The 66,757-nt window shown below is 51.5% G+C and overlaps 1 protein-coding gene across 2 annotated transcripts; it reads left to right on the top strand.

Annotated features, from left to right (window-relative positions):
- Window positions 1-21,062: 21,062 nt before the first annotated feature.
- On the top strand, window positions 21,063-63,111 carry PEMT (phosphatidylethanolamine N-methyltransferase). Of its 2 annotated transcripts, none has more exons than XM_079320488.1 (8): window positions 21,063-21,275; window positions 23,726-23,833; window positions 43,428-43,543; window positions 51,566-51,711; window positions 56,136-56,247; window positions 60,172-60,246; window positions 60,995-61,058; window positions 61,745-63,111. In XM_079320488.1, exons 1-7 carry the CDS (start codon window positions 21,165-21,167, stop codon window positions 61,050-61,052), a joined length of 726 nt encoding a protein of 241 aa, XP_079176614.1. In that variant the 5' UTR covers window positions 21,063-21,164; the 3' UTR covers window positions 61,053-61,058; window positions 61,745-63,111. The 2 variants fall into 2 exon arrangements, with proteins under 2 accessions (XP_079176614.1, XP_079176615.1); XM_079320489.1 differs by lacking the exon at window positions 21,063-21,275 and adding an exon at window positions 22,024-22,181.
- The last annotated feature ends 3,646 nt before the right edge of the window (window positions 63,112-66,757 follow it).

Raw genomic sequence — 66,757 nt, 5'->3', positions numbered from 1 at the left:
TTGGCTGTGCTCAGCGGTGCGTCTGGGGCTGAACGTGCTCCAAGGAGGAGCCGAGGTCAGGGAGGGGGATGAGTGCAGGAAACATATTAAGTGAGGAAAATTGGCTGCAGCCAGCAGCGCTGCCTGATGTTTGCCTGGGATTTTCCTCTCCATCAGGTATCCGGTGTAAGCCCTCGCTGCTGGGTGGTGGCAGCTGCTTATTCATGAGCATCTTGGATGTGCCACCAGCCACCAGCACCTGCTGTGCCCCCAGAGGGGTGGCACCCAGGACCCCTCCTTGCTTGTGTCCCCAGTGCTGACACCCAGCTTTGGCCAAGGCGACGTGCGCAGATATTTTAAGAGGAAGATTCTGTGCTCTCACAGCTTGACTGCTAATTTATAATCCTGTTTTCCTATTAAAATAAAAGCCTCTCTCTTATTCCCGAACGTGAGAGCCAAAGCGGAGCTCTGAGGAAGTGCCCTGTTTGCAGAACACACTGAAACACACAAAGGAAACGAGGCAAAACCAGCGTTTTGCACGTTTTTGAGCCTCATTTTAGCTGGGACTTGGAACAGCAGAAGGGAAATCTTTTCCAGCAGGATGTGCACAGCGGGGGTGTGCGTGGAGCTGCTGGTGTCCCTTTGGAGCAGGGCCACCTGCCTGCCGAGGGACAGCAGCCGCTGCGGGTGCGTGTTTGTCCCCGAGGGGTGGCAGGTCCCTTGGGCATCGCAGGGATGAGAGCTGGAGCAGCACGTCCCCCGAGGGGCCGGCCGGGCGGGGATGGCAGCCGGTGGCAGGAAATACCTGCTGCTCCTCCGCTTCCCGGCCAAAGCGAACAAGAGCGAGAGTGTTCGGAGGGCGGCTGCGGCCGCGTGTGGCAGGAGGGGCCTCCGAGGGACACACGGGCCATTGTTCCTCGAGGATGTGGGGCGGAAATTTGGATGGACCCGTTGCGTGCCGCGCTGCCGGCGTTTGCCGGGGCTGATCCCAGACTGAGTGGGACCCATGATGAGGGTGGGAATTAAACACTGTGTCTAGTGGAGGGGTCCCTGATATTGGTGGTGGGACAATCCCCTAGAGAGGGCTGTCCTGCTCCTTGCCGCTGGAGCATGGCACATGCCCAGGGACTTTCAGCCTGGTGTTTGTTGACCCTGCAGTAGCTCTGCTGTCTGCATGTTACACCCGCACCCCACCAGCCTCGCAGCAACCTGGAAAGACATTTAATACAGGCTGGGTTTGATCTGCACTTCGACATTCCTTCAAGTGTTCCCTGGTGTTTTCCTGTCGCTTGCACAGTGCCTTTTCCCACCAACGCTCCCTCATTGCTGTAAAAAGGAAGAAAAAGGCTTGCAGAGTGTGCCCAGCCTTGCACATCCCTAATTACCCACGGCACATCCTGGCAAACGGGCTTCCCTTGGAGCAGCGTTGCTGGCAGCAGGGATGGGGTGCAGGCTCTCCCCAGTGTGGCTGATGATGCTGGTCCTCCCATTGCCCTTGCCAAGAGAGCAGGGGGGTTTGTCTGGCTGCTCCCACCTGGCTCTGCTCTCCTCACCCAGCACCCATCTCTGCACTGGCTTCCAGGTCTGAAGCGGATTTTAAGGAGGGAGGCTGGAAAAAGGGAGAGAGCTGCTCTCCTTCCATGCTTCACCCTTTCTCAGGAACTGGCCAGATTGTTTCCATTAGGAAAAGCTGAGGATCCAAGTATTTGTCAATGACCAGGAGCAGATTTGCTGATGGAAGCTGCTGTTCCCTAGAATAATGTTGAGCGAGGTGCTTGGCGTGGACCCATCCTTTTATGGTAAAATTAGGGCTGAACGTTGTGGGGATTTGCATTTGAAGTTGATTGATACGTGGCATTAGTGCACACGTAGATAATTTTGTATTTTGAGATCGCTGAGCAAGGAATAATTTTTATTTTGGGTCAAAGATAAGGGCATTGCGTTGAGATGAAATATGAGGGGGTGCTGATCTGTGTCACGGACACTGCGTTTCTCTTGGCTGGGTAAGGGGATGGCAAACCTGCATTACCCATTCCTGCCCTTGCTTTTAAGTGCTTTGGGTCTGTGCCCGGTGCAAGGAATGATGCCCTGCTGTCACTTAATGCCAGGACACAGTTCCAACTTTACGAGCTTTGGAGTTTCCCATTATTAATAAAAAAAAAAAAAAAAAAAAAAAAAAAAGAAAGGAAAAAAAAAAGAAACCCCTGTTTTGTTTTATTTACTTATTTTAGTAGCTGAAGGCTGTGCCGCTGAGAAACATTAATTAAATAGAGCAGTGTGGCTTGATCATTACAGGAAAGGTGTTGGGAGAGTGTTGCCAAGCTGGCAGTGTCTTCCAAACCCCCCTCTGGCAACCTGGACTGATGCTGTCAGCAGCACCTTGGCCCTCCCAGCTGCTCAGTACCAGTCTCTGCCCTTGCACTTGCTCTTGCAGCACATCCCAGGCCAGGTGGCACGGCTGGTGTCACACCAGGATGTGCAGCTGTTCCCTTGGCAGTAATAACAAGGGTTCAGCACTGCTGGGGATGCAGGAGTGGAGGAGAGGGGCTTCCCTTTGGGTTCCCAATTCACAAGGGACAAAGAGGTGGTGGCTGCTTTGCTACATGCATTAGCACAGGGCAACTCCAGCCACAAGGGTCTATCCAGTCTCTATCCATTCATGGAATAATTGAATCCTAGAATGATTTGGGTTGGAAGGCATCTAAAAGCCCATCCAGTTCCAAACCCCTGCCAGGGGCAGGGATACTTTCCACTATTCCAGGTTGCTCCAAGCCCCATTTAATCCGGTCCTGAGTATTTCCAGGGATAGGACAGCCACAGCTTCTCTGGGCAGCCTGTCACCACCCCCCCAGGGTGATGACAATATCCCATCTAACCCTGCCCTCTAAAGGTAGGAAGCTGTTCCCCCTTTTCCAAAGTCCCATCCATCCATCCATCCATCCATCCATCCATCCATCCATCCATCCATCCATCCATCCATCCATCCCTCCAGCTCCCAGCAGGAGCACATGGACTGTTTTGGCAGGGCCAGGTGGCAGGAGCAATGTGGTTCATGGGGGTAAAGGGAGCTTTGAGGAGGGGGAACTGCAGACATTAATTAGGCAGTCAGTGAAATCCTCAGGTGCTGATAACTCAGCAGAAGCACGGGGCCATTTGCATGCAGGAGATGTCCCAGACATAAGAAATTATCCCCCCTTTCCCCCTCCTCCCCCTGGTGTCCCTCCTTGCCACTTTGGTCAGGTCCCAGGGCCACCACAACTGGCAGAGCAGGGTGACAAACCCACTCCTCCACTGAAGCAGGTGGAGGGAGATGAAAAGGAAGGGGAAGGAGGAGGAAGCAGAGCTGAGCAGCAAAATCAGCTGCACTACAAAACGCCCCGAGCAGTCACTTGTGCTTGAGGCCATCCCTGCTGTGTGGCCGAGTGGCTTTTTCCAGGCCTGACAGGAGAAGCCCGGAGGGGTGGGAAGGGGGACTGGGATAAGGGAAGGAGAAAAATGGCCCCAGTTCAAGCTTCAATAGCTTTCAGAGGCATTTTGGGGATGAAAGCTGCCCTGGGGCCCCTCCCAGCGAGCAGCATTGCTGTGGGTACGCTGCGAGCATCGCGTTTGGCTGGCTGGAGGCTTCCCTGGTGTGCTGAAAATGGTATTAAAAAAAAAAAAAAAAAAGGAAAAAAATAACAATAAAAAAGCAAAATCTACAACAACAAAAAATATAGCACCAGCCCCCCCCCCCCCCCCCCCCCCCCCCACCATCTCCACCACCCAACAACAACCAAGAAAGGCAAAATCTTTCACAAGCCCGGAAGATGTCACCATAGAAACAGAAATCAGACCCACTCCACGGATCCTGCCGCCTGGGAAGGTGATAAAATGTTTTCTATCGATTGCTGTCGGGAAAGTCACTGCTGATAAGCCATCCGAGGAGAAATGGAGCAGGGACGTGGGAGCTCTTCAAATGAGGCTCCAGATGGTCCCTTGGCTGCCCCTGTGCAGCGGGTGGGGACCGAGGGGCCGAGGGCTGGCCAGGGGCTGTGCCCCAGGCTGGTGACACTGTGTGCCCAAAGAGGTGTCAGTGTGCCATGCCTGCCCTTGGCTGCTGCAAGCACCAAGTGGAAAGCTCAGTGTCTGCTTTCCTGCTCACTTCTGCAGCACAGCAGCTGTTCCTGGCTTTAAGCTGAATGAGAGGAGGTTTGGATTGGATATTAACAAGGAATTCTTCCCTGTGAGGGTGGTGAGGCACTGGCACAGATGCCCAGAGAAGCTGTGGATGCCACATCCCTGGAAGTGTTCAAAGCCCAGGTTGAATGAGGCTGGGGGCAACCAGAGATAGTGGAAGGTGTTCCTACACATGGCAGGGGGTGGAATGAGATGAGATTTAGCGTCCCTTCCAACCCAAAGCATTCTGTGGTTCTGTGGAAAATACACCATGTCTGGACAGATGAACCTTCCCCTGACTCCTGATGTGGCATCACCAGGATTTCACCTCCTCTTTCCTTGCCTCCCTGGGTATCACTGTGCTAATTCAGCATTCTGCCCTCCCAGAACCCAGATTCCCAGTCCCCATTTGCTCGCTGGTGGCTGCTCTGCAGCTGGGAGCATCCCTGTGGCTGGGAGGTGTGGGATCTTCCCAGGGCTCTGCACAGCGCCGGGGCCTGGCTCGAGTGCCCTTTGAAGAGATGGAAAATCCTATTATCTGCTCATTCTTCTCGCAGTGTGAAGCCTGGAGCATTCAGCAGCAGTCGAGTGTGGTCTGCTGCCTGCAGCCCGGCGCTGCCCCCGCTCCCACACACGCAGGAAGCTCTGGGTCACCAGGGATGGGCACCACATTCCCATCCCCTGATCCATGCATTTCCCACCCTCTGATCCATGCATTTCCCACCCCCTGACCCATGCCACAGCTCGGGGATACAGCTGTCCCCACAATACCCTGTGCAGCTTCCAGTAGTGGGGTGCAGAGGACGTGCAGGAAAGCAGTGTGGGGGTCTGTGTGCTGATCCCCTGCTCCATGGGGAGCCGAGGTTGCTGCTCCAGCCTGCAAATCCTCACGTCATTAAGGCCGGGAAGGTGTAACCCATCTCACATCCTCCATCCCCGAGGCAGCTTTGCTGCCAGTAATTGGCAGCAATAAAAGAGGCGGTTAATCCAGGGCAGCGTGGGATGCAGGCAGAGGGATGTCTGCAGTGAAAGGCACCCTGGCAAGGAGGAGCTGAGGAAGAATACGCTCCTGGGCACAATTTGCAGCCCTGGAGAGCTGGTTGGGTGCCACGGGGAGCATTTGCTGGGGATTTTGTTAATGATGTAGGCGCAGCCTTCCCAGCTTGGCCTGTGCTAAAGCCTTGGCTCACACAAGCTGAGGCTCTTTGGCTTGAACTTAGACCAGCTGCTTTCCACTGGCTGGTGGATTTTTGTCTTGTTTCTGGGTGGTTCCATGCAGGAGATGAACAAAGGAGCAGTTAGTGGGTGATTTCACCTTAGGGTTTGGTTTTTTTGTTTTTTGGAAGAGAAGGGAAGGGTTAAACTGTGCCTTGTTACTGAGTTATTTTAGGATGGTTGAGCTGAAGGGACTGCGAGAGGATTTGTCTGCACATGGGAAGATGGAATTTAATCAATATTGACAAGAGCCATTCACCAAAACAGGCTCATTCGCTAATGAAAGCCAGACCTGGTGTGTCCCTGGGGAAGCACAGCTTTGGGAAAGAGGGGAAGGAGGCACTGGAAAGACACAGCTCCCACTCCCATGCTCCTGGTTCTTATGAAACCAGGCTGCATTTGGGATTGATTTTCCCAGCACAGAAAGGCTTTGGCTTGTTTGCCTTGTAGCTGCAGGACACCCAGGACCAGCCCCTGTGGCTGCAAAGCAACATTCCCATCCCTGCCTAAGGATCTGGGACCATGTCACCCTCCCAGGCACAGTGTCCCAGAGCCAGGCAGAGGCTGGGGTGTGTGTGGTGGCAGCAGAGCCAGTCCCACACAGATGGCTCGGGTTGCAGCAGGGCAGGATGGAGTTGCAGGGTTTTTGCCCTTCAGCTCAGATCACAGCCAGCGAAGTCTCCTTCTATGAGTGGTGATTCCATCCAAGCCATAAAATCTGGTGGGTTTTCTGTCACCTGTTTGGCTCAAACACCCACTGAGGCAGTGGGAGAAGACTGTTTCTGTCAGTCTTGTGTTTTCCCCTCTATCCTTGCAATTAAAAGCAGGAAGTAGCCAAGACACCTCTGCCACCAGCCCCTCCCAGCAATGTACTGCATGGAGAAGAAACCTAATTTCTGTGGTTGGCAGCTGATATTTCCCATCACTGCCAGCTCAGTATCCTGGAGCTGGACTGAGCTCATTATCCCACCGTGGACAAAAAGTCCTGCCATTCCCCCCTCTACCCCATGCATCCCCAAATTCCTGGAAAGCTGTGGAAGGCAGCAATCCAGGCATCATCCTGCTCCATCACAACACCCGTGCAGAGCAGCAACCGGTCTCTGCTGTGTGGAGGACTCGACTTAATTTGTTGGGCACTTTTTTTTTCCCTCTAAAAGGCAGCACCATATCCCCCAACCTTCTGGTGCAGCCGCGGGGCTGTTCCTGGAGAGTGGGGGCCGAGCGGGATGCAAGTGGAAAAAAGGAAGATTTTGATCCCCTGCCAAGCCTGAACAATCCCATCCAAGTTCACACTGGCAGATAATGAGCTTTAATGAGCAGGCCACACTAATTGGTAAGTGATCCCAGAACCGTCTGTGGCAGAGGAGAGGGAAGAGCAGTGGCAGCTCAGGGTGAGGAGGGGGCCAGGGCTGAGCAGTCCCTGGTGCTCTGGGGGGCAGGGGCTGCCAGGGATGGGGCTACTGGGAATGAGGGTCTGCTTGCTGTCTTGGGGGCTTCCTGCTGGACTGCCAGGGGGGGCTGCAAGCAGGGCTGTGAGAGGGATTGCAGGATCTGTTCCTGGGTGCCATCTGTGCAGCAGCAGCAGCAGTATGGCCAGCAGATCAAGAGATTCTCAATTCTCCCCCTCTGCTCTGCTCTGCTCAGGTGAGAGCCCCACCTGCAGAGCTGCCCCCAGCTCTGGGGACTCCAACATCAGAAGGAGCTGCTGGAGCAAATCCAGAGAAAGCCAAGGGCTGGAGCATCTCTGCTCTGGAGGTGCTCAGCCTGGAGAAGAGAAGCCTCCAGGGAGACCTCAAAGCCCCTTCCAGTGCCTAAAGGGACTCCAGGAGAGCTGGAGAGGGACTCTGGATGAGGGCAGGAGTGACAGGACAAGGGGAAATGGCTTCTCACTGACAGAGGGCAGGGTTTGATGAGATATAGGGAAGGAATTTCTCCCTGTGAGGGTGCTGAGGCTCTGGCACAGGATACCCAGAGAAGTTTCTGCTCTGTGGGGTGATGAGTGGCCAGAGGGCAGCTGGCACCTGCAGCCCTTGGACCCAGAGCAGGGCAGGGCGGGCCCAGGTGGCCAGCGAGTGCATGGTGCTGATCAGAGACATTCCTAAGGCAGTCCTAATCGGAGATCATTGTAAATTCCCCTCTCAAATGGAGTGGAAAAATGCTATTAAGCTAATATAACATCACCGGGAAGGACGCGCTGCCGCCGCCGTCTCCAGGGAATCAGGCTGTAATGAGGGGAGGGAGCCAGACATGACAGCAGCCAGAATGTTTGGGGTGGTGGGAGCTGCTCAGGACCACCCTGCCCTCCGTGGCTGTGCCCTGCCTCAGTTTCCCCAGAAGACCAAGGGGCCTTGAGCTCTGCTCCAGCAGTCAGGGGAGCCTGGGAGCTGGTCAAGGGCTTGTTTCTCATTGAACCATTGTAAAGTCAGGGGAAACTGAGGCAGAGGAGAGCGTGCTAAGGACAGCAGCAGGATCCTACCTCCCCTGGGTGCCTTGGCGACATATTCTCTAGGAAAAAGGTTTCTTATGTCATATTGTTTAAATAGTGTCTTAAGTCATATTGTTTAAATAGTAACACATCCAGGAGAGTGGCTGAAGCAGAAGGCTCCAGGCAGACCTTAGAACACAGAGAAACTGTGACTGCCTCATCCCTGGAAGTTTCCAGTGCCAGACTGGACAGCATTTGGAGCAAGCTGGTCTAGTGGAAGGGGAGTGGAATTGGGTGGACTTGAAAGCCCCTTCCAAGCCAAACCATTCTGTGATTATGTGTTGGACATGTGGCTGATTTGGGCAGTGCCTGGGCAGGGGTGAGGACCTTCATCAGCTGTCTGGGGGTGCAGGGCTGCTAGGGGTGACCTCTGCTAGCACCTCAAGCTGGCAAATAGGGGATGCACGAACATAATCCCCATCAGCAATTATCAGCAGAGCCATCATTAGATGGGACCACCCACACCCAGGGATGCTCAGCCCCCGGGGCTGAGCAGGAGCCTGGGGACATTCCAAGCAGCAGAGGAGTGGCCTGTCCCCAGCCGCAGCGCTCTGCCAGCTCCCTGCAGCAGCCGTGCTCCCTTCCAACACTAAGTGGCAGCCTCTGCCCGGCTTTGGGGCAGCCCCTGGCAGCGCCTGGGCAGCGGAGTGTGGGCAGCAACATCCTCAGAATGAGTTTCAGCATCCTCAGGGGGAGATTCAGCATCTTCAGAGGGGGCTTCAGCATCTTCAGGAGGGGATTCAGCCTCCTCGTGGAGCACTACAGCATCCTCGAGGAGGGGCTACAGCTTCCTCTGGCTCCCAGCACTCCCAATCTGGCCAGGACCTGCCTGGTGCCAACAACACTGAGGGTCCTGCCAGGGGACAACCTCACCCCCACAGCCCTGGGTGCCAGGCTGAGCCTGCACAGGGTCAGATCGGGTCGGTGCTGCCTGCTAGGAGGGAGATAAGGCGCGGGGTTGGCAGCTGTTGGTACCATCTGCTGAATTAGAATCACAATCCACTAAACAAACACTGTCTTGGGATAAAAACGTGCTGCTTAAGGCAAGGAGGTATTGCTGCTGCAGGTATTGCTATGACCCCAGAATCCATTGTGGGGATTTGCAGTGTTATCAAGAAGCACAGGGATAGAAATGAGTCCTGGGAGCTGAATCCTGCTTGTGTGCATGTTGGTGTGTCAACGTGCTAGGGAAGCACGTTGGGACCTGTGCTGGATAAAGTGCTGACACTTCTGGGAAAAGCTGCTCTGGGTTTTCTGCAGCACAGGATGGGAGGAAAATAAAATAAAAATAGGTCAAATGACCATCATGGGTGTTTTGGTGGAAGGCAGCAGTTCAAACCAGCGTGGGAGATCAAAGAGACAGGCAGCACGACACAGGGCAGCCCCTGCTCCCTTCCGGGCATTGTCCTTGGAACGATGACAAATTTTAACCTTGGGAATTGCACCCAGATTGCCAAGACATCCCTGTGCAGACCAAGAGCCCTCGTTCCCCCATGGGCTGGTCCCACAGCCTGTCCTGCACCATCAGGGCACAAAATCCCATGTGTGGGGTCAGATCTCCCCAGCCCCAATTCACACACCTGCAGGCAGTACAGTCCTGCATGGACTTTATCAAATAGAATTCTAGACTGGTTTAGGTTGGAAAGGACCTTTGAAAGGTCACATAGTCCAGCCCCCTGCAATGAGCACGAACATCTCTGAGTAGATTGCTCAGAGCCCTGTCCAACCTGAGCATATTTCCAGGAGTGGGGCATCCACAGATTCTCTGGGCAACCTCTGCCAGTGTTTTGCCACCCTCACCGTAAAAATATGTCCCTTATATCTAATCTAACTCAGCCTCTTCATTCCAGCGAGACACAACAGGCTGTAATTTACGTGCACCTCACCAGGGGTACACACAACCCGCAAGGCTGCAGGTGCTTTTTTTCCCCCGGAGCTGGGGGCAGGTACAGCTGCTGTTCAGCCAAGGGCACGGTGGCTGCTGGCAGCACGGCAGGTCCCCTCCAGCCCCGCTGGCCGGAGCCGCCCCGCAGCTGCGGCTGCCGGTAACGCCGGTCCCGGTTCGGTAACGCCGGTCCCGGTTCGGTAACGCCGGTCCCGGTTCGCCGGTCCCGGTTCATGTGTGAGCCCCTCGGTGCCGCTGCTGTGTCACAGCCCAGCGCTCACGGGTTTGTCATGGCTCAGTCCGCTGGCACGCTTTCCCCTCCGCGTTTATCCCTTCCCGTTTCGGAGCGGGCAGAACCATCCGCCCGATGCGAGCAGCGCGGTGCCTGCACACCCCGTCCTGTTACACCTCCTTCTCCTCCTAAATAAACAAGATATGGGCTAAAACACCCCAAAATCCCGGAGAAACCCAGCCTCCAGCAGGCCTGGGAGGGGTCCAAGGGATGCTTTTCTCCCTGGGATCAAGCGATGGGATATGTGGGAATGAGTAATAGAATCAGTAAGGTTGGAAAAGACCTCTAAGATCATCAAGTCCAACTTCTGAATGGTGCAAAGTTGTGTTGGGGAGGGGGGGAAGGTGGTGTTAGACTGGATATTTGAAGTTCTTTCTTTCTGGAGAGAGTGATTAAACCCTGGAACAGGCTTCCTTCCTTCAATGTCCCAATCCTGTCCACGAAGCATTTGGAAAACGCCTTTAATAATATGCCTACCTTTTGATCAGCCTTGATGTGATCAGGCAGTGGGACCAGAGGATCACTGTAGGTCCTTTCTCCTTTCCAGCTGAAATAGTTCTATTCTATTCTATTCTATTCTATTCTATTCTATTCTATTCTATTCTATTCTATTCTATTCTATTCTATTCTATTCTATTCTATTTCATTCATTTCCCCATCCGCCTTGAAACCCCTTTTGGGCTCTCATGCCTCACCCCCATGCCCAGTCTCAGGCTGCTGAGTTATTTCCGTGGCTGCCAGATGATTTGTGGCCTCCTGCCACCTCTCAGAGGACAGGGACACTCAGATGAACCCTCCAGCATCTCCCCCTGCAGCTCCCTGGTGTAAATCAGCACAGCACAGGCGATTCCAGCCAGGCTGATTTATGGCAGCAGAAGGATGCTCCGAAGCCCAGCCATGATTTAGAAATCCCATTAGGACCCGGCCACTTCTGCAGGAGAGGTGCAGGAGGCTGGTTTGTCTTCTCCTCCAGGAGAGAGGGATGCAGGGATGAGCAGGGATGGCACTGGCAGCCAGCTGTGGCTGACTCTGGCAGGATCAGTGCTACGAGAGCTTCATCCCAGAAAGGAAAAACCTCCTCTGTGATTTACAGCAGTCAGGAGAAGCCAGTCCCATCTGCTACCCCAGGCATCTACTCTCTCTTTTTTTTTTTTATTAAAGCTAATGTGAGAAACAATAGGGCAGCAGGAAAAGTGCCTTCCGTGGGCAAGGTTCTTGGGGAGGGAAGAGCTGTGAGGCAATAGGAGCTGAATTTACCTCCATGGGAGCCCTGGAGAAAATGAGTGTTATTTTGTAAAAGGGAGAGTGAGGCAGACAAGCCAAAAACATCACCTAGGAAAAAAAAAAAAGGATCTCTCAGTACTCTCTCATCCTCCTCTCCTGATCCTTCCTCTGGTCTCTGCACACACTCAGGGCATTTTGCCCTACATGATGTTCTGCAGCTGGTGCTCGGCCACACAAATCACCCCTCAGCCAGGCTAACAAATGACTAAACAACTGCAAAGGCACTTTGCAGCATCGTTTTTTTCACCAGCTTTAGCAGCAGACTGGCTTTTACAGCACAGCTCTCCCTTCCGTCACTTTATCCAGCCTCCATAATGTACCACCCCCTCAAGAAAAAAAGAGGAAAGCAGTTTAAAACCAGGCCATTGCAGAGAAACAGCTCCCACATGGAAAATGGCTCCTCGAGGGGTGCTGCAGCCTCCCCTGCTGCCATGGAAAGGCCAATTAGAGCTGGAAAAAGCTCTCAGGGGAGTGCTCAGGTAGGAGGTTTGCTGCTCTTTTGGGGTGAGGCTCAGAGCAGCCAATGCTCAACTTGGTGTGAGGGTCTGCAGGTCCCACCAGTGGGAAAGGGGTTGCTGAAGACAGGGAAAAGCTTTTCAAAGGATGCCTCTCCCATATTTTCTGGGCACCCAAAGGCTGGTTTATGCACTCATGGCACCACTGCTGCCAGGAGCAGTGCATCTTCCACCCCTTCCCTTGCTTCTTGGCAGCACCATCACCACGATGCTCCACCCTTATTCCTGCAGTGGGGGCATCCACAGACACCCCAGTTCCCACCACTATTCACCTTGCAGGGCTCTCCCAGTGCTCTCTTCCTGAGGGATTTTTTAACACTTGAGTTCCTTTCTGCAGCTTGTTATAACAAATATCCCAAGACTGATTTTTGATGCTTAAATATGTTATGTGTGCTGGTGCTCGTGTGGACAGCCCATGGAGGGCGTTTTGTGGGTTATCCATCCTCTCTTATCCCTCCTCTCTGCTGATGGCAGGACCAGACCAAGCCACCAGCTCCTGTCCCCAGTGTCCCCAAGCTCAGCACTGTAACTGTCTGTGTTTGAGGGATGAGAGGAACTGTGAACTCTGGGGAGGACACAGGGCATCCTGGGGACATCCCCAGCCCCACAGCAGGGTCTGACCTTTACAGATGAAATCTCCCCCTTTTTTCCATCTCTCTCATCTTTCCTTTTCTCCTCCAGGAAAATAAAACTTCTCACACAGAGTTGGGCCAGGGAAATGCCATGCCAGCAGCCACAGCCTTGGAGAGCTGGGGACATGCTGTCCCTCTGAAGGAACTCCCTGAAAAGTCAAGGCTGGGCTGGCACTGTGTCTAGCACACTCAGAGCAGGGCTGGATTCACTTCTGACCATAATACTCATGTAATGCCACAGCCTTGCCGTGTGCCCTTGGTCACAATCCCTGGTTCCCCGTGTTCCCCAGCGCTGATGATGCTGTTGGAGACCGTGGGTGAAAATCTGAGTGTGATGGAGGGATGGAGCAGGAGGCTGCTGGCCACACACTGTGCTCCTGGCAAGGCTGGGAGCTGCAGACATGTCACACGGCTTCTCCCTCATGGCCTCCAGGATTAGCTTAATAGCACAGGGAAATAACAGGATGAAAAATTCGCTCCCCTCCAAGCACTAAAAGCCAAGTTTCAAGGTTAATTGTCTGCCCTGTAGGAATAGCTTTTACACACTGCAAGGGGCTTAATTAGTGTCATTTTAGCCAAGCAGAGAGAGCGTGCCCTAGACCCATACTGCATGCCCCCAAGCCTATTTTCCTCTCCATGAGAGGTGATGGATTGCAGGCAGCTTCCCTGCACCAGAACTCAGCAGGGACAGGTTTAGGGCTGATCATGGAACCCTGAGATGCTCCTTGACAGCTGCTGCAGCCCCAAGCCCATCCCTGCACCCACTGCACTCTTAGGTCCTGCACTGAAGTGCTGGAAAGTGGCTGGATCCTGAGTCTGTCCCCACAGATTCCCCTGTCCCTGCTGGCCAGGGGAGCACTCACTTGGGAGAACACACTGCCAGGCCTGGCTTTAAGGAGAGCACAGGGGGATGGAGGGAATTTCTCTCCCCAGTTAGGGTTGTCCTGTGTGTTCTCACCAGCTTGGGGACATGGCTGCTCTCCATGCAGCCAAGATTTGTTTTCAGCCCAACACTGATCCCAGGGGGAAGCCAGACATGGTCCAGCACCAAAGTGTGAGGAGAGGCAGCTGAATACCAGGGTCAGTGCCAGCAGTGGGGTCTCTAGTGGTACAGGACAGCCCCTCTGCAGTGACTCAGGACTCTCCTAGCCCAGGGCAGCTGCTTCCCACTGGAGCATCCTTGGCAGTGGGGAGGGACTCATGGAGGTTCCATGCCCTGGCTTGGAGCCACTGGCAGCCCCCAGCTGTGGTTTCCCATCACCCAGCATCCATCCTCACTGGGCTCCAGCTCACAGATCCCTCAGGAGAGCCATGACCTCCTGTGCAATCCAGGCCAGGAGGCTGCCCTGGATGCCTGCCCATCTGGGCTGGAGCAGACCTTGCAGAGGAGCAGCCTGTGGGGATTTTTAAGTTTTGCCCATATTGAAGAACTCATGGTAGCCCCACTAAACCCATCTCCTCATTCCTGCTCTTCCAGCTGGGATTTCCTCCTCCCACATCCCACACTCTGCTGTGGGGTTGTGGCCATGGGTGCTGGGGCCACCCCACACTGCCAGCTTCACTCCAGCCTCTCCCCCTTCCTTCCCTGACCTTTGGATTCAATTTCTCCCTCTTAGCTGGTGTCCAAACAGGGTCCCAGGGGTTCTCCACCAGCAGAAACAAACCACAGCAGAAAACATCCATCCCAACAGTCAGGGCTGGCAGGGAGCCCCCACACCCTTTCCTGGGCAGTGACTCACATCCCAGCTGTTTGCCTTTTTTATGGGAATTTGTAAAAATACCCCAGTTCTTGGCAAGTGGGTGATGCTACAGGCAGGCACCCTGGCAAAGGGAATGTCTGGAGTTTCATGCTTGCAGGAGGGTGTGGGAAGGGGAGATGCATGAAGGAGGGAATGAGGACAGCATCTTTCTTTAGCACTAAGGGGTTTAAATATCTTAAACCTGAAACAAGGTAAACAGTCTGCTTTGGCTTGGGTGGGGAAACCCCAGAACTTCTGCTTCATTCCATTTTGTACAATCAAAGATTGGTTTGTGCTGAAAAAGTGAAGGAAGAGAAGCAAAAAGTTGGCTCCAGCAGGTTCTTTTTGTTGAAATGAGTTGAATCATCACCCAGTAATGGCACCCAGCTCCCAGTCTGCCTATGGGAGGTTATGACAGAAATCCTGGTTGCTCATTTTGGGGGGTGGTCTAAGGGCTAAGGCACTCACAGCTCACACTCCCCTCCTGCTGCTGTGGCTCTGGGCTCACAGTGGTGAGGAGTGATGTATTTTTAATTTGTTTAAGGGAATTAAGCTCATCTGTGTCTGACTATTCACACAGCCTCCACTTTCATTAATTTCTGAGCTGCTTGCCTGGATTCCTCTGGCTCTGGCAGGGGTTTGGCATCACAGGGAGACCAATTTCCTGCAAATTTGACAGATGCGGGTTGCTGGAGAGTAGAAGGAGACCCCATTTGTCCCTTCCTCACAGTGGGGAGTAGTTTGGGTCACTCACCACATCGGTCCCATATGGACATTCTGTGTTACCCATCATGTGCTGCTGGAGAGCAGAGTGCTGGCAGCTGCAGAGCCTCTGCCCTCTTGAGGTCCCCAACCTTCCTTCCAGCCTCCCCAGCCTTCTCCCTAGGATACCTGACCTTCTTCCCAGGGTCCCTGACCATCTTTCCATCTTCCTTTTGAAATGCTTCTGTGATGTAGCTCGTAAACAGACGCAAAAGCAGGGGGGAAAGAAGAGATAAGATAAAAATAACAGCAGCAGGAGTGGGTTTGAAGTAAATAACAGGAAGACATCAAAGAGGAGGGGGTGTGATGCTCTGAGGAGGTATTTATAGCTGGCTGTGTGGTTCCTCAGGATAGACCTCCATGTCCCCATGGAGCCTCTTCCCTGGCCCCCACAAGCATATGTTTGTGTCCCTGACTTACAGTCAGCCCTTCCCCAGGAGTCTTCCATGTGGATTCAGCCTGAAGGCAGAGCACATCCCCACAGCTTTTAGAGACCACTCAGGAAAAGGCTGATGCTCTGAAAATGCTCTGAGCCCAGCCCTCTGTGGCACTGAGCATTGGAATCAGGCACTTGCTGTAGGGGCCGCCACACCTGGCACGAAGCAGCCTCCACTTCCAGGCTCTTTATCCCTGCCAAGTCCTCAGGGAGAGCTTTTCCTCCCCACAGGCCTCCTGGGGGTCACATTTGAGAGCAAGGCTGATTGCCTGGGAAAAGCTCTGCACTAGCAGAGCGAGGGATGAGAGATGGAATTCTTGGTGCTGTGCTCAACTCCATCCATACGATGGATCCATCCCACCCCTCCTCGATGCTGTGGCAAGCACTGGGCATCTGGATGATCAGTTGATGGGGACACCTTAATTAGACATGTCTGGAGCAATGCATCTTATCCCTGGGCTGCTGATGTGCTGGGAATTTATTTGGAGGCTGGTGCAGCCCTTTGCACCTCATGGGTAAATGCACTGGGAGTGCACAGGGTGGTTTGTAGGTGCAGAGGAGAGCTGGAGGTGCAGGAAGCATTAGTGAAAGTGATTCAGACTCTTTGGAAGGACCAGGGACAATGGGGGCTGTTCCCACCTCTGTCATGGGATGTGCCTGTGGCCAGGGAACATGGTAGCAGTGACCTTTTCAGCTGCCTTCTGTTTTGGGAAGCCTCAGCTTCTCTTAAAGCATCTGTCCCCATGAAAAGTATTTTGGAGGGATTTACAGCTCTGGGGGAGAGAAGATTGGCATTAAACACTCCAGCCAGCTGTGCAGACTCAGGACCTTTTGGAAAAGGGAAATCTGGGTGATTTCCACCCACCTGGAGCCTCAAAATGTCCTCCCTCTTTGCAGCCATCTCCCAGGCTGGGGAAACAGCCACTGCTCCGTGGTGACTCTGCACATCCCGGCTGCTGCTCTCTAATCAGACACGGGGTTTGCAATTAAGCAACACAGAGTAACCCTGGGGACAGAACTGCTGTTTGAGCCCAGCTCAGACGAGTTTGGGGAGGGAGAGACCTGATTTCCCACTTAGCAGACAGGTCACGATCGGTGGATTCATTGATCCCAGAAAGCAAAGCCTGCGCTTCATTAGAGACATGCTGGTGATGAAGGCAGCCTCGGGGAGCAGGGAAGCTGTGTGAATCCTTCCCTAAATGTTATCTCCACAAGGCTCAGAGCACAGATGTCGGGAAGCTCCTTTGACAGAATGGCTTCCTCTGGAGGGAGCCTGCTCTGTCCCACTGTGCCCATCACATGTGGGGCTCTGAGGGGCACTGGAGCTCCTGCTGAAGCTGGAAAAATGCACCTTTATGTGTGTGCACCTCTCTGTGTGCCTCTTCCCTGTGTGCTTCCCCCCGTTGAAGTGTGACAAGGGCATGGTGCCCTGGCTCAAAGCAGTGCAAGCTGTGGCTGTGCCAGGGCAGAGCAGCCAGGCGAGACCCAGCTTCAACATCAGGTTCACCTGGAGTCAGTGTGGAATTCCCAGAGCCTGGGGGGTTTGTGAGGGATGCTCACCCAGAAGCATGGACACAACAAGGCCTTGGAGAGCTGGTTCAGATGCAGGCAGCAGGGGCAGGGCAGAGAAGAGGCAGCCCCATCGCCAGGGCACACTGAAAAGCTGGGCAAGACCCTCATGCCAGGTCCTGCTCCTGAACCATGACCGTATGTATACAAAATGTTCTAACTGTAATAGTCAGATCCTGCTCTGTCCAAGCTGCATTCCTGATTTTCCCTCCCCAGGTCAGCTCTCCCAGAGGGAGGTTTCCATACTGGCTCCTGCCAACAGTTACTGGCAATAACTTCTCGATGCCCTTCAATGCAGCTGCTCGAGGCAGCAGATGGGGATGGGGTTGAAGCTGAGCCAGACTGGCTGCTTTGCAAGGATAGCTAGCTCAGGATAAGCTGGGCTTATGCAAGTAGCTCCATCTACTCCCAAAGTTCCCATTCTCTCCTGTAAACACCTATTGAGATACTGGTGTTACTGGGAGCAGTTTCACCGAGGTGAACGTTGCCCACAAGCTGGAGCAGGGCCCTGCACCATCCCCTTCCCTGAAATCACGACTCTGCATGGTAACAACACCCACAGGCAAAAAGCAAGGGAAGGACTGTGAGCCTTCCACATGGAAATTTTGAAGGTTTTCCTGGTTCTCTGCACGAGGGGAACCACGCAGTGGATGTGGCTTTTAAGAAGGTTTCTGCTCCAGGGAATCACGCTGTGCTGCTGGTTCAGGGCAGGGATGTGTCATCCTGCCCCTGCAGGTGTTAGGACTTCTTTTTGCCAGTTCTTCCAAGAAAGGATCTCCCGTGGGCAAACCTGGCTGGCAGGACTCCCTGACGCCAGCACAGGCATCCTCAGCTTTCACCAGTGACAAGCCTCCCACGCCGTGACACGTCCCCTTCGCAGGGGCACATCTCGAGCTCCCAAGAATTTGGCTCCAGTTTCTGGCTCATGCTGAGACATGGACAAGCTGGAAGCAAAGGATCCTCTACCCAGCTTGGCTTCCAGTTTGGGAGCATCTCAGGCTTTTGGAGAATTTAGGTACATGGAGGTGGTGTTGGTTGCTCTCTGTATCCCTGGGTATTTAAGGGAACTCAAGGAACAGTGGGGGCATGGAAAGGAGGAAAGGAGCAGCTGTCTCTCTGGATTTACAGGGATCAGCAGCTGAGCAAGTCCTCAGCATAACCAGGGTGTAACTGGGAGCAGAGTCTGCCTCACATACCATATGCTCCCAATCCACCGCGCTCAATCAAGCCTAATAAAATTGATAGGGGAGCATTGAAAATCTCGTGATTAATTCTTTATGATCTGTAATAGGGGAGCTGTGTGCCAATTACTCAAGTAAATCATTCATCAGAAAATAAATAGAACTAACCTCCAGCACAAACACTAGAGGATTTCCACCAGGATTGCAGGTCTGGATTGCAGCATCACACCGCTGGTGATAGTACAATATCTGATGCAGGACACAGGAGTAGCTACAATTTTGCTGCTTCTCCCCAAGGTTTTGGCTGTGTGCTCCAGCATTATTTGTTGTTCTTCACCACGCGTTTCAATGCTCTGACCTTGATCTCCGTGACCCATCTACACAGGCCCTAGCAGGTTTGCAAAGGCCAAATCCACAAGGATCAGCTTTATTTCAGGGCAGGTTCAAACATGGGGTCCATGACACGAAGATATGGACAAAAAGGGAATGGGAACAAGACTTATCTTTTATTTTCCCAGCAAGGAAACCAATGATTTGGCCTGGAAACTTTTTCCTGGTCTGGTAAGGAGAGCTGTCCCTCTGTGCTGAAGTTACCGGACTGCAATTTCCCAATCAATGTCCCATTTCTAAGGGAAAACTACCCAACAGCACTCCTTGCCCTAGATTTCCACATGTGGGGACCTTCCTGGGTTGTGTTTGAAATCTGAAATGCTCCTGAATAAACTGCATCTTGCCAAGCCACAGTGTCCTGCTAACACACATTCAGCATCCTTCTCCATGATGCAACTCCATATTCATCAGGAGCCTCTTGGGACCATGGTGGGATTTCAAAGGGCACTGAGGGAGTTCATGCTGAAAAGGACTTGGGAAAGCTGAGGGCAATGTCTTCTTCCTGAGCTCAGTGCTCAGAAAGGGAGAGCTGGATTAAAGGCATGCCATGGGGAGAAGGGGAGGGATGGGCACACAAAATCCAGCCTTTGGAGAAAGGCCTCTTTGTCTCCTGTGTCCAAGGTGGGATGAAGGCCAGCATGGAGGGGTCCCACTGCCAAAAACATCTTTCCCTGTTACATGGAAAAATTTCCATGGACAGGGAATTTGGCAGTGGAAATGGCAAGGAGGCTCAAGTGTGGTTCGCTGTCCTAAACAACTGAACTGGTGGCAGGTCACTGGATTCTGCAGCACATGCCTTAACTGGGGTGACAGGACAGATGTTTCTATGACAGCCCAGCTCTGCTGGTCTTGAACGAGAAGCCAGTGAGACAGTTCATCCCTCTGCACCTTCTCACCATCCATCCCTCAGCCAGACCCATTCCTCCTCCCACTGTGCCACATCCTTGTCCTTCCCCAACTGGCATCACCAGGACACGCTCCCCTTGCAGCCAGGAGGACAGGTTGGAGGTTTCTCCCTGCTAATTCTTCCTGGAGAGGGATGTTAGCACCTCACACCTCCCAGCCACCATGGCTTCCCCCACTGCATCCTTGTCACCCTTCCTGCTGCTCCTGGACTCAGCTGGTGGGACTCAGAACAAACATCCTCCCACCTGCTCCCGCGGCCCAGCCGGGAGATGGCAGAGGCAATAATTACACACTTGGCACAGCAAAATTATCCAGTGCGGGGGAGAAGAGGCTGGAAGCAGCTGGAGATCATCCATGGGGAATGCTGCTCCCACCCACAGTGCCTCAGTGTGTGCCTCACCCCACGGTCTGTACTGCAAATGTGCTCCTGTGTGAGCAGCCCGAGTGCTGGAGCTGATGGTGCAGGTGGGGATGTGCTGGTGCACTGAGGGATTTGGAGCAGCTGAACTAAGGAAGGCTGGCTTCCCATGGAGCCAAGCTGGGATACCTGGGCTTTGCTGAAGTGGATCCTCCAAAGATGCTGTTTTCATAGGGAGGGCTTCAAGTGAGCCATCACTCATGCACACTTTCGGTGCCTGCCAGGACACCAGCATTCGGATATCCTGTCCCTTCTCTGCTCCCATGAGATCTCTGGGAGGGACACTTGCAGCTCATTCACACCACATTCCTTTTGGAAGAAAATTTATTTCCTTGCAAAGCAGGATCTGCAAAAGCAGAGACCCTCAGGGGTTTACAGGGATGACACTACCCTATTTTCCAGACAGGTCCAGGACTGCAGTCCATGAGGTGCATCAACCAGAAACATCCTAGAGAGGACTGAAGAAGAAAAATAACATGAGTAGTAATAATAACAGCAATAAAAAATATATACTGCACTGGCTGAAGGGAGAAGGCTGCAGTGAATTGTCCTTAAAATACATTTAGACTTGGCGGCTTTACATTTTGCCCTTGAATGAGTAATATTAGTCAAGCAACATTTAATTTCCTGTGCCAGGGAGCCACTGCAGCTGCATCCCAGCTCCAGGCCCTGGTGAGCACTGAAACGGGACAGGGCAGGGGATGGACAACGATCACAGAATCATGGAATCATAGAATGGTTTTGGTTGGAAAGTACCTCGAAGATCATCTCATTCCACCCCCAGCGATGGGCTGGGAAACCTTGCACTAGGCCAGGTTGCTCCAAGCCCAGTCCAGCCTGGCCTGGAACACTTCCAGGGATGGGGCAGTCCCTCAGAGTTTCTCTGGGTGAAAGGGAACGGTCAGGGAGCAGGCAAGGGGCTGGCAGGGGCCAAGGCAGGGACAGAGGGGGCTGGCAGTGCCCGTCTGCCCCCGCAGCAGCGATGCCCACCCGAGTCTCGCTCCCTCTCCCCCCTGCACCGTCCCAGTCCCAGCCGCACTCCCGCTCCCGCTGCGGCCCCGGCGGCCCCGGGCGAGCTGCAGCCGCGGCCGCAGCGCCGCTCTCCGTCCCGCCGCGGCCCGGGCCCCTCACGCACCCTCAGCGGGCGCGGCCGGCCCGGCAGCGAGCTCAGCGCTGCCCCGGCCCGAGGCCCCGGGCCCGGCGCACTCCAGGCCCGGCTCCTCCCGGGGAGGCGGGACCGCGGCTCCCGGCAGCGCCACCGCGGGCCGGGGCTCGGGCCGGGGCTCGGGCCGGGCCGGGGGCGCGGCGGGGGCACCCGGCCATGGCGGGGCGGCCCGGGCCGGGCGCGGGGCGGCGGGAGGCGGCGGCGGGCGGGGCCCGGCGCTTCCCGCGGGAGTGCTGCGAGGGGCTGGGCGGCCTGGACTACGGCCAGGTACCGGCGGGCCGGGAGCGGGCGGGAGGGCGGCCCGGGGGAGGGCCCAGCCTGGGGGAGCCCGGGGATGGATCCCCCACCCTCCCGGTGCCGCCGCGGGGCTCTGCAGATCCGCTGGGAATCGCCCCCGGGTTGTGCCCGCAGGTGCAGCAGGCCTCGGGATGCTCGGTCCCCGGTTCCACAGCTGCACCCACGGCCTTCCCCAGCCCGGTTCCACCCCAGCGGGACGGCACGGTCTGAGCAGGCAGGGGCTGCACCGGCACTGCGGGAATGCCCGGGGATGCTGCCACCGGCTCACTCAGGTGCCTCTGCAGCTCTTGTTTAAATGCCCATGCGGCTCTCATCCAGGTATCCATTTATCTCTCCCTCGGATGCCTGCACAGCTCTCACCGGTGTGCCCATGCAGCTCTAATCTAGGCACCTGTATTGCTGTCCCAAAGTGCCTGCACAGCTCTCACCTGTGTGCCCATGCATCTCTCATGTTGATGCTTGTATTGCTGTCCCAAAGTGCCTGCACAGCTCTCAGCTGTGTGCCCTTGCAGCTCTAATCTAAGTATTGCTGTATTGCTGTCCCCCAGCTCTCACCCGTGTGCCCATTTATGTCTCACCCAGGTGTTACGTGGGTGCCCGTACAGCTCTCAGTCAGCTGCCCATGCTGTTCCCACCCTCCCTGACTTTGGGGCTGTAATTAAATGGGCACCGCTTGCCACGGTCATTGATCCCCCCGCGTGGAGGAGAGGGCAAAGTTGAATGTTCTGTGCCTGTTACGTGGCTGTCCCAGCAGCTCGCAGAGACAGCTCATCCCATTAGGACTCCCCTTTCATCCCGAAAAGCACAAGCCAGGCACAGGCCAATCTGCCTCCCGCTGGCAGCTGCGAATTTGGTTGTTGAGCAGGAGAAAAGAAGGTGAGTGCAATGTTAACGATGGTGCCTGCCAGGAGTTAGTAGGTCAAGAAGCTTTTGTTCAGCCCGTGCTAGCACTGTGCTCAGCACCGTAAAAAACGAGAGGAAAGAAGCTGTCCTGGTCCCACGGGATTGCAATTGAAGCAGGATTAAACAGTTCAGCCCTGGTGCCAGCAGCTGCTTGGGTTATGGATTGAGTTTGGAGGGATGAGGTCTGGTGGAGAGGGCTTGCTCTGGGGAGAAAGGAGGGGAGGAGAGGCTGTGGAGGATGGGAATAGGGGGAGATGTGTCTGGATCAGGCCGTGGGGGCTGTTCCCATTGTTCTCTGCCAGCACCCCTGTCCCCAGGGCTCGGGTGAAGGAGCCTGGAGGATCTGGGGCCGTGGTGGTTTGAGGGCAGAGTGCACCCCCCCGAGGATCCCCCCTTCCCGAGGGCTGTACGGTTTTTGCTCCTGCACTTTGAACCTTGGGCAGTCATGGCTGGGCAGGAGGCACTTGGAGCGACTGGACATGCCCTGGGCCAGCATGGGAACTGTTCCCACAGCCTTTTCTCTGGGCTAGGAGAGCTGCTGGGTTTACCAGCTCCTTTCCACAGATGACACTGTGGCTCTGGTTCTTTCCAAGAGCCTGTGAGGAGCCAGTGGGAATTTCTCTCCTGGACAGGCAAGGTGGAGCTGATACCTTTTCAAGCTGTGCCTGTCCCCTGGCATTCAAAGGATTTTAAACACAGCTGTGTTGGGGAAGCAAAAACCTTCCACGTCTCGATGTTGTCTTGGTTTTGTTTCAAGTGAGGGTTGGGCTATTTTGTTTTTTGTTTTCAAACGTTATGACCAAAAAAAAAAAAGCCCCAAAAAGACACTGGCTGTTTTTCATCCAAATACCAGCACAGGGAGAGGGAGTGAGGAGGGAGAAGCAGCATGGCTTACTGCACGTAAAAATGCTGACAATGTCAGGAAACTGTCTTGGGAAAAATCTCTCTTTCCTAAAAGATGAACAGTGAGTTTTAAGGGTTTTTTGTTGTTGTCATTAAGACAGGAAATACTTTTGCAGCTTTTTACAGTGCAAATGCATTCCCTCTTGCTGTGGAGGGGGTTTGCATCACTGGCTTTATGGGAGACAAGTTTAAAGCTGACACAGTTCACTGCTAGGGGGTTCCATGCAGACTGACATCCCTGGGACAGTCCTGTGTCTGGGATACTGAATTGCTATGGAATGGTGCTCCCTTTCCAAAAATACTCATGAGTTGGTAGCTGAGGGCTGGTGCTCATCCTCAGAGCAGCAGTGTCACCTCTGAGCCTGTGTCCTTTTCACAGGCTGTGAATGGGGCTCCCAGAGAGCCCAGTGCCCCTGAGGTTTGGGGGGACAGCTTGGAGAAACCCCCATCCTTTTTCTTGCCTTTGCACCCTGACAGCACTTTGGAAGCTGTAACAACACATTGCTTAGGGCTAATAAAAGGTTCATCTACCCTTGGGGCAGCTGGTGGGTTTGGTTTGAGGTGAGGTGTCCCAGTGGGAGGGTGCACTCCAGTAACCTTCCCTCCTTCCACAGGTGGATGTGGCAGCCATGGTGCAGCTCTTTGGCTACGTGGATGTGACTGACACTGGCTTCATCGTGGCTGCCCTCTCAATTGCCTTCAACCCTCTCTTCTGGAATGTGGTAAGAGCTGCCTTTGTGCCAGCTGCTCCTCTACTGTCATTCCTTTCCCAGCTCCCTTTGGGAGGAAAAACCTCTCTTGACAAATCTGCTGAGTAGGGTGGGGGAAACTGTGCTCGATTAGACCTTAGGAGTGGGTGAGCAGGGAGCTGAGCTGCAGCTCCAAGGACTGAGGGTGACTGTGAGGGCTGTCCCAGAGGAGATGAAGGTGGGAGCCAATGCAGGATACAGAAGGAATTGGGAGCTGAGTTTGGGAGAGGGAGCAGAGCAATTAAACCCATCCTACAGCCACATGTCCCACCCAGCAGCCAGGCACTACTCACTGCTGGGATTGAGCATGAATGGCATTAATCCCCATCAGGGTGGCTGCACTGGATATGTTGCCTGCTGCTTCCCCTTGAAATATGTTGGCAGCTGTTTGTGTGGATGGCAGGAAGCAAAAACAGTCAGCCAAAAGTTGGCCTGAAAAAACTTCTCCTCCATCATGCTGCAAAGCCTGGCAGAGAGCTGCAGGGCTGGCAGCAAGCCTAGGAGGAGCAGGATACCTGTGCATGGGTGATGTTTGCTCTGGCTGTGGGTGCCACAGTGCTTTGGGAGCCAAGGCTGGAGAAACCTCCACTGCCTGTTACTGCTGGGATTTGCTGCCTCCTTGCAAAACCAGCAGGAATTGTTGCTGATGCCCAGTTCTGGAGCATTCCAGAGCCAATGTGCCAGGCAGGAAACCCAGGCTGGCTGCAGCACGAGGTGATTCCCACCCTGCAGCACCCTCAGCAGCACAGCTGAGGTATGAGGTGAAACATCCTTGCAAGCACTCCTGGGAATGGGATGTCATCTCAGCCATGATTCCCAAATCTGCCTGCCAAATCTCCCTCCAGGGATTCTCTCCCTGGAGAATTGTCCTTTAAAAGGCCTTATTTTTCCAGAGGGGGAGGACTCCTCTCTCTCTGAGTGTGGGGGCTCTTGAGATTGTCTCACGCTGGGCTTTGGAAAAGGGAGGCTCTGCTGGCTGTGAGTCACTTTGGAAACCTCTGTTGGAGCTCTTTGTTGCAGCCTCCCTAATTTTTCATGCGACTCGTTATTAAAAAGTCTCACGGTGTCTGAAATGCGAGCTGGAATATGCCACATTATTTCGACTGCAGAGTCATCATTTAGCATAAAGAATCAATGAACAAGAAGATTCAGGATGTGGTCTCTGGGGGGAGAGGCTGGCTCCAGCGAGAAACTGCATGAAAGGCAAAGAAAAAAGTACTTTATTAGCATCTGCTGCTATGCCTGCAACTCGTGGGACGCCTGCAGCTTGGGAAATAGAATTGCTTTTTGGAGCAGGAGTTTGGCTGCTGTTAAAGGACAGGGAAAGCCGATGTACGAGCAGGGATTTTGTTGCTCTGCACTGCTGTTGTCCCCTCGCAGGGACTGGAGAGCGAGGTTGGCAGCAGGTGGCACTCCAAGCCAGACGTGCAGGGAGCAGGAGGTTTGAGTGAGCAGCCTGAGCTGGGCGTTGGGGAAAGCTCTGAGCTTGGCATTCCCTGTTTCCCCAGCTGGAATGGGCCTGGTGGATCTTGCAGTCCATGTGCCTCTGTCCTTGCTCTGCCAAAGCCCCTGGTGTTTTCAGTCCCAGAGTGTGGCTCACACCAAATAATGGTGGAAGGCTCTTGCAGGGAGTCTGTAAGTCCCTAAACAAGCCCCCACTGTTGGGTACATTTCAGCAAAAGTAGTCCTGGCTATCCTTGGATTTTCCCTGACCTGCTTCCTTTACCTCCTCCCTATCCTTTTATCCATGTGATCATTGTCCCCTCCTTGCACCCAGCCAGCAGTTCTTCTTTCTTTCCTTACTTTCCTGCACAGACTCTCTCTGTCCTTGGCTGTTTGAGTTTCTTCCCAGCAGCTGAGATTGCTTCTGCATCTGAATTACTCTGGGTTTCCAAGAGCTTCAATGCAAAGACTGGAATTCTGCATAGTGCCAAGCACTCTTTGCTCTCTCTGCTCAATAACTAATGTGGGACACTGGTCAAAATCCCTCCTGTGAATGAAATTCCTGATTTGGATAAAAATTGGGTGGGGATGCATTGATTTAGTTCAGTGTCTTAATTCTCTGTTTCTGCTGAACTCCAGCCAGTTCTGCCTCTTCCAAAGTTTGGCACCAGGTTGTCCTTGCTGTGCAGTGCCTCTGAATAGATAAGTGGTGGGGAAACCCCGGCTCTGTGCAGTGCTTGGATCATGTAGAGGCACATCCCAAAGCCTCAGTCATAGCAAGGTGACCTGGTGAGCAGCAGCCATGTCTCTGGGACAAAACCTGTAGAGTTTGGGGATGAAGCACTAACTCTGGAGGCTGTGAGGGAGCGTGGCCTCCAGAGAAAAAACGTGATGCTTGTCAGGTTGATGGATGTACTTTGGGTAAGAGCAGTTTTGAAGACCAGAGCCTAAATGGGGCAATTTGCAGACTCCAGCTGGGCTGTGCTGATGGTCCCTCCTGTTCTCTGCAGGGGAGAAAAACTCTTCTAGAAGGCCTCAGGACTTGCACTTCCCACCTTTCTTCCTGCAGGCATATGCAGGAGGGTACCAGCAATGTCTCCCCAGAGCCACCTGCTGTGTTTCCTCACCAAGCCCTGGGCTTGCACCCCCTCTTCTGCTTCCACCCCCTTTGTGCCAGTTAAAATCCTGCCTCTCCCTGGACAGCTTATATAGTCAATGGCACAGCCTGAATGTGTTCCTGCACTATTCTCTAGTTTTTCCCATAGTTTTTCTTCTCTCCTGCTGTCTTTGCTTTCCCACCCACTGTGTCTGTTGTGAGAGCAGCTGCTGGGAGCTGTGGTCCCACAGGAGGCAGGGTGCAGGTGAGGTCTCAAAAGGAAGCAGCGGAGCCATTTTGGGAATGAAATCACTTAAAACTCCCCAAGGATGTTGAGTGCAGCCAGGAGACCTGAGCCACTGTGGGGGTGTAGAGGGGCACCCAGCAAGGAGCAGGCACATCTCTGGAGCTGTGCCATAAAATGTTAATGAGGCCAGAGCAGCAGGAACTTCAATAAATCCCATCTGTGTTTGGAAAGCCGCAGAACGATGGGAGAAACTTCTCATCCCTTGGTAACTAAGGAAGGCATTAAATAAAAACTCCTCAGGGACAAACATTTTCAAGCCAAGAGAGGCAGATAACCTGCATGCAGGAGGCTCTAAAGAGCTGGCTGAGCCTTGGCACACGAGGACTTTCTCGAAAGCTGGAAGGTTCCTGTCACTCTCAGTAGCAGCCAGGCATAGCCATGAGGCCGGTACTCTGACGTCCATCACCACGCAAGTGAGTTTTAAGTGGGGAGTGCATCCATCAGCAATCTTTTCTTGATTTGAGCCTCTTAAAAATTTAGGTCTGGCGTCATGGACTGATTTAGAAATGGCTCATCTTCAGCTGGCGGCCCAGAGCTCACTCCTCCCGTCACCTCTAGTCACCCCCTCGAGACACCCGTGTGTCTCACAGGAATCTGCAGGGTGAAACCTCAAATGTCACAGCTGGGAACAGGCTTGGCGTAATTCAGCATGATTTTAAAGAAAATAGACCCCATCAAACAGTGATTTTATTCCTCAAGGTTGCGACTTTTCCTTTTCAGGTTAACACAATCTCTGTTCTAGACTTTTGTCAAGTGTTTAAGCTGCATGAGGTTTTGATTAAAGAAGTCGTTGCACAGGGACCTGGGCTGACAACGCCTGGCTCCTGATGGATGTGTATCTCTTGGTTCATTTATTTTTAATTTCCCATCCTTTTCTCCTTCTTTGGAGACTGGAGGAGTGTGCCTAGTGGGTAAGAAGTGCTTTCACTGGAAGGGAGGGGGGAGATTGCAGGCACTGGCAGTCTGATTTCACCTACCTCTGACCACTTCTTGCTAAACCCAGAGGAAGGTGCCTGGCCCAAAACATCCCCATGCTGCTGGGAAGTAGATGGAAGCTCAGGAGTTGTCAGGATTCAAACCTCAGTGAGCCAAAGTCTGAGAAACCTTTTGGGGACAGGAGAAAAAAGCCTGATGCCGGGAGATTTCAGCAGCTCTCGCTGCCTGTCTTAGAGAAGGAAAGGATTGAGCCGTGGCTTGATGGTGGTGTGTCAGCACCTCCCTGGGGAAAGGAAATTGCAGGGTATGAAATAACTGTGTGAGGACTGGGATGGCAGCAGAGCCTTGTGAGAGTGCACCTCAGCTACCTGAAGTTTACAGGAATTGGGAGATGAATGAGTTGGGGGTGATTCAATATTTTTTTCCCTGGCCTTCAAATCCTGTCAACCTGTGCGACTTTTGTGGGCTCCCCCACAAACCTCAGCCTTCCTGCAGCCGCTGGGGAGAGCAGAAAACAACCCTCAACCAGCTTCTGGAAAGTGCTTTTAGACCCCATCATTGAAGCCATGGCACAGCGGCGATGATTATCTGCTTATAACAGATGCTAGATCAATAGCGGGGCTTCAAGCTACGCTGCAAGGCAATTGACTGCAGAAAGTGTTTCTTTATTGGGGTAAAGCTGGGCTTGCAACGAGGCTCAGATCCGCTCTTACATCTCCGGTCTTAAAATGTCACCACCAGCTCTGATGCCTTTCATCCTTTGTGCAGGGAGAGAACGCACATTATTCATAATTGGACTCTCTACCAGGCAGCAATAGCCGTTTTCATTTCCTACAATAGCTGAGAAAGAGTGAGGATTTGCCTTTTTTTTTTTTTTTCCCCCATTTCCCAAATAGCATTTAGTGGCAATTTTATTCCAAGTGACTTGGTAACGCTTTCACTCCGGCAGCGAGGGCTTTGCAGCGCCGCTGTAACGTGTGGAAGCGGGTGGCATCGATTCTCCAGCTCTCGTAACAGAGTCACTCCTGCCCGGGTGTGTAACACCAGGCCTGTTTATCTCCTAAATTTAGCTTTTCCAGCTTGTTGGCACTGCTGTGAGCCACATAACAAGCACCAAAACTGGGTCGCAGCCTCCGGCGTGCCGGCTGGAGTGGCACAATTAGGAGCGCTGTCACCTTGAGGGAGAGCCACATCCTTCGTCCCAGCACTGCTTCCCACAGCCTCACAGCTGGAGATGGTGGTGTTTGCATCTAAATCCTCTTGAAGAAGCTGTGCAATATATTTTTATGATGTCCCTGCAGGCTGAGCTGCCTGTGGTGTGGGCATTGTGGAGCCCAGGCTGGCCAGGCAGCTGTGAGCTGAGATGCTTTGTCTGTGTGCAGAGCTGGGCACGGTCTCAGAGCTCTGGGTGAGGTGGTGACAGTCATTGCAGCAGCTGCCCACCCACTGTGCACAGGTACCTGCCAAGGCAGGCTGTGCTTGGGAAGCTGAGCCATTTCTGTGCCTGTTCCTAGAGTGAATTTGGGATCCAGCTGGTGTGCGACGTGCCTGCTCAGCATTTCTCAAAACCAAGGTCAGAATCTGCCTCTCACCTCACAGCTGACCCAAATAAGCAGCCTCCTTTTTTTAGCATCTGCAGAATGCTTCTCTGAAAACTCAGGGTCTTTGTTGTATATACTGGACTTCTCTTGTTTATTATTTTAAAAATAAACTGCAGGCTGCTGGCAGCCCTGCTGGAGTAACTCAGCACACACACAAAAGATGAAAAAAAAAATTAAGCCAAGAGTCTTGTTTCCATATGGATCAGAGGATTATCTGTAGACCCTGGAAGCTGGAAGAGGCCCTTTCTTCTCCATCTCACTCTGTCCCTCTCCTGCCATCCTGCTGCTAAGCCTCCTCACGTGCTGATGAGGTGCTGCTCATGAAACAGCAAGTCTGTGACCAGCTGTGTCTCACGGGACAAGGGAAAAGGTACAGCTGGAAGCAAAAAAGAAAGTGGTTTTATCTACTCAGACTGGGAGGTGTGGAAGAGGCAGCTCCACTGGGCTTTGGCAGTGTTTGTGCACAGCCTGGGGATTGGGAGCTGCTGGAGCCTGGAGGGGAGAAACCCACTGCTACCCCCAGATATCAGTGATGCAGGGGCTGGGCAGGACCCTGCCACAATCACAGACCTGGGTGTATTCCAGCTGTGCTGTGGCACAGACTGTTTAGCAGAAGCCTGCCCAGTTCCCAGAAGGATGTGATCTCCCAAAATAGGCTGTTTTGATAAAGAAATGCAGACACACAGTGTGTGCTGGGTGCTCTTGGGAGGTTATTTCTGTAAGCCCGCTGCTGCTCTTCCATCACAATGCAGTTGCATCTTCTGCATGTCTGGAGACTCATGGTGGGGAGGGAGGCCTTGGGGGTTCATGGTGGGGATGCTGACTCTGGGTTGTGGCAGGCTGGTGGCACTCCAAAGAAAATGCCATTTTGTATTCCCTGTTTTTCCCCCTGGATGAACTCTGAGGGGACACATCTCCAGTTGCTCACGTGGCAGCAGCAAATGGGTAGGAAAGTCGATTAGTAAATCACTAAAGCAAGACTCTCCATGTGTTTTCTGCCTCTCTAATGACCTCAGTGACATGTGCACTGGAAATGGTTCTTGGCAGGAGCATCCCACATCCCTGCTCTCCTGAGTGTGGCAGATCCTTCAGCAGCCTAATCACAGCAGTGCTTGTCGGACGTTGGTTCCTTGCAAATATTAGGAGCCTCATCCTAGTTAAAGCAATTAAGAATGTGCAGCTTCCCAGGCTGCCTGCCTTACTTTCCCCTTCCTCAGGGATCCTGACAAAGCTTTAAAACCCCTGTACCCAAACCTAGGGGGAAACAGTTGATTGTTGGAAGCTGATGCTGATGTATTTAGTTGATGGAGGACATGAGCTGTGGACACAAGTGTATGCCTTGGTTGGTTGATATGTGACAGAGGGATGGGAGCAGCAGTGCACTGACTGAACAGAACAAGGGGTTTTGGTTTTGGAGGGTGACCCCAACCCAGGGGAAGGGCTGTGGACCTGCTGCCTGAATTTTCTTTTTCCCTACCAAGCTATCTAAACTTTTGTGCTTGCTCCCATGCAGGAATGAGGGACAACTTTCTTAAGAAGTTAATTTGATTTCCAGAAAAGCTGGAAGCTCCAGGCTCTTATACCTGCACACGACATCCTCAAACTGCCCTGCTTGTCCAGTGGATGTTGAGGTCAAGGACAGGACGACTGGTGGAAGCTCTTGACTTTCCCATGTTTCACTGAAATCATGAACCTCTGTGGTGAGGTACAAACTCACCTGGTTTGGACAATATCTTACTTGTTTTTTTTTCTTTGTGAAATCTTTTTTGTTCCCTCTTTTTACTCCCCCAGACCGGGGATGATGCAGCCATGGGCTCATTCTGCAGGTCTGCATCTGCAAGCTCTGCTTTGTCTGGCTGAAGGGTTTTCACCTGCTATCTGTGTAGGCACATTTTTGGTGTGATCCTTTTTATACTTTGGGGAAGAAAAAGGCTATGAACAGCTCACAGCCCTGAAGAGGGTGAAATGGAGATGGGTTTTAGCAATTTTCTATGCTTTTGGCTGTTGCAGGGAAGCCTGACCACCAGGGCTCCCAGAACGTCTTTGTCACCTCCTTTGTGTGGTGGGAGGTTTGCTCATTATCTGGTTTCTGCTTCGCTTATAAAAGAAACTGTAATTGTATCAGCTCCTTGCCATAAAAGCACAAAGACATTTTCTGTGAAGGAAAGTGAACATGCAGCTTTTATGATCCTTTACTTCTGCTCACTTTTCTTGCCTCCTGTCCTTTGTCCAGCATCATCTCTGTGCCTGCCTGCTGCTCAGCGTGACCACTTCTGTCCTGACCATCTTCTTTGCATCTTTTAGATAGAAAAGGTTGGTCATCCTCCTGGTCAGTCTTGTTGAGTGAAGAGCAGACAGACCCCAAATCCCTCTCTGTAGTCAGATATTCTAATTCTTGTCTCTTCCCTCAGAGCTGTCAGCCCAATAGCAGATGCTCAATCTGCATCATCCCAGGTGGGGTTTTAGACTAGGGAAAAGAACCTTGTCCATCTGTCTGTGACTGTCCATCTGTAACAGGAAGTAATACTAAATCTGATCACTTTGAGGCACGCATGCCTGTTCCTATAAAAAACTGAATGACCTCAGATGAGATACTGTATTTTTAACTATGAAGCATTCCTACTGAGTGCCCTTTCCTGTTTATTTTTACCAGGACATTGTTGTAATGACTGCAGACTTACTCATTTCATTCCCAAGGCTGGAGAGCAGTGTTGAATTAGTTTCATTCCGAGATTTTGTTGTACAGTCATTTTCCAGAGTCTGATGTACCTGGAAGCCAAAGTGAATGCATTGCCCAACGGAGGAGCATTATTTTTCTTCCTGTGTCCATTAAGCTTTGGGCACTGGTGTGAATGTGAGTACATCTATATCTGGAAGGACTTTCCCAGCCTCTCTCCCCTCCACCTCTGTGCAGCCCTCTAGTAGAAATTTGTGGAGCAAAAGGCTGTGAGAATCTTTGAGCAGTGGATGCAGGACTGGTATCTGTATCCCAGCATTGGGCTTTGAGGCTGCAGGAGGGCAAAGGAGCTCCCCTGAGATGCAGATCACAGGATCTGAGGATGACTGAGTATTTACTTGGCTTTTGGGTTACTTTTCTTGCATTGAACAGATGAACAGATAGCATGGGGCACGTGCTTACACCCATCCACACGCAGTGCTGACACCAGCAAAGCTGAGGGGTCTGCTGGCTGTGTTTAACCCTTCAGGTTGTTATTACTAGTAGTGCCCCTGTGTTGAACACCTCATCCCCAGGCAGAGGGAAACAGAGCCTGTGTTACATAAAGATCACATTGTCCCTCTCTATTGTTCCTGGCCACTACGGCAGCATCACAAACATGCGTGTCCTCAGTGGGAAATGTTCCCAGGGGAGGCTTAACACGGAGCGTGGAACATGATCTGTCCAGCTGGGAGAGGACAGGAGGCCCTTGCAGACGAAATCAGTGCTTTGCTGAGCATGGCCAGTGCAACCAGTACCTCTTTTCCAACAACCTCTCACTCCTCTGTGAATGAGTATTGGATTTCTCTTGGATTTTGTGCTCTCTGAGGTGGATTTATTTTTTTCTCCCCCCTTCCCTGTCCCCTCCCATCACAGCTCCTGGGGGAACGATGAGCGGGTACACGCTGTCCAGAGGATGGGTGTGTTGGGACTCTTTATTAGCAGACTTATTCCAGAGAATTAAACCGTAATTTCACAAAAGGGCAGCAAGAGAGCGGCTGCAGCTCTGGGAGAAGCTGAGTCTGCTTTGTGTGTTGTTTGCCAATAGCACAAGAAGTCCTGGTCTAAGCCTGCTGGTCCTGGTCACTGGGGTATTGTGACCAAAAAGTGATTGTTGTGTTTCTTTTCTATTTAAAATGAAAACTACAAAGCTGTGTACAAGGAAACCAGCCGTGCCTCCTCTACCATGCAGTTGCTTGTCCAGTCGCAGTCCACTTTTTTTTTGGTTTCAGACAGGGCTTTAAAATGTTCCTATTCCTCTTCCATTTCGTCTTTTTACCATCGCACTGCAAAGGGTTCCTCTGCGGTGCCTGTCATTGTTTCTCCCTGAATTAATTGTTGTGTGTAGTTGTGACCTGCTGCAGGACTCTGCCTTGCTCTATTAGAGAGAGGTGCTAATGAAGAACATTGGGTACCATATAACAGGAGAGCAGGGCTCAGCTCTCCGGGACATGTTCTTGCTGTGCTGTTACTGCCAGCCCAGGCAGAAATGGTGTTTTTGTTTCTCATCACTCACTGGCTAATGACTGTAATTTTTACTTGCTGAGAAACTCTGGATATTATGGACTTCATTAACAGATACATGAGATGCTACCAGACCTGCATTAGGGGGAGAGAGGAAGAAAACAACCCCTGCATGGAGGCAATTTTATTATTTATTTGTAGCAGTAGAAGGGATGCAGAATTAGTGTGGGATTCGGCGGTGTGGCTAATGAGCTGGGCTGAGCTGGAATCCAAGCAAACCTATTAACGAGAGCAAACTGCAAAGATGATACCCAGCCTGAAAACCTTCACATCAAAAACAGGATCCAGGCAGTGCTGGGATGGCTTGGCTGCTTTATCTTCCTCCTTGTGGGGCCAGGTGCTTGTGTGCTGCTGTGTTTGTCTCTCGAGAGGCTGCTGCTTGCTGTCACCCACAACCTTTCTCCAGCCCCTTCTCTCCTGCCAGCTCCTTCTTGCTCATACATTGTGTGAATTGGAGCTTCTGATTTAATCTTTTAAGACAACAGAGCCAGAGTATTTTCACTCCCATGGGCCACAGCTCCTTGAGTAATTGCCTGAATTGAAATATTGCAGCATCCAGCCCCAGATTTTGGTTGCAGGCAGTGTGACATCTGTAGGTTGGGCTGGCTGGGGACACTGGCTGCTCACAGTGGTACCTGAACCTGTATCTGCAATTAAATACAGGTTATACAGGAGAGAAAGGAGCACCTGATTTAAGCTGACATCTCTAGTATAGCTTTACACGGTCTCTTTGCAATGAATCAGAGGCTGCAAGTAATGTCAGTTGTTAGGTGACCTCAATCTCCTTTTACCTGGAGCCTGTGAAGGTTTGTTTCAGTTCAGGAACAGGATATTTCTTACATAGCACATGCTAGCTGAAGATTGACCATTTTCACTCCACCTGGAATAACTGTTTTTTAATCAGGCTGACCTTATTTGGAACGATGATTGCTGTTGGAACTAGATGTTTGCAGCAGTGTTGGAAAGCTTTGAAGAGCAGAATAGATGCTTAGTGATGCAGATAAAGCTTTATTCCCACATTTAAAACCAAACCGAAGACACTGAGGTGAATTCAGAGGGACTTGACCTCAGCACCTTGATCCATTGGGATCCAGGGCCTCATTTGCAAATATCGTAACCAAACTGAGGTGCGAAACCAAAAGGGGAGTCTTAAAAAAAAAGAGAGAGTAAAAAAGAGAGATGTTTATCTGGTAACGTGGCATTTGTACTGAGTGCTTGCTGACAGTGTGGTGCAGCAAAGAGCTTGTCTTCCTAAATCCATGCCAGTTCAAACATCGTCAGTGCTATTGTTGGATCGCTTTGTTTGAAAATGGGTCTGTTGGGTAGACAGCCTGTTTCAGTGAAAGCAGCTGTGTAGAACACTTCAGGCACTTCCTCAGTTTTGCTTTATTTAGGACTGCATGAGTACGAGCAACAGGGAAAAAAAACATGCAAATACAGGATGTGAGGTGGGCAGAATGTTCTCAGTCACTCAAGAGACTGGCACACACCTTTGCTTGTGGTTTGTTTATGAAAGTGCCTGCTATGGGCTGCCTGTTTCCAATCTGTTTGCCCCAAGGAAAACACTCTGAGCTTCATAGAAACGTGTGAAAATATAAGGCTTGTGGTTTTCTGGATTGGGACTGTGTGCAGTGGGAAGCTGAGTGTAAGCCAAGTCATCTGGGCAGGGAAGATGAAAAGAAATCCGGCAAAATGTTTCACCGTCCTGCTCACGAGATGCTCATCTGGCAGCACTTAACCTTCCCTCTGAGCTCCAGCACAGCCCCACATATTTTTGTAGGGGCAGCTTCTGCCTTTCCCTCATCTCAGGAGATGATTTTATCTGGTTGTATTCGTGGTTCATGCAGCCCGTGTCCCTCCCACTGTTGGTCCATCCCTTCCACGTCCCAGGCTGGGACTGGAAAGGTCCTTCCCTGTGCTGTGCTCTGGAGAAATCATTATTTCACAAATAGTTTTTCCGTGGGATTTGCTGGCTGGGAAAGTTGGGCTGGGCTGTGTAGCCTGATTCCCTGTGGTGGGAGCACATTCCCCTTCCCTTCATTCTCAGGGAGCTGCTCATAAGGGCTCCCCATGCCCACTCTCAGAATTAATTAACACAGCTCAGTTCTGGGTTATTGAAATCACCTGCCTTCAGCTTCCAGCTCTTTGGACATAAATCATGAGCTCTTTGCTTTGAGAAGAAACTGTTCAGATTTTGTGTTGGAAATTGCTAGCAAATACTGCCCATATTCTGTGTCATTTTTGTTTTTATTGAAGAGTAGAGGATGTGGCTCATGGAACATCGATGGACTCAGGCTGCCTTGGCATACACTAAGCAAGGGCTTGTTTTCATTGCAGCCAGCTAATGAGATCCTACTTTGACAAATCACATAAACACTATTAGAGAAATGAAATTTTTTATCTCACTCTTTATCATGAGTGGATTCAAGGTAAAGGCTCATATGGAGGTAATCTGGAGGGATAACTGAGGTAAAGCGTACCTAGTCTTTATGAAACCCTTATCTGTTTACCTGCAGGCTTGTTTTGTTTCCCCAACTCAAGGCTGTTAGCTGAGGTGACCTGTGCTGTTTCGGTCCAATTACTTTCTCTAGACATGGGTGCAGGGAAGGTTGTTTTTTAGGCTGAGCATGGTGGAGGCAGCCTGGGTAACTTCTATATCTTTCCACTTTTAAAGAAGGAGAGTCGCTTTACTCTTCTCCCTGTGTCGAAGTGCTCAGACTGACCCTGTTGACCTCCTTCCTGGCAGCATTCTCGAGGAAAGAGTCACTAGAAGAGGCACTCCAGCTTGTGTTCCATCCTCTTTAACTTGCTGGTTTGGGTATTGGGCACTGTAGGCAGTGAGGGTTTGTCATGCTGTCTCATTTCACTGCAGCGTTTTGGTTTTGGAGAGCAGCCCACCCTGCTCTCTGCTTCTAAGTCGTTCTCTTCTTCAGCACTTGGATGTTCTCCTCTTTTTGGAGTCCTTTGTGTGTTCCAAACCCTGTGTTCCACAGTGAGAGCCTGCAAACATGTGGTTTTTCCCTCTGTGCAGCTCTTTGTCACCTGGGTGTGCAGCCCCAGTGTTCCAGCTGGCTGTTCCTCACCTCAGTGTCCTTGCACAGTCAGGCCACACATCGCCCTGTCTCTCCAAAATCCCTCTCTTGTTTCTTTTGGCTTGAATAAACAACAAGCCCCCCATCCAGAGCCAGTGAAAGGCAATGGAAAAATTTTCCTTGCGTCAAATCAACGCCTTCCTTTCCAAACTGAACGCCCTTGGCAGACATGGAGGAGCTGAGCTGTGCTGTGGCTCCCTGACAACTGTTCCTGCCATCACACCAGCAAGGAGATGGGAAAGGGCAAAAACTTAACTGGCACAGCTTGCTGGGGAGACCTGGATGAGCCAGCCCATCCCCAAGTGTCCCTTGGGACACTTGCCAGCCTTCAAACCAGGATGCTTGGATCCTCCAGGCTCTGCCAGGAGTCCCTGCCATGCGCTGGCTCCACGTGCATGGGCACAGACTGTCACCTGTTGTCCCCAGTGCCTGTTGCTTGCCATCTCTGGTGCATCTTTTCTTGGGGTATTACCATGAAAAAGCCTTTACCAGCTCCATGGACACAGTGCTCAGCCTGGTTTGCCTCACAGCTCACATGAAACCATTAAGACTGTGCTTGTCTCTTCTCATATCAGTTCAGTGTTTTAATTGCAGGAACTCAAAGCTGCTGCTCCAGTACTTGGTAGGGGAACTTCACAAGGCTTTAATCATTTGCTAAAATGCTTTCAGGCTGCATTACCATCTCATGGCACTCTGTAATGGAGAGCCTGTGAGTTGAGAAACCTTCAGAGAAGTAACTCAGTCTCTGCATCAGGTAGTCCAAAGCTGCCACAGTTTTTTACTAGTGCAGACAGGAAGCAGCTGAGCAAAGTGGGGCCCACTGGGATGGTGGCAGGAGCTTGGAATCTGTGACCAGCTCCAGCAAGGCAAGAGGGTCTCAGAGCCTCATGGTGGTCTCCTGGTCACCCCAAGTGCCAGCTTTTCCTCCTGGGCAGTGTCCAGTGGGGATGGCTCAGCCTCCAGCTCTGTGTCAGCTTCCCATGGTTTAGTGCTTGCAGAGGTGAGGGGTGATGCTCCCACCCCACCAAAGGGACAGCAGGTGTGGCATGTGGGGTAGAGGCTGCTGGATGATCAGTGAAGGAGTACAGCTGAGAACTGGTGCTTCATAGCACAGAAGAGGTGGTGGATGGGGAATTCCTGAGGCTGGAGGAGGGAGACACCCGGCGCCTGCCCTGTGCTGGGAATCACTGACCAGCAATGGGCACTGCAGTGGGCACACAGGAGTGCCCACAGCCCAGCTCACCCTGCCTAGGGGTGGCTTTGTAGCCCCTCTGGGTTTAGAGGCCCTTCCCAGGGCCATGTGCCCACCCAGGGCTGGGCTGGTGCTCACAGCAGTACACAGGGAAGGAGTTTTGTGCTTTGTATCAGTGGCACTGCTGCGCCAGGAACGTGACTGCAGGGAGGTGACAGCTAATTGCTGCAGCGAGTCAAGGACTGTTTAAGCAGCTAATTAATTCCTCCTAATCAGCCCTTGATCTGTTGAAAACTGCATGGCATTATCTCCTCTGCTGCAACACCTTGATAATTCCTGTCTGAATGGCCTTCACGGAGAACATATTTAAATAAACTCAATAGAGATTTCAGACAGATAGCAACTATAATTACCAGCTTGTACAAATTAAAACCGTGGTTTGTTCTGTTCTTTTTCTCCTGCCTTCGCTGCCCAGAGCTTCTGCTAATCATGTTCCTGCTGCCAGTGGCACGCAGGTCCCCGGGGCATTTTCTGCACATGCCTTTGGAAAGCCTGTGCCTAATGCTGGGGTGGGCTGATGTGGCTGCACATGGGCACATGCCAGCCTCGAGTGGTGCCATTCCTGTGCCAGGGGCTCAGTGCTGTGCTGGTGAGCTGCAGGAACAGCTCCCACACATCCCGTGGGGCAGCTGTGCATGATCCTCCCCAGGAGCAGCCCTGCAGTTTCCCCTCCTGTCTCTCCTAAGCTTTGCAACCTCCTGGAAACACTGAATTTTTCTCACCTAGGAGGTACACACCCAGCCAAAGTGATGCAGGCTTGCAGCCTGCCACAGTGTTCACCTGGTGCTGTTGGTGCTTGCCTTTGGCACTGGACTGTCTGCACTGAGTGCTGCTGGCTGCAGCAGGGCTCAAGCACTGAGTTAGGAGGGATAAGGTCAGGCCATGCTCATTTCCTCCACAGCCACTTGGGACAGCCAGAAAGGCTGGCTCCTCTGGCATTTGGCAAAGGTCAGCCAGCCCCAGTGCTTGCATTTCCTTTCCAGCCAGCTCTGCTTCCCTGCCTGCTCCTGGGAGCACCACAACCAGAGCCTGTGTGCTCAGGTCTATCTTTTTCCTCCCTGTCTTTACATAAATGTAATGGCTGTGAGCAGGGTTGTTTTCCAGCATCCAAGCAGTGACAGAGGGCAGAGAATGTCCTTATGCTTTAATGAGGGATTACAGGGAATCAGAAAGGGAAAAATGGATTTTTCGTAACAGGAGCAGGTCGATGCCTCTGGTCTCTGTGGGTGAAGTAAGGGTAATATCAGGTTTTGTGCTCTTTCAGCAGGTCAGGAGCCAGCTGGAGCATGTCTTTCCCAGTGGGAGATGCTCCCGTGGAGCCACCTAAGCCCAGAAGCAGGGATTCTCCTGCCCTAGTACCCCACAGGAGAACTTAGCCCATGGCTGACCTAGGAGAGGTCAGACTAAAGGAGAAATTTATTGTGTTGGAAGAAATTCCTTACTATAAGGATGGTGAGGCCCTGGCAGAGGGTGCCCAGAGAAGCTGTGGCTGCCCCATCCCTGGGAGTGTCCAAGGCCAGGTTGGACAGTGGAAGATGTCCCTGCCCATGGCAGGGAGTGGAATGAGATGAATTTGAGGTCCCTTCCAACACAAACCACTCTCTGATTCTATGAAAATTAATTTGCTCAGGTCAGTTTTGTCTGAAGGTTTTTATTGAGTTGAGGCTGGATTACCCATATATGTCCAGGGATTGCCCTATGAATTTGCATCCTTTTGGGACTGGGGCTCAGATGTGTCCTGGAGAGCTCACTGTTCGAATTTCTGACTTTCAGACCCCTCAGCAGGATTCTTAGACCCCATGGGATGGGGAAAAATCCTTCATGCTGTCAAATACTGTGAGATGGGCATCCTGTTCACTGTCATCTTTTCTCCAACTCAGATTTAGACACCGAATATTTTCATGCCAACAGTTTGTCTGGGGCAAGGGCATCCCAGGAAATATTCAGAGCATTTCCCTGGGTTGATGATGGGATTTTGCAGGATGTTGACACAGCCTCTCTACCCCACTCCCAGGAGAACTGGGAAGCAGACACTCACCTCAATCCTTCTGTGCCTCAGTTTCCCTTGATTTGAAAGGAGCTGCTAATGCATCTCAGCCTCCCAGGAGTGCCACAAGCTAAATTCACCAGTCCCTGCACGTTTTTCTTTGAGTACCATGGTGATGGGGCAATGTGAGGACATAAAATGACTGATTTGCATCGAGATGCAAGGTGTCCCTTTGTCCTGAGCCTTTGGGCTATCTGATTTCATTGCCCATCTCTGGGGCGAGCCAGATATAGCAGTGGAGTCACATGAAACAGCACAAAGGCTCTAATTCAGAGCTGGAACTGAGCAATTAAAATGTAGCATGTTCAGAAGGCAGCTTCCCTGGATGGCAGACAAAAAGAATCAATTTCCTTCAAACAAATACTAAATATTAATGAGAGGCCATGGTCTGCCATGCACACAGAGCTGGAAAGAGCATTTCCCGTTGATCACTGCCGAGGCAGCTCCGTGAGATGAAATTGCTTTTTGAATGGTTATTTGTGGCCTTTCTCAAGGTGGCTCGTGGTTTGCCTGCCCAAAAAAAAAAAAGAAAAGGAAATTCAGAGCATTTCCATTTTCCATCAGGGCAGGCACTGGGGATGTGTGCTGGTGCTTTCATTTTTGTTTACGCACTTGCCCGAGTGGTTGGGGAAATGTCTTGGATCGGTTGTGTAGAAATCAGCCCCAAATTTACGTCTAGAAGGAAGCAATTCCCTGGGAACATCAGCCAGCTGAGCCTGCCCCCAGAATGGCCTGCCAAAGGCAGAACATGGGACCCAAGAGCATCCCCAGCTTCGCAGCCACATCCGCTCATTGATTTATTTCAATAACGAGCTTGGGGGAAACATTAAAAAAATTACTTGCAGCCCTCACCAAGTATCCTAAAGTGAAAGCAGAATGCTGGGAGCTTTGGAAAAGGAATTTTTTCTATTGCTTTGACCCTTGGGTAAGTCAGGAAACTTGTATTAACTCCATTGCCAAACTTGGAAGAAAAGGAAAAATGCTCCTCTCCTCTTTTCCAGGACTTGACATTGGGCTTTTCTCCCCATTGCTGCCCCTGGTCAGCACAGTGCCTGCCACAGCTGGGAAGGCAAACAGCACACCAGGAATGGCTGCAGCCTCCTGGGAAGCTGCTGATTTCTCCCTGCTCTGTCCCACACACGGCCATGGAGGATGTGGAAGCATTTTGCCTCCATCACACAGTAAATAATAACGCATTGGCTCATGATTTTATAAAGCCATTAAGGCAGCTGCGTAGCTGTGGGTCGATCGAGTGCTAATATTAGCTCGAAATGACTAAAATTAGAAAATTAGAACCAAGCCAGAACTAATTAGTTGTTCAAGGAATAGAACCAGAACCGGAACTAATTAATTGTTACTGAAATATCGCCACAGGGCCCGGTGGGTGCTGCCGCTTCCAGCCCTGTGCTGGCTCCCAGCTTTGCTTGGGATGGCTCCTGTGGGCTTGAAAAGGGGCCTGGGCTCCCATCTGATGGCTGTGACAGCTAAATAAGAGTTGGCTTCTCAGTCCCAGCTGTGTGATGCAGCACAGACTGGGCTGTGCTGGGAGTGATCCCATCACATCTGCTGCCTGAAGGGCTCAAGAGTGCAGCCCTTCATCCTGATATTGCTGCCCAGATGTGCCTTTCTAAAGGTGAGAGTAATTACAGTGACCAGCTCTTCCCTCTGATCCCAGCAGCCCTGCTTGCTCCTTCTCATTCAGCTGTGCTGCTGCTGAGATGCTCTTCAAAGCTCCCTGAGCAAGCCAGGAGCTGCCATCCATGCAAATTCTGCCAGAATAATTTCCAGGGAATTAGGAAGCTGGTCCAGATAACTGGCACGTGACTGCATTTTTCCATCTGTGACTCAAATCACCTGTATGGTCACTTATTTTTACTTTCCAAAGGTAGAAATGCACCTTATATTTCTCTTTCCACTCTCTCAGCACTCAAACAGCAGCTCCGATTTTAGCAGCAGCGTGACGCATGGTGTTTTAAATTCAATTTAGAATACAAACTATTTATACCAGCCAGAAAAAGGCAGTGAAGCAGCTCTCTCTGTCATGAGTGGATTTGTAATTTCAGAGCAATCATTGCATAACTAATTGAATCAGCTCTCAGCATGTGAAATCAGTGCCCCTGCTTATCAAAGGTTTTCATCGTTCCCCCCTCCTGAAGCCAGCAGTCCCCCTCCACCAGCAGCACTTTGTGCTTCTGCATCAGCCTGGCAAGAAAGCGAGACCTTGCAAAGCTGCCTTTTTCTGCTCAAATTGAGCCAATAAATTACCAAATACATTCAGAGTAGATGAAGAGCTGGGTTGCAGGTGCCCCCCGAAAAGCTGCCCAGGCTCCATGCGAGGGAGTGAAGTGCATTTGGAACTAATCAAGTGCCAGCCGTGTCTGAGAAGCAAATTGGTGCTGAAATGTTCTGCTGACTCCCACTTCCTGCTTCATTGCCCAGGTGTGCTCTCTGTCCTTGGCTGGAGTTTCAGGTCTGATGTCTGATCCAGACCTTCAGCTTGGTGCCTTAAAGTGGAGCCTAAGAGGGGTGATAAATGTAGAGACAGCTTTTTGAGGGGTGCAGGAAAGGCAGAGAATAAAGTAGCTGTAAGGATTTTTATCAGCTGGGAGTTCCACCCCTGGATTTGGTGCCTGAGGTGGATCTGGTCGTGCAAATTTTGGGAGCAGCTCCAAGCACCTGCATGTAGCAGCCTCCCAGGGTGAGAGGGCACCTCCTCATCTGTGGGATGGTTTGGGAAGGGGCCCATCAGCATCTGCAGAACAGGAAGCTGAACATGGGAGCCAGGGAAGAGTGTGCTGTGAAGGATGCTAACACCTCCCCAGGGATGCTGTGGGTGGTGTGTGAGTCCTGGGCTGGGATGGGTGAGAAGGGCAGACTAAACCTGAATGGCTGCAATTGCTGAGTGCTAGTGAGGGCTAAGCTGGTTTAGCTAGTACAAGTGGAAGCAGATCTCTGAGCAAGGCTGGCAGGAAGCTTGAGGGAAGGGCTTGCAAACTTTTCTGGATGTGCAGAGGGAGGGGTTGTTCCTGCCACGTGTGGTCCCTGAGACTGGTTGTGGGAGATACCACAGCCCAGAAAATGAGACCTGTGGTGCTTCGCCTAGTCAGGGATCTGTTTTCCTGTCAGGAGATAAATACTGGGATCCATGGCAGGGGCCTCTTGTTTTTGGTGGCCAGGGGACAGCCTTAGCAATGCTCTCAGCCTTGGTAGACACACGTCCAAGCCTCATATTCCCCAAAACTGATGTGTAGGGTATTTTCTGTTTTGCTTTTTTCTTTTTTTTTCCTTGAGCCTGTACCTTGATGCTGCTGGCTGACCTCGTGTGCAAGGGCATATGCAATGCAAGCAGGGTCTGGCACAGGCAGGAGAAAGCTCCCATCCCCAGGCTTGGTTCAGCCATGTCCCACCAGTGGCCTCCACTTGTTTCTTGCACAAAGCCACACAGACAAAGTGTCCTGAACATGTGAGGCCAAGGCTGTGGGATTTGTGCTCCTGGGGCAGGGTGTTCCAGAACCCCCCCAACCACCCACTTTGTTTTCCCTTGTCTCTCCAGGTAGCCAGATGGGAGCACAAAACACGAGCTCTCAGCCAAGTCTTCGGCTCTCCCCATGCTGCCTGTTACTGCCTGGGCACTGTGATCCTGGTGCTGAACTGTGTGAGGAGCCACTGGTAAGGAGCTCATCCTGCTGTATATCCACGGGAAAAAATACCCCTCTAGAGTGGGGGGAGAAAAGGGACATTGGCTCAGCAGTGTTAAATCCAAGCCCAGCATATTGCTTCTCCATGGTTGGATAACTTCAGGCAGCAGCAGATTTATTCCAGGATTTGTAATAAAGATGAGGGATGCAGCAGCATGGCCAAACCCATCAGTTTCACCGGTCGTGAAGTGTCACAGGTTACCTTGCTCTGCTCCCTGGGGATGTTTCCTCTCTCCTGTGAGCAGCCCAGGTGACAGGGCTCTTTATACAGGATGGATCATATGTAACAGCAGAATTTTTTAATTTTCTTGTGAAAATCATAAACAAAATTAAAGCTGCTTTTAAGAAGCCGCAGTTTCCTGTGCAGGCCAGGATTACCCGTGCACTTAACAAACAGTCTCTTGAAACTCTTATCTGCTATCTCTAAACACTACCTGTGCTAGCTAATAGTATTGTATGACTGATACACCACACTCCATGGGAATATGTCCTTTAATGTTCCCAGTGCAGCAAAGAGGTTTTACTGCAGAAGATTTCCTCAATGCCAGCAATTTATCTGTGATCTGCTAGGCTTTATCTCCACTGCTGTTAGGAGAGACAGACTCACTAAATTCCCAGATTCAATTATACCAGGGTCAGAGCTAATGGGTTGTTTAGTACTCTGGGTAATTTCCCAGGCGAAGAGTTCTCAGGTTGGAATTTGCACATGTATTTAAGAGCTCTGCTTTCCTGGAAATGACACCAGAACCTGCCCTTGCCCTTCTGTGTTTGTCTCAGCTACTGCTGATGGCAAAAACTGAAAGAAAGCTTGCAGTGAACAAGGCTATAATCGAATGCAGAGGGCAGGTGTGTGTGCTGCTGATGTCTTAGTGACACAGTGGGCTTGGATTTTGCTGGGGAATATCTCAACAGTCTCTTACAGAAATTACAGAGTCACTTGTTGTCTGGGAAGCAATGCAAAGCCTTGTCCTTGCCTTTAATTAAAAACACATATGGAGGGACAATCTCCATTTCCAATGGTCCTGCTGGCTCCTGGGTCAGCAAGGCACTGAGAGGGAGCTGCTGGGAGAGCCAAAGTGGCCTCGTGTGTCCTGGCACTGGGTAACAGTTTTCCCCTGCAGAGCCCTCAGAGCCCTGCCAGGGCTCTGCTGTGTGTTATCAGTCTGTGGGCACTGTGGGACTCACTGAGTTTGGCTCTGCCTGTGTAGCACAGCAGTTGGACCCTGGAGAAAACAGCAAAGTCAATCCAGGGGCTGGAAAAGCCCCACCTGGACCTTGGGTTTGGAGGAGAGGCTCCAGATGGGGCTTTTTTCAAGAGGATGGGGCAGCTCAGCTCCAGCAGAACACAGATTAGATGCCAGCTCATCCTGATGGGCCAAAGCCTTTCAAATTATTGCAATGGAAAGTTTATTTTGCCCAGATGTTTCCATGTGGTTGGGTTTTTCCTGCCCATTTCCTTGGTGCTGAAGTTGTCCTGAGTGGTGGCTAGCAGGCTTTGGAGGCTCTTCTGGCAAGGCAAGCCCTTAACTCTGGGAAGGATTGGGTGGTTCCAGGGTGATGATCAGAGCAGCAACTGCTAGAGTTATCCCAAAACACACCTGGAAGCCTCACTGCCTCCATTCCCAGCTCAGTGAGCCCTCCAGAGCTGCCCCATGCTCCAGCCTGGAGAGCTTTTGCTGCTTGGCAAGGATTCATCCTGCCTCTTACCCTTTCAGCCAGGTTCAGCCTGGGGTTCCACTGACCAAAGGGGCTTCACATGACACAGTCACTGTCATCTCAGTGACCAGTGATGCTGGGAGAGACATGTCTAACCTGCTCTTACTATTTTGCTTTTCCCTTTATTTTATTCTCTGAGTCCCTTTTACTGGAGCAGGTTTTCTGCTCCTCAACCCCTCAGAGACAATCCTTGGTGCAGTGGCCAGGTTTGCTTGTGCAGAGCATGAGGGCTGCTGATAGTGAGCAAAAAGGCAGCCTCAGGGGTCCCTCCACCTCCAGTGCTGTAATCCAACCTTTAAAACTCCTCTTTTCCTGCTCTGGGGACTTGTTACGTGGGTGGGGGTGATGAGGAGCCCAGGGGATGTTTCTCTTGGTTTTAAAAGCCTGTTTCCTTTTTGCAGATGAATTTTTGAAAGGCTCCAAGCTGGGGGCGGAGGAGGGGAGGGCAGAGCAGACAGAACTTTGCAAGTGGGTTGGCATTTTGGCTGACAGCACCTGGGAGCCAGAATGTGTGGCTGCTTCACCACCTGCCCCATGCAGGGTCTGTGCTGGGGTCCTTCCTCAGCCCAGCACCCTGATGCTCTCATGCCAGCTTGGCTCCAAAAGGATATCTTGTGAGTAAGAAGAAGGATGCCTTTGTGCTCAATTAAGCAATTAGATGCTTCCCAGCTCTCAGCTTCATTATCAGCCTTGACTTGCAATTCAGACTGACCTGTGACCAGGGGGGACCTGCTTAGTCAAGTGCACAAGACAAGCATCCTTAATTGCTTTGGTGCAATGATTATTTTCATTACAACAGTTTCTTTCTGCAAGAAGCAAGGAAGTTCCATCACTGGGGCTCTTATCTGTGAAAACAATTCCTGAACTTTTGAACTATCTGCACTGTGTGCAGTTTGTGACTGTTATCTGTGTGACATGGAACGTGACAACCTTCACTGTCCTCCAGACTTGCATCCGGTATCTCTGTCTCCTCCCTCACCATGTTGTTGATGTCTTTCCCTGCACCAATTCATTCACAATTAGCCACTGGCACTGCCTCTAAACCTTCCTGCTTTGCCTTTGGCACACCCTGGCACACTCCCCACCCTTGGGCATGTACACAGGGAGGTTCTGAGCCTCCCTCCTGACAGGTCTCAGGAGGCAACACCCACATGCACACCTTGACTGGGGGCTGCAGGTGTTGGGGTGTCTCTGTGAGCCCCACAGAGGCTGTGCCAGCTGGTGCCACTGGCAGTGGCTCAGTGGCATTGTGCTGCAGGCTGGCATCAAGTCCTGCATTGATGCCACAATCTGAGTATTGGCCTCCTGTGTGGATTTCTCACTTGGAGCTGATGCTTCCAAGAAAATGTATCCACCCTGGTATGGGATTTTGCACAGTTGTTTGTCATTGCTGGGTAGTGCCTCTCAGCTTATGCTCAATCCTGTTTAATTTTGTGAGCATGAATGAGTGTGTTGTAAATGGCATCAATTCCAGAATCACATGGCCTTGTGTGCAGAAGTGACCAAGTTTGATGATGGGAATTGAGCATGGCCTGACAGAGCTGATGTTCCCTCTGAGCCACAGTGCCAGAAATATCTGATGCCTGTTCAGGAAAAGCTCCAGGGAGCCAACAGCACCTCCTGCCCACAGCATCCAGATGAGGAAACCTCACAGCTCAGATGTGAGGCAGGGGGAGAAGCTGCCACAGCCCCCAGCTGACCTAAATAACACACACACCCCAGAGCTGTCAGAAAAGCAGAGTCATTATTGGCAGAAGAAGCTGTGAGGATGATGACTGGGCTGACAATTGCCGGTGATATCGGCAGGACGATTTCGGTGTTGTTGAGGTTGCTGTTTTCTAATGAACAAGATCTTTTGTTGTAGCTTGTGCTGCTGGGCACCACCAGATGGTTTTTATCCCCTTTGCCTCCTTTAGCCAAGAGGAACAAAACCTCAGGCGTGGGGGACAGGCTGACATCCCACACAGTGACTGTGGCACCTTGCAGCGGTGGCTGTTGTCACCAAAACCCTGCTTGCCTGTACCACTGCTGCTTCCTTGCTGCCTGCTGGCCCCTGGCCCAATTCTGCTCCAATTGTGCTTATCAGCCCCAGTTTCCAGGTTGGTTTTTGGGATCAGTCAAAGGGAACACTGCTGGGTTGCTCTCTGCAGTGACCCAGTTTGCTGGACAAGGTCTTTGTCCTTTGGAGGAGAGGGATGACAAAATACACTTGGGGGCCACTGAGAGATGCCCCCAACAAGACCTAGAAACCTCAGCATCTCTTTTAGTACACTATTTCTAAGTTTTCTTCCTGCTCCATGTGGCCTTTGGGGATGTGTTTCAGACTGTGACTTGTTTTCTGGTTGAATAAGTCAGCACCTGATGTGCAAACCTGGCTGCACATCCTGTCCGTGTCCCAGCCAGAGGATCTGCTGCCCATTTCCCTCACTCCCACTCTTCCTGTGAGCCCACTGGTGTGACATGTCCATCCCCATAGTACAGAGCCACTTTGAGTGGCTTTCCAGTTCATGTGGTTTATTATGTGGCAGACAGAAAGAGGAGAGATTCAGACTAGATATAAGGAAGAAATTTTTTTTATGAGGAAATGTTTTATGTGGAAACACAGGTTGCCCAGAGAAGCTGTATGTTCCCCATCCCTGGAGGGGTCCAAGGCCAGGTTGGATGGGGCTTGGAGCAACCTAGGATAGTGGAAGGTGTCCCTGCCCCTGGTGGGGATTTGGAATTGGATGGGCTTTAAGGTCTCTTCCACCCCAAACCCTTCTGGGATTCCCGTGGAGCACTGATATGACTTCTGAGTATCTGAGCAAGTACCTCTCTGTTTTGGGGAAGGATGGGCAGAACTCTACTGCCTTGGCTGCTCCTATCCTGGCAGGAATTAGCTAAATCTGCCAGTTTGGCCAGAGCAGAGTTGAAGGATTTGGGCTTTAGCCAGATGGTGAGAATGTGTGCCTCTGGCATCATGCTTCAAACTAAAATTTTGGGGACCTATCAGGAAAAGCCCCATTACCCCATTTCCCATTTGCAAAAGCTGGGGGCATCTTCCAAGCTGCCCCCATGGGGACAGCCATCCTCATGACAGCAGCCATGGATGTTGTGATCAAAGTAGGTCTCAGCCTCCCCACCCTCCCTGTGCTGGGGGAGGGAGGGAGGGATGCTCCTCACCATGGCAATCGCTCTGCTTGGCACAGAATGCAATTCCAGGTACTGGGACAAAGCCTGGCTCTAATTGATGTCCTCTTGGATGCTGAGCTGCACCGCTGCCTTGTCATGAGCCTGAAATAAATGCTGTCACCAACGTGACTCAGAGGCACATGTAGCAAGGGACTGGTTTCATGACAGACTGAAATATGTTGTATTTCAGGAGACCAGCTTCCTAGCAAGGGAAATACCCAAAACCTTGTCCTTCCCTGCCAAGGAGGGCAAAACATGGCCAGGGAGGCTCCCTCAGCATCGTGGATGCTGGAATAATTGATGGCTCCATGCTGCTTGTCACAGCCCAGTGTCATAAATGCTTAAAAGGTTTATTTACCAATTCTGAAAACTCCTGAGCGCATCATGTTTAATGCAAATAGAGAGTGTGCTTAGGAAGATATAAACCATTCCTAGAGGGAAAGGCAGTCCATTATCTCCGTGCAAACACCTCCCTCCCTTGCTGTAAGCCAAACAGCAGGGAACTGAGCAAGACATGCTGATGAGAATAACTAATGCAGGCCTATCCAACCATGGAAGGGAAGGATGGGATCATCTGGAGCAAGAGAGACAGCTTTGCCAAAACAAACCATGCCATGTGCTGGTTGCAAAACTTCCAGTGCTGATTCCCAGCCAACCAGTTCATGCTCTTGAATCTACCTTTGTTCCATGTTCTGAGACCAATTTAGGTCATCAGCATCAGGATAGAGGAGCCCTGAGGATGTGAGAGAGTGTGAATCCAGCTCATCCAGAGCAAGAAGCAGGCTCTGAGGGCTTTGCTCTTGCTGTAGCTCTTTCTGCTTTGCCATCTCTTTGCCAATACCTGGGATTCGAGTGGGTTCCAGCACAGCATTGCTCTCCCAGATTTGTCTCCCTGGGGATCATCAAATTCCTATAAAATCCTTCCTGGTGCTGGTGCCCTCTGGATTGGTCCTAGCCAGATGTGGAGCCAAACCCTCATGCAGTGAAAGGCACATCTTCCTCTGTGTGAGTAAAGAGCTGCAGAGCATCCCTGGGGATGTCAGGGTGTGTTTTGAGTGCACAGCCAGGCCAGGATTCCTTAGGAAAAAAGGCACATCCCTGCAGGGGGATTGCTTTCCTCCCAGACTCAGGCAGTGCTGGTAGCAGGGACATGGATTTTTTGGCTTCCTGGAGGAGACTTGTGTCATTTAAAAGTAAACACCATGGAGATGATGCAAAGGGTTGTGCAGCTGCTGCTGCTTCACAGTGCAGCCAGATTTGCATCTTCCCATCGGAAACAATTTTAAGCTAAGCCATTGTGAGCCTGGTGAGCACAGGGAGATGTGCTGGGCACTGGAGGAGGGCCAGCCCTGGGGACTGTGCCTGCATCACCTGGGGACACACTGTTGTTCCTCTCTCTGTGCTTGGCTCCCAGGAAAAGGAATTTCTCTGTAATTTCCAGAGTGTAAATCACCAAGATGCTGTGGTTTTGCTCACTTTTGAGCATATTCCATTTATTCCATCTTTTGTTTCCTTGCTCCAATCCAAACTGATGATTAATTGTCTCATTCTGGGGTCCTAAAAACTCCTCAGCAATACAAAGCCTAGTGGGAGCAAGCTCCAAAGTGAACAAAGGATATCATCCAGATTCCTAAACCACAGAGTTTAAGTATTATCCTGGACTTGCTTGGTGCATGAACTTGCCATCAAGCCTTTGAAAGATGTGGTTCCAGCTGCCTGGCCTTCAGCCATGCAGGCAGGACTGTCTCTCTTGGCTTTTATTTGGGCAAAAGGGAAAATCCAGAGGTTTGCAGGGCTTAGGGAAGATAGACACTAGAGAACAAAGCTATCCAAGCCCTGCAGGTAGCATTATGGGAGCACTTTCCAGCTGAGGAGCCCAGGACTGTGGGCAGGAATAACTCTTCTGGCCCTGACACACAGTGGTGGCCAAAGGCGCAAGAGAGCTGCTATTCTACTTGAATTTTAGCCTCCAGGGTGCTCATTAAAAAAAAGGCTCAAAGTTTCCTACCTCATGTGTCAACAACATGTGGAGAAACAGTGTGCAGAGCTCTGCGGGTCTGTTATCTCCTCTCGTGTTATTAATGGTGTTTTTTTAATCACAGCGTTGTCTCTTTTGTCATCGTGCGTTTGTGTGCGATGCTGAGCCTGCCAAGCCCTGCTCTGAGCAGAGCTCAGGGGGCTGAAGGGAGGGGTCAGCATTATTCCATCACAAACCAGTGTTTGGAAGGTCAGACCCGGAATGCCTGACCCAGCCAGGATCGGAGGGGATGTGCTCGCCCTGGAAAACGCCTCGTCTCTCGGATTTTCCTTTTGTCGTTCTAGTCCTCCCCCTGGCTGTCAGGCTCCAGCCCTGAATCACTCCTGGGCACGTGGCTGACACATGAACGCTGCAAAATATTTTGATGGAGGGGAACGGGGGTGGGAGCACGAGATAATCCAGCCAATTGTTCCCAACCCTTCAAGCCTGTGCCGAGGCGTCGCAGCCTCCAGCATTTGCAAGGGCGTCTGTCCCAGAGCTCTCAGTCATCATGAAAACCAGGGTTTGGTGAATAAAGCAAAGCATTTGATATCACAACTCAGTGGGACTGGTGTTTCCAGGAGTGAGCAAGGATTGTGAGTAGAAATAGCTGCCCCAGATCAAGTCTGTAGCTGATTGCTTCTTCCATTGGGATGTTGAGTAAGGCTGGGTAGAAAAGGGATCTGGAGAGGGGACCTTGTCTTGGGTTGCACCATTTAATGGGATTGCTGCCAACACCCTGACTGACGGGGTGTCAGGTTGTATTCTGACTCTGTCAGTGTTTTGGCTTTGTTCTTTGTAATACTGTATTTCTGTTTTAATTTTCCTAGTAAAGAACTGTTATTCCTAATTCCCATATCTTTGCCTGAGAGCCCCTTAATTTCAAAATTATAATAATTTGGGGGGAGGGGGTTTACATTCTCCATTTCAAAGAGAAGCTCCTGCCTTTATTGGCAGACACCTGTCCTTCAAACAAGGACAGACCTCCTCAGCAGCTTCCACTCCCAGAGCTCCACATCTGCCAGGGTGATGTGGGTGATGTTAATTATGAGGTGCTGGTTTTAAGATCCCTTGTTGTCTCCCCAACAGCTTCACAGAAGCCATGAAGAGCCAGCCAAAGCTGGAGGGCTGGGACTGCCACTGGACCTACTACTCAGGCTTGGCCATCTCTGCTGTAGGGACCTTGTTTGTCATCTCCAGCTTCTTAGCACTGGGATTCACTGGGACGTTCCTAGGTAAGCACTGAAAATCCAGCAGCTTTACCAGAAAGTGCATTTAATCCTTGCAGGGATCTCTTGCTAGGGCAGAGTCCTGTAGGAATTTCCTCATCCTTGCCTTCAGGGCTGTCAGATTTGTCATTATGATACCAAATCGTGACCCAGTCCTGCTATTATCTCAGTTACCTCCCACAGAGGGGATGGCACAGTGGCTTTATTCAGCAAATCCCATCACCTCCAGCATCAAGCCTGGAGGTTTGAAGCACAGCTGCTCGTCTGCCAGCCCAAACACCCTCCAGAAAAGGGACCCCAAGTTCAGGACCTCACAAGTGGCACTGGCACAGCTGCTGTGAGCTGTCCAGCAGCCCTGCTCTGAGCACCCACCTGCTCATCACACGTGCTGAGGCAAGATGTTGTTTCCTCTCCCCTCTGCAATAAACCTGATGTTCGTTGATAATCCTTTTATCTGCTGTTTTATGGCAGAAGGCATTTTCCACTGTGCCTGCTTTCACATTTAGAGCATTATTCTGTTAGCATTGTTGACTCTGAAAACATGCCAGTATGTGTGGAATTCATAAAAATAAAGTAGAGACAGGAACAATAAATATCCAAGGAAAGGGGCAGCTCCTGCTGGCTGAAATAATCACAGCCTCAGCTTTGACACCTCATTTAGGCTGTGCTTTTGCAAGTGCTTTACAAACCAAATTCAATTAGCTCCTGTGGCGTCGCTAGGAAGAAGAGAGGGACGTAATAAGCCTTCCTGGTTTCAAGTGGAGTTGCAAAGAAATGTGTTGAGTTGGCCAAAATCCTGCTGCCAGAAATAGAGCTCAGCACTCCTAAACATGTGCCCTCACCCTCCATGTGCAGCCTCACTCCTGGGGCCCTGTCACACCCCTGTCCCTCAGCCACGGGGCACCAGCATCCTCCAAAATCACCAGCAGCTCCCTGGAGTGATGTTGTGCCTGTGGAGACATGTCCAGCAAGGCCAGGCACAGGAGTACCCGTCAGCCAGAGCTGCTTCAATGCTCCTGAAGTTCAGCCAGATCTGGAGTTGTTTACGTAAAGCCTGATTCATCTGACCAGGAGGATCTGCTGGACTTGAACCGCTGGGAAAAAGCAAACAAGTGAGTCAGGCTCAGCGTAAGAGGTGACAGGGCCCTGTCCCTGGGATCTGTGTCCCCTGAGGCAGGGCAGAGGTGGGTGCTGCTGGTCCATATAAGGCATTTCTGCTCCATCCTCTCTGCTGGGGAGGCTCTCCCTGTCACCATTGCCCTGGACTGACACAGCAAGGACCAGCTCTCTGCTAGCAGGGCGTGACAGGCACCAGGGCAGAGCTGAGTCAGGGTGAGGACATGCCAGCACCACATGCCAGAGCAGCCAGGCTGCCTCAGGATCTCTGCAGCACCTCTGCATGGCCCAGCTGGAGCCCCACAGAGCTGGAGGTTTGAAGCATCCCATCCTTGGGCTGCTGGCAGCTTCTCCACTCCACACAAACCACATGAGCCCAAGTCAGCAAGCTCTTGATGGAGAATGTCCCTCCATGTGGTTTGTTATCCAGCCACGAGGAACACAACAGGTCTGCAGGTCTTTGGAGATCTCATATGGGATATTCTCTTGCTCAGGACTCTCTCAGCACTGGTACTTCCAACATCCATGCAGGATTTTGGTGCTGCAGGAGGAGCAAGGACTCCAGAAAGCAGAGGACTGCCCTTTGGCAAGGAGGGGCATCCAGCTTCTTCTCACCGTCAACATCTGAGCTCAAGAGAAGTTTTGAGAGAGCCTCTGACAACAGACATTTCAAAAATTACTGGAGCTGGATTTGATCCTCTGTGAGTTTTTCTACAGCAATGAGGGCTAAACCAGACAGGGCTGCCTGTTGGATTCTTTCCTTAAAGCACATTTAGGCTGCAGAACACTTTGTCTCTCTAATGTGGGCTAAATGGTGCAGTGGGAGCTGTGTGAGTCACCCTTCTCCAGCAGTCTGGCTGTGCCACCCCATCTCCAGCACGGCAGCACCAGCTCCAGGTGTTGTTTGCACAGCTGGATGTGGCCCCTCTCCCTGGCAAAGCCATCCCTGCTACCCTGTCTCCATGCTGTGCCCTCTCTGGATTCAGGCATCACTTCAGCATCACTTCAGCACCCTCCTTGCTTGCCCTGTTTCCCAAAAAACACAGTGGTGAGAGCTTGGTTTGTGTCCAGGCTGAGGACATGGAGAGGCTGCTCTGTCTGCCTCATACCCCAGTGACATTTCTTCCAGCATCAACCAAGATTTCAAGTCAATCTGACTTGACCAAAGTCTGTTTCTGGGCCTGGAGAAGCTGGCAGCTCTCTGGGGTGAAGCAAAGGTGGTACTTCAGCTCAGGTCAGGCTCCAGGGATTCTGGGGGACCTTGCAGACTGCACTGAATGGCTTTTTGCTGCTGTGATCCTACCCTGTGCAGTGAGATGGCTGCACAGACCTCCAGCAAAAAATAGCTCAAATTAGATGCTGAAGTGCCTCAGCTTGGCAAGGAGCTGATTCCTGATTTGAGGGCTCAGCAAAGGCACAAGAGATGCCCAGGGTGATGCTGTGCAACACAACACACAGACCTGTTCTCTGAAGCACCTCTCTGAACACAAACTCACACAAACCACCTCTCTAGTGGTCATGTTCATTGACCTGTGCAGGTTTAGAGGCAGAGATTACACTGGAAAAGCTCCTGGGGAGCTGCCTGTGTGCCCCTGCTCATGGGGAGCCTGCCTGGAGGGCTGCACAGCCCCACCAGTGCTGGGCACAGATAAGCCCCTGCCAGCCCCAGGTACCCAGGGCTTTGTGTGAACCTCCCCAGTGCCAGTGCCATGAGGGGACTGAGGTGTTCAGCTCAAAGGCAAGGGCGGGCAGGGGATAATGAAGCATTTTGACACATAAGAAAGCACAGAAATGGGCTGTGGCAGGGGGTGATGTGTTCTTTCTACCAGAACAATCTCAGAGATGTATTGCCAAGTAACTGTGAGAACATATAGTATGAATACAAGGCAATTATCTCACTTAGTGGCCTGTAGTTAAAGCCCAAAAGCATTGTGTAATTGGGCAGGGGCTGTTTATCCTTAGAAATAAATGTTTTAGCACCATGTGGGGTCAAAGAAATTACACTACGATCCAGGTAATAATAATAACCTTGAATAGTTTGCACTCCTGTAATGCCTTTCATCTGGATTTGTGAGCACTTTCTCACCATACATTAATCCTCACCACCCTGTGTGCTCTAAGAAAGACTGATGTTATGATCAGTGCACAATAGCACCTGGAGGGACAGAGGAGACTTGCCCAAGGTCAGGGAAGGGGCTGGCAGCAAAGCTGGGAGTCTGGATGGTGCAGTGGACAGAAGGGAGAAGAGCTGGGGAAGGGTCTGGAGTACCAGGAGTAGCTGAAAGATCTGGGGAGGAGCTCAGCCTGCAGAAAATCAGGCTCAGGGGGAACCTTTTGGCTCTTCACAACTCCCTGAGGGGAGGCTGCAGCCAGAGGTCAGGCTCTGCTCCCAGGCAACTGGGCAAGAGGAAATGGCCTCAAGTTGGAGAAGGGGATGTTTACATTTGATGTCAGGAAAAAAAATCCTCACCAAAGGGGTTGTCAAACCCTGGCACAGGCTGCCCAGGGCAGTGGAGGGATTTGAAAATCATGTAGATGGGCTGCTTTGTTGGTCTCCCTTGTAAGACCAACAGAACCAGAGATCTGTATCCTGGCCCTCTGCCCCCCTGAAATGTTGCTCACGAGCTGCACATCTCCTTGTCACTTCTTTTTCAGGCTCCCTTCAGGAGGGTGGAAGGATTACTGTGAGGTAGATGGGAAGCTGGTTGGATGTTGTCAGTTCTGAAAGCTTTCCTCATTCATTACAGATGACAATCACCCATTATTATCATCATCACTGTGCTGATAACTGAGTGTTTTGTAGGCAGAAGTGTTATTTTCTGAAATTCTGAGAAATTCTCTGAACTATGAGGTGAGAGTGACATTATGGATGAGGGCATTTGGTCGTGGTGGTCATGATCATAACACCTGCAAACACCATTACAAGGCACTGGGTTTATTTTCACATTAAATGGATTTGATCTCATGCACTTGCTTCCTCATGGAGGGACATTTGACAGGCAATTTTACAAATGAGAAAAGCAGGATTAACCAGTTGGGACCTCAAGAGCTGTGTCCTGATGAGGGACGTGGCTGCCATAACCTCACTGCAATGCAGGAACCTTCCTCGTGGGCAAAGAGCCATTCCTGGAAAAGCTGATAGACACAGAGCAAATAAACAGTTTATTTGTTGCTGTTCCTCAGCCTGGAAGTCAGTGCTGAAACCCTTTGCTGTGTATTCCTGGCAGGGATGCCCTGTGGCATCAGTGTGCCAAAGCCCCCCCATGACTCCCAGTTTGATGGAGCCTAACCAGAAGCTCTCTGCTTGCTCTTAGGTGATTACTTTGGCATCCTGATGGAGGAAAAAGTGACCAGCTTCCCCTTCAATGTCCTGGATAATCCCATGTACTGGGGCAGCACAGCCATCTACCTGGGCTGGTCCCTCATGTGAGTACCTACAAACACCTCTGGTTGCAGGGCGAGTGTGGGGTCTCTTGGCAGGGCAGGAGGTGCCAGGGTGCATTGGGGGCCAAAAAGACACTCAGTGATGGCAGAGAAAGTGCAGCATGCCTTGACTTTTGACTCCCTGCCTCTTTTTGTGCGTGGAAAATCTTGTGCTGTCTCGAAACACTCGCAGCATTTGTTGTAGAAAAATAAATAGAACCCAAATGCTGGGGGAGAGGAGGCATCAGCAAACGCTCTGCAGCTGAATGAGGTCCTTGGCAGGCTCTGCACGTGGAAAAATCAACACTCAGGGCCAGATTCATGCAGGGTGTCACTCGGCAGGGGCAGAGCACTGTACTGGGGAGCAGTGTGACCCTGCAATTACTCTGAAAAAAGCAAAACAAGCCAAGCCACCCTTTCCCCCAGCCCACGGTGATAACACTTCCGAAGCACTCCTTGTGTGATCCAACACTGCTTAATAGCCTGCTTAGGAGGAAATGAATAGGCTGTAATTTAGCAGCAAATGAGCAATATACTCTATTCAGTGTAACAAGTTTGATGTGGTTTTCATTTAATATCACATTTTATTTATTTGCCCAGGAGAAAAAAAAAAAAAGAAAACCCTGGCTGTGTTACTTCAGGAGCTCATGGAGTGTTGCAGGCTGTTATCACTTAGTATTTTGCACTGGTGCTCCTGACTGTGACCACCTCTCCTCTGCTTGGGTGGAAAAAATTAAGTGCTTTGCCACTTTCTGGTCATTTTTTCAGCCATGTGTGCAGCCTCTGGTAATAAGCAAAGCTGATGTTTTCTCTCCTGTCTTCACTGAGCCTTGTTGCTGTTAGTTCTGCACTTGAAATTTCCCCTGGTGCTGTCAGGGTTGGCTGCATGAGGTTGTTTCCCTTCCTGGCAGAGCCATGGCACTGGATGGGGTTTAAATCCTGGGAAATGGTGCAGGAGAGCCAAAGGGAGGCAGTGCTGGGCAGGAGAGTTGGCCACAGGGTGTGCAGAAGCACCATGGAAATGTGGATATTGCTGTGGGGCAGAGCTGGGGCAGGATGGTCCCCCCACACCATACCACAACCCCCACAGCACTGAAATAGGGATTTGAGCAGAAGGAATTATAAAGAGATCTTTATTTGTTTTAAAATCAGCATCAAGCTACTTCCTTAAACCTTTGCAGAATCCACTGAACCCTCCTGGACTGTTTCTGTCCAGAGTCCCTTCTTCACCCCTCTCACTGTGGCCTTCCAGCACAATTCTGGGCAAGAGCAGCTGAAGCAGCTCAGGATAGCAGTGATTGCCTCTTTTTTCTCGTTAAAAGGCTGCCACCATTAAGGCCAGTGAGGCATGACAAATAATTGCTGTGAACAAATTGCTGGAGCTGTGCAAAGTGGCACCAAGACACCACCCACCTGCCTGGGGGAAGCTCAGCACAGCCTTTCTCACGGTGGTTTTGGCTGTTTCTCTTCCCTGGGACCTCTGTTCATACAATCACAGAATCATTTAGGTTGGAAAAGAATTACAAGATCATCAAGTCCAAGCATTAACCCAGCACTGTCATGATCAGCACTAAAACATGTCCCCAAGTGTCACATTTGCATGGCTCTTAGATCTCTCCAGGGATCCCCTCCAGGAATGGTGACTCCACCACTGCCCTGGGCAGCTGTGCCAGGGCTTGACAGCCCTTCCAGAGAAGAAATTTTCCCCATATCCAACCTAAACCTCCTGTGGGGCAACTTGAGGTCATTTCCTCTTTTTGTACCTTGGCTTCACCCTTCTGTCAGGGAGTTGGAGAGAGTGAGAAGGTTCTTCCAGAAAAGGGGAAAAGGTTTCTCTTTTTCTCCAGACTGAGCCCCCCCATCTTCCTCACCTATTCCTGGTGCTCCAGACCCATCCCCAGCTCTGTTCTCTTCTCTGGACACCCTCCATTGGCTGATTTTTTGGGGAGTCCATGCTTTCTCCTGAGGTCCCAGGGCTTTCAGAAGATGTCAGATGTTTGCCCTCAGAGGCCAGAGCTGATGTCCCATCTCCATGGCAGCAGGAGGGATGCTGGAGGAATGCTCCAGCTGTCTGATTCTGCCCAGACCTAAAATACAGAGCACTTTTGTCCTCTCTTGAAGCATCACATTCCTTATCATGGCATCAGAACCCAGAGGATTGATCCATTCTCATCTGTAAGGGATGAAAACACATCACATCAACCCAGCCTGTCCTCTGACTTCCAGCCTTAAAAACATCAAGTGGGGTGACAACCCACAGCCATGGGGAGCTGCAGCAAGGCTGGGGTCAGACAGACTTCCTACCCAAAAAAATGTCCTGCCAGGACAACAAAATCTCCCTGACTGATTCATCATTGCTGCTACAATCAGATGTGGCCAAATATGTAGGTCAAAGTCGTAAGAGGACAGAACAGTTCACCCAAATGCTGCTCATCACCTGTGTGGAGCAGCCTCATTTCTGCTGCCAGACAAATGGAGCATTCACTGTGTGGGGACAGCTTTGTGTGCCTCTGCTAGGGAAGTGTTCTAACTCACAGCAACAGGCTGTGTAAATCAGAGCTGGAGCTGCAGCCAAATGATGCAATTAGAGGTCTTGCTGTCAACAAACAATCATGTAAATTTGTTCTCTCTGATAGGAATCAAGAAGGAGACATGACTAAGCATGTAATAGCAGGAGCTTGGGAGAGAAAGAAGTTGCCTGAAGCTTTCTAATGAGGAGAAAAGTTATTACAGAATGAAAACCGAAAAGATGCAGATTTGTGGGTGCCTCCCCAGGGATTGATAAGGCTGGGTGGTACCTGAAAGTGGCTCCAGTATGAGGTTTAGGTAGTTCAATCTCTCTCTGCAGGTGTGCAGCAGCACAAGTCACCTTGTACCAGGCTTGTGAGATGTTTATCCTCATAAAATCATAGAATGGTTTGGGTTGGAAGAAACTTGAAAGCTTATCTTAATTGTCCCCCTTAATTAGGACACTGATGATTGCCTTTAACTGCTGGTGGCAGCTCTGAGAGGGATGAGAGCTGGCTGTCAGCAAATCAAGTATTTAGCTGGGCCTTGGTGGGGAGATGTGCAAGGCCAGGCTGGACAGGGTTTGGAGCAGGCTGGGATTGTGGATGAGATGATTGTGCACCATGGCAGGGGTGGGATGAGATGAGCTTTGAGATCCTGTCCAGTCAAAACCCTTCTGTGATGCTCCAATTCTATGGCATCTCTCTTCAGAGCAGGAAGTGATGAGGATTTTGGGTCCCTAAGCTATGGCCTCTGCTAAAAGGAGCAGCCATCTCCATTTTATCCTCAGTTCTTGACTTCTCCCTATAACAGACAGTGAGGAGCAGTGGGTGGCATCAGTCCCTGTGCTGTGCCTGGTGACATCTCACTGGAGGACACATTCCTGAGACACCTTGAAATGGATTTAAAAGTGAACCCAGCACCCTTCCCAGGGCAGGAATGGACCTTCCACCCCTTTCCATCCCCACCCCTGCACTGGCTGAGCCACCACTTGGATGTGTACTCTGCTCTGGCTGCCTGCTGTCCCCTGTCCTTTGGGTGGCCCATCTTTTTGGGACATCAGGCATTTCCCTCAGAGCATGGGCTGGGAGCTGCAGCCATATGTCAGCAGCTGCTCAGCCCTTAAACATCCCTATAATCTCAGGATTTAACATCAAAGCAGGAGCTCTCATGGCAGGGACGTGCAGGGATCAGACTTAAAAGAAGTCGCTGAAGCAGGCTGGGGAAGAGTCTCTGCCAAGTAACATCTGCCTAAGACAGTTAACATTAAGCACAAAAAAAAACCCCAGCCCTTTTGTTTGCTTCTGTTTAATGAGCAAGTGAGAGCTCTCTGCAGCCCAGTGTCTCATTTCACTTTCTCAACCAGGTCTTGCATAAGCCCATGTACTTACCTGATCTTTTCCTTCTCTTTCAAAACAGGCACGCCAGCCCAGCTGGCCTTTTGCTGACAGCTGTAGTGGCAATTTCCTACACAGTCGCTGTGCTCTATGAGGGGTGAGTAGCTGTGCAGAACTGGAGAGCTTCTAATTATTTCTACCAGCTTTAACTCTCGAGGTTTCAGAGAGCTGCACAAGTAGAGATGGTTTTTTTCCAATTAATTCAGCAGGGAAGAAGGAAAACAGAGGATTATTTTTCAATTATTTTGATAGTGGGCAGATTCCGCTCTATTTGCTGAGTTCTAGGAACATTTGTCCACTTTTTTTTTTTTTTACTTTTATCAAAATTAGGTCTTTTTTCTTTTTTGGGTGCCAGATTCTGTCTATAGAAGAACAATTAGAAAGGCAGTGAGAGGACTCATTGTGTCTTCAGAAGAGTCCCCTACAAGAAGCACTTGCATTTTCTAGTTCCTTGGATGGGCTTCTCTGCTGTTTGACACCACAATAGCCCAGCCAGCAGCACAGGATGGAGCAGCACAAAAAACTCCCAGAGTTAGCAGTTGTAATTCAGCACTGAAAGGTCTTTTGTGTTTGCAAGGGAGGAGAAGATGCAGAGAGCATGGGGGGGAGTCTGGGTGTGTGCTGAGCCTTGTCCTGCTCGGCACAGGGATGGTTCTGTAGCTGCTCCACAATCCAGAGGGACTGAAACCAGGATTGCCACAGCACAGGAATAGTCTGTTGGCTGTGCCAACCTGTGAAGGAAAAATTTTGTAGGCCCAAAGGTGAGCACTCAGTGATCTTGATTTTAATTCTTCCTCTCTTCTTTTGCCCCTCTGTTTCCCAAATTCCCATCCTGCCAACTGCAGGCCTTTCACAGAGGAAATTTATCGGAGGAAGCAGAAGGGAGTGAAGAAGAACAAGTAGCCCCAGGTAGGTTTGCTAATGGGAGCATTTCAGGGGCTGCTTTGCCTGCCCTGCCCAGTCCTGCTTTCCCTGGCTCCTCCAGAGCCTTTTCCACACTTCTCAAAGAAGCATTTGAGTTTCAAGCCTCTGCAAAATCCCAGGCAGAGAAGCTTTTCACAGCAGCAGTGCTGTCCGCCTCTTGGCACCCGACCAGCAGCCCCCAAATTGTTTTGATTATACACTTGAGAATCAGTGCGAGGGAAGATTGCTGGGAAGCTTCAAGGCTCCAGGTTTAATCTGAATCAGGCAGAAAAAAACAACTATTGGCCATGGCAGGTGCTCCAGAGAGTGGCAGGGATGGTGTGAGAGGGGATGTGTGCCTGCTCATCCCTTGGGGAAATTGGCCATCCCTGCTCCAGCTGCTCCCTGCCTGAGCCAGGAACATTTCTGCCAGTGGGCTCATCCTAAAACCTCAGCTCAGGCTTGTTTGAAGGGCCAAAGGCTTCTCCAACAGCACAAGCTCCTGGCCAGGCTCCTCTCCTGAGGGTTCATTGCCATCTTGGAACCCCCAATGCATTTTCCTGCTGGTTGTTGGAGAGTTGGGACAATCCAAATCACTGCTGAGGTTTTGGCACATTGTAACTGCTGCTCTGACAGAGCTGCTGTGGCACCAGTGAGGTCCCAATGGATTTTTGTCCCTTTGCCTTTTGCAGAGCACTCTCTCAGGTACCTCGTGCCTCTCCAGTCCCCACACTGTCCGATTTGCCTACTGAGATGTATCCTAGTAATTAACCCAGCAACCCTTAATGAACCAGCTGAGCTCCCTGCAGCACTGGAAGTGACCAGAGGAACAGCCTGAGCGTGGTGGCAGCTCCTTGCCACAGCCCATGGGAGATGGAGGCCCCTGTCCCCAGGTCTCTGTCCAGGTCACTGCAGCTCTCCTGGGTGTTACACTGTACAGGACCTCCCCAGCTCTTCTACCACATCGATTATTGGAGATCTGCAGGCAAAAAGGGATTCCCTTTGGACTGGAGGGAAAGCAGAGTCATGATGGAAACACCAGTGCCCTTTCATGAGTGAGTTCTGAGCATATGGAAGCTCCAGCTGATGCTGAAGTTCATCTGAAGGTGCTGCCTAAGAGCCACAAGAAGCAGACAAAGTGCAGGTACAGAAATGGAGAGAGCTTGGGAGCCCCTGAGGATTCAAACAGATGGGAAAAGAGCAGGGAAGTCTGCTGTGAGCTCAACAACAGCAAAACCTGCTGCAAACCCAAAAACCAGCCCCTTCTTTTTGGGAAAGGAACCTCCCCGTCCAGAGCTGCAGTTTCCCACGTGTGCAGAACCCTGCAGCATTTCCACACTGTTGCAAAGGCTCCCAGAAAAGTGACTGAAAAGCACAGGAATGTGAATGTATGAGCTAAACCACAGCCCAGGGGCATGGAGGGATGGCAGCTGTCCCGTGGGGAAGCCCCAGCATGGAAAAGACCCAGGGGAAGAGTCAGTCCCTGTCTGCACCTCACAAATATCCCACCCCTGTCATATTGATGCCCCAGCCCCTCCTTTTCCCTGGGTCCACATGAGGGTCCTGCTGCCTTTCCCACCACCCAGTGCCTTCCAGCTGTTTTTCATTGTCTTTCAGGGGCAGTGGGAGGGAGGGAGGAGAGGGAAAGGTTTGATTCTGCTTTCCACACCGTGCAGCAGCCAGGTACAGATGTGCCCCTCTGCCCCTGCCACCAGCCTCGGCACATCCCAGCATTGTCCAGTGCTGAATCCTGCCTTGAACAGAAAGACTCCAGAGGTGATGCTGCAGCCCCAAGCTCTGTTTTCACAGATTCCCAGAAGAGTGTGAGAAGTAAATGACTGTAAATGACCAAACGATGGGGTGCTGGAGAAGGGAGCTGGGGCAGGCACTGGAATGCAGGGCCACACCTCAGCATCACATTGTCCCCTCCACAGAGGGTCCTCCTTCTTCTCACTGCCACCTCCATGAAACAATTCCATTTTCTTTTGCTTTTACACCTTGTAATTAACTCACCCTGCAGGCATTGCTCAGCAGAATTAAAAGTATTGGTCTCTTTTCAGTCGGGCCTCCATTTCCTCTGGCAGGGCTCTCCAATGCTGTGTTTGTGTTTCATCACTTCAGAACCATTACACATAGATTTATTTTTTTATTGCCATCTCAACCACCTTCCTCTCAATGATTTGGGCATAGTACTTTATTTTTAGATAAGTTTCCACATTCCCTTCACAGCTAATGTTTATAGATGGAGGCTAAACCAGCCCAGTACCCATAGCAACCATCGAGGAGAGGATACATTGCATTATTCAGACAATTTATGTCAGAGTTGCCAGTCCTGGCTCAAAGTCTCTGATGTCAATAAACTTGGATTTGTTGATAAGTGAAATCAGTATTTACTGAAGAAGCACGTGCTCATACGGGAAGAATTATTCCTAAAGAGAACACAGTGAGAAGTGTATTTGTGCTGTCTCGTTCCCAGTCTGGGGACCATGTGTGCCTTTCCCAGTCCCTGCTGCAAGGCCAGAAGGGACCCCAGTTGAGCCATTCCCCTCCCCAGCCAATATCAGCCTCCTAAAATGTGTCTGTCACCACAAGTCCCAGTGGTGGGGCTGCTCCCCATCCCATGCCCACAGCATCCCATGAGCACAGGGGTTTGGTGCTGTGCTGGCACTGCCTTCACAGGCTCCTTCCCCCTTGATCTGCCATTTCCAGCCTTTCCCACTTCCCAGCCATTCTGTGGCAGCTTTGTATTGCACAAGGGGTTTTTTTCTGGGGCTATGCCAGACACATCCCTGGTTTTAGTAGCTCTTTCTGCAGCAGCCAGCACGGATTAAACATCTCTGCCTTCACAGAACTGGTTCTGGCTGCCACAAAGTTGGAGTTTGATATTTTAGAGGCATCTGCTCTCTTCCCTGAAGAGGATAGGTGTGCTGGAAGTTGATGTTCCAGCCCATCTCATGGGGTCTGAGCCCACCTTTCTCCCTGGGGCAGGGGTTGGCCTTGGCCAGGACCAGTCCCAGGTGTTGCTGTGCTGCTCCCTGGGGCTGCAGGGAGGGAAACACTCAGACACCATTATTTATGTTGTTTTATGGTATTTAACATCAAGGGATTGGGGGACTCTCCTTGGTTGTAAGGAAAAAAAAAAAAAAAGTGATTCCAATTGCCTAATATTTCCAAGAATTTGAGATTACACAGGGATAGGGTGAAACCTTCAGGCTGAGCACGAAGCTCTGGTGGTGTTGCAGCTGTTTCCCCTCTTCCTGGATGCAGTGGGACACATCCTGCATGGATGCAGGGATGGATCTCATGGTCTGAACATGAGTCCTGCTGCCTCCAAAGGAGAGATTTGCACTGGGGGACCCCCAGGACCAGCTGGTTGCAGCCCCAGCTCTGCAGGCAGGAGCATCCAGCTCTTGCAGAGACATCAAGGACCAAATGGGGTTCCTGGAAATGGGGTCATGGGGCCATTTTCATACCTTCATGCCTTCAAAATCCAGCATGGGGCTTTCTGGGCCCACTGGAGCTTGGCAAGGGGGTTGTTTGTGGCCTTGGGGATTGCTTCACGTGATGCTGTGTGCTGACGCCACAGATAACACTTCTTTGAAGTTCAGGATATTTCTCCAGAGCAAATACCAGAGAAGGAGAAACTAGTTAAATCTCAACTCCTACCTGGCAGGGACAGCTGGGTCACCAAGGCCATTGCTCTGTGCTGCCTCAGTCTCCCCATCCCACCAGGCAGCCTCTGTGCCCACCCTCGGGGAGGTTTTCTCTGGTTGCTTGCATGGCTGCCCCACACACATCTCCCTTCCATGGGACTGGTAGTTCCTTGGGGTGAGAGGATCACCTGTGCAATCCCAGCAATGGGGATGCAGGTCCAGCTCCACATCACAGGATGCTTCATCCAGGAACACTTCAGGAGGTGGAGGTGCATCCTGTGGTGCTTTCCCTGATGCTGGCGACATCCAGGAGCAGGGACACATCCCCATTCCCTCCACTGTGACCTCCTGTAACCCCGTGTTTGCTCTTGCCCAGGGAAGCTGTGCTGCCTTGCCCCAGGGGAGGGACGGCCACCAGCCCTTAGGTGGCAAACAAACACAGAATAAACACGTGGCGCAATCAGGCAGCACGTGTGGCACTGGCAGCATTGGGAATTCTCCATTCCCACCCAGCTCCTCTTGCTGAGTCTGCACTTCAGCTGTTTGGGAAGATGGAAGGAAATGAGGGGCTCAGAGCTCTGGTGTGGGCTCCCAAAACCATCCCAGCACTGAGGCAGAAATTTGGGGTTTTGGCCAGTGGTTGGAATTTGATGTAAAAGCAAAGATGAACTTGGAGCTTTGGACACTGCTTTATTGGGGATCCCTTAATTCAGAGAATATGGGCAGGGGGCATGACAGAATTTATCTTTGCAGGGGAATAAACCAGTCTGTTCTATCCCTGCTGTGTAGGCAAAACAATCTGGACTTTAAATGCTCACAAAGCAATGGGAGAACACCCTGGTGAGGAACTATTTCCAAGTGGGAAACCCCCAGTGCTGGAGCCCAAGGATGGGGATCCAGGGGTGTGCTGCATGGGTTTTGCTGGCAGGTCCATGCTCAGGGATTGGGATAAAGGCAGTTCCCAACTCTCTGGTGTCCAGGGAAAGCTTTGAAATTTCCCCCAGTGCCAAGAGAGCAGCAGCACCCCATGCCCAATGTCCCCCTGCCCCTGGCATCACCCCCATCAGGGACAGGGTGGAGAAGACTCCATCCAACCCAGCCCAGCCCATTTCCACCCGAGCCCCAGGGCTCCTTACGCACAGAGCTCCCACCATGAGGCAGAGGACAAGTTACCAGGCTGTTTTCTTTAGTTTTCACACTCCAAAGCCGCCCCGAGACAGCCCGGTGAGCCGTATCCTCCTTGGATCCTGTTTCAAAGGAACAAAAATGGTAGGAATGTGCTGCTTTTTCCATGTTGCAGTTTCTTCCAGAGGAGCTGTTTACGGAGCACAGCTCTTTTTCCAGTCAGGGTCGAGGGAGGGCTCAGAGCCCCGGAGCCCTGGGAAGGTATCGGGGCCAGGCTCTGCCTGCTGGGATGGGATCCTCCAGGATCCTGGATTTGGCCACTGGCTCAGCCAACCCCCCAAATCCCAACCTCTGCACCCCTGCTCTGGCCTCAGCCCCTCTGGACACACGGGAGCAGATGTGGGTCCTGAAAGGAAACATCTCCAAACTCTGAGCCCTCAGCACTGCCACCCCTCCTCTGCCAGCTCCTGCCTGGCACTGCCCACCCGGCTCCCTGCCACCTCCTGGGCTTCCATTTCTGTCCTGCCAGCCCTGCCAGCCGTCGCTATTTCCATGGGAACCTCCCTGAAACCCGCAGCAATGCATCCAAAGGGGTCACCAAGCCTCACTCTCCCCTGTGCCTTGTATTCCAAGCCCAGCTGCTGCCTGCCTCTGGTTACAGGTGACATTTCTCTCGAATCTCAGAGATGCTGAAGGGAACTCTGCTCTCTGGGAGGGAGCAGAAGGTGCTGGAGTTTGGGGACACATCCAGGACATGGAGACATCTTTGTTCATGCTGGCAGGATGTTGCATGATCTGTGCAAGAGGATGGGATGAAAGGAGATGGAAACTGGGAGCAGGGGATTTCCAGGGTGCTCTGGGCTCAGAGCTGCATCATGCTGAGCACAGGGATGGTGTCTCGAGGGACCTCTTGCCACTCCTTGCCTG

This window comes from Erithacus rubecula, assembly GCF_903797595.1.
Source record: "Erithacus rubecula genome assembly, chromosome: 17".
Lineage (NCBI taxonomy): Eukaryota > Metazoa > Chordata > Aves > Passeriformes > Muscicapidae > Erithacus > Erithacus rubecula.
This window is presented reverse-complemented; position numbering and strand designations above follow the sequence as displayed.

What these genes read in the sequence shown, in the direction of transcription:
- PEMT (XM_079320488.1), top strand. Translation starts at nt 21,165, where the DNA reads ATGGCGGGGCGGCCCGGGCCGGGCGCGGGGCGGCGGGAGGCGGCGGCG. An exon ending in ACCCTCTCTTCTGGAATGTG is followed by an intron (nt 23,834 to 43,427) that starts GTAAGAGCTGCC and finishes TTGTCTCTCCAG; the next exon opens with GTAGCCAGATGGGAGCACAA. An exon ending in GTCGCTGTGCTCTATGAGGG is followed by an intron (nt 60,247 to 60,994) that starts GTGAGTAGCTGT and finishes TGCCAACTGCAG; the next exon opens with GCCTTTCACAGAGGAAATTT.